Genomic DNA, 72,089 nt, shown 5'->3' with positions numbered 1-72,089 from the left:
TCTAGACTCTTCCATCTTAAACATGACCTTGCTTAAATGAGAACAGAACAGAAAATGATACAACAGATGTGGTCTTAAAAGGGCAAAGTATAATTTTTTTTGTCATCCTGTTTCTTCTCAATTCAAATACTACTGTATGTGAGAGGGGAGAGGGGTTCTGCAAAAAATTTTTAATTAAAAAAATTACATTTAATTAAATTTTAAAATTAAAACATTAAAAATTAATTTAAACATTTTAAAAAGGAGCTCCTGTATTTGACAAGACTGAGAACCTCTATTCTATCCAGGATTCTTGTCAGAAGCAAGTTGGACTAAGTCACCTCTAAGGTCACTTAAAGTGAACGAAAGATTTGAAAAACCAAGTGCTATTTCAGGTCTAAGGGGAAAGGTCATGGGAGAGGAGGGAAATCAGATGAATTTAGTTTGTATTTTAAAATTTTATATTTAATGCTAAATTCATAATGAAATGATTTTTTCATGTTTATTTTCATGTTTATTTCAATATGCTTTGTACGTAGTTCTCTCTGAGTCTCACAACAACCTATGGGGATGGGTAGGAGAAAATTTCATTTCCATTTTACTGGAAAATGCAATGGACCTGGAGTCAAAGAACCTGAGTTCAAGCACCAGCTGTACCCCTTACTAGCTGTGTGACAGGGGGCAAGACAATTAACCTCCCAGAGCTGTTTTCTCATCTATAAAAAAGGAGATTAGAATAGATAGCCTCCAAAGTCCCTTCTTACTCTAGCTTTATGATCATATAATGGAAAAAGCATAACCAGAAAACAGGTTCATGGGGAAAATATCTTGGAGTTTTAGTAAAATTCTTAATATGAAACAACACCAAAAAAAAAAGCTACTGAAATCTTACATTGCTCCAAGAAAAGCAGTGTCCTGATAGAGGGAGGTGATAGTACCACTATAATTTGATCACATCTGGAGAAATGTGTCGAGTTCTAGGCACCCCATTTTTAAAAGACTTTGACAAGGTGGCACACATCTAAAGGATGACCAGAGTGATGAAGGGACTAGAGAACAAGGCATGTAGAGGTTAGTTAAAGGAATCTTGAATATCTAGCTTGAAGATGAGAAGACTTGGTAAGGATGGAAATGAGGGAAATGTTTTCAAGAATTTAAAGGGCTGACATATGAAATAAAGATTAGATTTGTTACCTGGCCTAAGATGGAGAAACAAGGAACAATGAGTAGAAATTGCAGAAAAGCAGAATTCAGTCCTAAGTAAAGAAAAACTGGGACAAACTTTCTAATAATCAGAGCTATCCTAAAGAGCAATGGGATACTTCAGGAGGCAACAGACTTCTTTTTACTAGGGGTCTTCTGTCAAAAGCTGCATAGAAGAAGTTAGGAGTGATGTAGAGGGGACCTATAGGATGAACCCCAAGGCCTCTGTCATCTCTGACAACTTTTAGAGTTATTGGTTCTTTAAAACAAATGTTGCCTTCAGCCACATTGTGCCATGACTGACTTTGATAGACTTAGCTCTTCTCAGCAATGCAAGGATCTAAGACACCTCCAAAAGACACATGATGGAAAATGCTGTCTACATCCAGAGAAAGAACTATGGAGTTTGAATGCAGATGGAAGCATATTACTTGCTCTTCTTTTCTTTTGTTGTTTTGTTTTATTTCTTCTTTTTTGTGGTTCCTCCCATTAATTTTAATTCTTCTATACATCATGACTAGTGTGAAAATATGCTTAATATGAATGTATAAGTAGAGCCTATATCAGATTGCATGCCATCTTGGGGAGGGGGAAGGAGAAGGAGGGGGAGAAAATTTAAAACTCAAAATCTTATGGAAGTGGAGGTTGAAAACTAAAAATAAATAAATTATTTAATAAAAAAAATCAAAAATTAAAAAAATATTGCCTTGTCAAAAATCCATGCCTCCATACTAGAGGTACTCAACAAATGTCTTCTACTATGCATTTTAGTCTGAGGGATTTGGACACCAGAACTGTATTTTGTAGCTAATGTGCCTGGAAATGTACAATTCCCCAGACATCTCATTTAGCATAATGGTGTCATTTTTTTCTTTATAAACACAGAAAAAAATAATATCCCACATTTTGTTGCATTCTGCTGTCAGTCCCTGGAGAGTTAGTGAGATTGACTACCACAGTGAAACAGATATAACAGCCACCTACCTTAGTCAAATAGAAAAGAGAAGTTGGGGCCATCTGGTATGGGTGAATGTGGTGAGTGAAAGATATGAAGAGGTTTGTTCTTTAGGGAAAAGAGCAAAATATACTGCTTTTGGCTTCCTCCTATTTTTCTAGGCAACTGTTTCATTTTTTCTGCATGTATTACATTATAAGGGTAGCTAGGTGGCACGATGGATAGAGCACCTGGCCTAGAGTCAAGAAGACTCATCTTTCTGAGTTCAAGTATGGCCTCAGACTAGCTGTGTGGCCCTGGGCAAATCACTTAACCTTCTTTGCCTCAGTTTCCTGTAAAATAAGCTGGAAATGTAATAGCAAACCACTCCAGTATCTTTGCCAAGAAAACCCCAAATGGGCTCACAAAAAGTTGTACATAACTGAAAAAAACACTGAACAACAGTTAGATTAAATTCCAAATAGAACATAAGCTCCAAGAGGGCAGTTTTTCCTGCCCTCCTACCTCTCTTCCTCTCATAACCATTCCAAGCACAATATTTTATTTCTAGTACCCTTGTAACTCTTAGCTATTCTTTTATGTATATTTATGAACAGCAGAGGGGTACCATTTTTCTCCATAGAATAAAATGTTTTTAAAAGCAGGAAAACCAAACAGAAACCTGGGATTATCCACCATTTTCCAAAACTTCCAAAGAGAATCCTCAAAGTCACCTAGATTTCTATATATGACAGCTCATCTGACAGCAGGCTCATTCCCCAGCTTAAATCTTGTCTTGGTAATATTTCCTGATACTCACACTATGTTTACATGAGATGGTTTCTCTCTGTGTGTCTCTCTGCTTCTGTCTCTTTATCTCTGACTGTCTCTGTTCTTTATTGTATTGTATTGTATTGTATTGTATTGTATTTTTGGCCTACGCAATGGGGTTAAGTGACTTGCCCAGGGTCACACAGCTAGTAAGTGTTATGTGTCTGAGGCCGGATTTGAACTCAGGTCCTCCTGAATCCAAGGCCAGTGCTCTATCCACTGTGCAACCTAGCCGCCCCCCTGTTCTTTATTTTTTTATGTTTCTCTCTGTCCCTGTCTTTCTCTATCTCTGTCTCTCTGCCCATCTATCTTTCTGTCCCTGTCAAACACACACACATTCCCTACCACTTCTTGCCACTCCTCATGGCTCCATAGCAGGCCAGTACACAGTCTACTAGTTGCTTAGGAAATCACTTGAATTCTCTGGTCTTCTGGTACTAATGTCTTTCTTCAGGATGAAGTCAAAACCCTTCAGAACCCTCCTCTTTTCCTGTGATTGCCACTGCTCTTCCCCAGCAGGCCCTTCCTTTCATCTCTTTTTATCGTGGCACAGACTCATGAACACCTTACTTTCCCAAACTACTCAAATGGCAGGGACAGGGGACAGAAGACATACCCTTGCTACAAAACCAAGTGCCAGATCACCTGAGTCAGATTCTAAACTGCAGAAACTCAAGAAGGAAGGATACAGCTGGGAAAGATTCCCCAGAGGATTGGGACTGGAGCAAAGTACTGAAGGTTAAATCATCAGCTTTAGGGTGATCACATCTCTCAGACACACCACACTCACACACTCTTCTGTCTCTTCCTCTTCCACAATTCAGACGTTCCAGGAAATGCAACCTCGGTCAATCCCCATCCCCATCCAACCCACCATTGTCACTTTGTCATTCTTTTCATAAACAAAGCCTGAATTTTCCTCTGCTTTAATTCTCTTCCTTTTAAACTTGGGATCATCCAACCAAAAGCCTACTCACCTGGTTGTTCCACCACGTGGAAGAGGAGAAAGCATATCAGACTGTGAATTAGTTAGGAGATCTGGATTCTAATCCTGACCTTGCAATAGACCAACCAACACATCACCTCTAGCAAATTTCCCTTCCCTGGGCCTCCATTTTCTCATCTATATAATAGAGTATTGAACTGAATTATCTCTAAGTTCTCTTACAGTTCTAGCTGTCTGCTGTTAAGCTATTGGGTCACAAACTGTCTAGACTATTGAGAGTAGATTCATTTTCTGAAAATACTTTCTTAATTTCATTTTCTCTAAATACTAATTGTCATATTGATTGAGTATTTGAAGGTTTACCAAGTGGTTTACATAAGCTACCTAATAAAAATAGTATTATTCCTACTTCATAGGTTAAGAAATTGTGGCTCCCCAAGATGAAGTGATTTGCCAAAGGTCCCACAGAAGCAGGATTTTTTAAAATAATATTTTATTTTTCCCAATTACATGTTAAAACATTTAAAACATTTTTTAAAGCTTTGAGTTCCAAATTCTATCCCTCCCCTCCTCCTTGAGATGATAAGCATGGAATCATGTACAATATTTCCATGTTATTCATTTTGAACAGAAAGAAAGAAAAAGAAAGAGGAAAAATAGTATGTTTTAATCTGTATTCAGACAATGTCAGTTCTTTCTCTGGAGATAGATATAGAACCAAGATTAAAACCCAGACCTTTTTATGCCAAATCATTACACTTTCTTCCCTCCTCTTCGAGAATGAAGGACAAACAACAAAAATAATTTCTTCCTAAAATACCCAGGCTGCCCTTTAGAAGTAATTAAATCTTTTGGAAAATATGGTAGGAGGATATCAATCAACTTGTAGTGAAATATCTGGTTTCACTAAGGACTTATATAGTATTGTTTACACTTGAGCTGGAAGGAATATCAGATGACTCCTGTTTTCCTCTCTCATCTTGAAGACCTGCTGGGTCAGCTGCTTTTAGTAACAACCAATCCATGTGCTGCCTGCTACATGAAGCTCCACTAACTTTGTGGGGCCTGGAAGCGGAAAGAGGATGGGAGAAATAACCATGCTCAAACATGTTTGGTTATTAGAAGCCTAATTAAAGTGGACTTTCATAGTATTAGGAAACCCGGGTCATTTGGGCATGCAAACAAGGGTTCCTCTCAACAAATAAGAGTGCTAATAATAGTCCCTGTTGGCCACACATCTCATTAAAGCATTCACACACAGGTTTCTGACATCTTATATTGTTCAGCCTGCAGGAAAATATTTTTTGTTGTTTTGAAATCTATTAACTGTTTTTTGCTATGCAGTGGGATGTTAACAGAGACAGGCTCTTTCCTCTCAGTAATTTCAAGTTTCCAAAAATGGCTCTTGTGGAAAACTAAAGGATCCAAACAACAAAACAAGTCTCACAACAATATTGTTATCCAATGGCCCCAGCTGACCCAAGAAGTTTCAGCCTAGGTGACTTTAGTCATTGCCATGCAAAGAGTGATACCAGCTTGGATTACTTGGATTACTGTACTTGGATTACTAGCTGGTATCTATTACCTTGTACAATCACTCAAAGTCTCAATAAAATGAGGATAGAAATATTTGGGGTCATTCAGACTCCTCCTTGTACAACTTAACTTTAGTGCAGAGTACCTTCAATGAGACAGTACCTATAATAGTATTTTGTAACCACAAAAGTCAAAGTGCCTTGCATATAACAAGTACTTAATAACTCTTACCCAGCTCAGCTCCTGATGCTGAGCAACATTGACACCTGTGTCCTGGTGGCCTTCTCTCTCTGAGGACATCTCTTCCTCTGTGGTTTCCTCTTCCGATGCGTGAGTTTCTCCACAGAACTTCCATTTGAAGAAGTACCAGCATCAACTTTAATAAATGCTTTATCTGATCTAATCTTAATAAATCTTTGCTGAATTGAATTGGTTTGTATCATGTGTTTTTCTCAGGGTCTGCAGAGAACTCAGAACAGCACATGGCAAAAGTAGGTCATTCATTCATTCATTCATGTTTCAGGAAGACAACAATGAGGTATAGCAAAGAGAACGCTGGACTTGGAATTAGTAGGACCTGGGTTCAAATCCAATTGGGTCACTTGACCTGACTGCTGACCCTCAATTTACTCATCTGTAAAATGAATATTGGGCAGGTGGGTGGTACAGTGGATAGAGCCGTGGGCCTGGAGTCAGGAAGACTCATCTTCCTGAATTCAAATCTCCTCTCAGGTACTTACTAGCTTTGTGACCCTAAGCAAGTCACTTAACCCTCTTTGCCTCAGTTCTTCATATGTAAAATGAGCTGGAGAAGGAAATAGCAAACCACTCCAGTATCTTTGCCAAGAAACCAAAATGAGAGGGGCAGCTAGGTGGCAGAGTGGATAGAGCTCTGGCCTTGGAGTCAGGAGGACCCGAGTTCAAATCCGGCCTCAGATAACACTCACTAGCTGTATGACTCTGGGCAAGTCACTTAACTCCAATTGCCTTACCCCACCCCCCCAAAAAAAAAGAAAGAAAAAGAAATGGGATCAGAGAATCAGACATGACTGAAAACAACTAAAACAACAAAATGCAAAGGATAGTAGCACCTATCTCACAGAGCTGTTTTGAAGATCAAGAGAATTGTTTTATGTAAATCATAAAATAATTGTATCATGGTCCCTGCCTTTGTGTGGCTATAATCTTGTAGATAAATACTCTCAAATAACAATTTCAACACTATGAGACATAGAAGAGGAATCTGGTTGTGAAGCTAAAGTGAGATAATATTTGTAAAGCACTTTGCAAACCTTAAAGTGCTTTGTAAGCATGTTATTGTTGTTATTGTTGTTGTTATTAATAATAATATTTGAAAGTGGGCTCCCATTGTTGATTATCCTGACCATTTAAGAGACCATTAAATATCAGCAAGTTACTTGGCATCCGCCTCCTGATGACCTAGTAGGGTAGCCTAACTCTACCCGCATCATTTTTATCAGGGAGTCTTTGCTTGTATGATTTATCCTCTTTCTCTCAAATGTCCCACACGGGGCAAGCTTTAATAAATGTCTACTGATTGGCTTGCTTACAAATGTCCAAAGTGGGCATCCTGCAGAGCACAGACAATGCTGGTCCTCCTAGAGATATCTCTCTGAACTCCTGTTTTCCCTTGATTCTCACCATGTATTAGAGGCCAGGTTGCAGCTTGTTCCAAATGAACATTCTCTGCACAGCTGATGGGACAGAGCTTATGTTCTCACTAAACAGAACAGCTCCTGACAGCAGCTGAGCAGGGAGACTAAGCCTGAATACAAACACTCTGGATAAACTGCTCTTTTATATGCTAATAAATTTCACCCAGATTAAAACTGCAGCTCACCAAGAGTACCATTTCCTTTCATTTTTAAAGAGGAAAAATTATAAGCCGATCATCTGTAAATTGCTTTTAGCTATTCTCTTCAAATTCCTCTCCTCTTTGGAAAAGAAACCTGGATATCCGGATCATTAAAAATGCATAATCCAGCTGTTTACCATATTAAAGATCACAAATCCTTTGCTTTGGTAAGATTATACTTGGATAAATTTATCGTACTTGGCATGGAATATGACACTGGAGTTTGGGCAATCCCAAAGGCCTAGCTTTGACCATGGTCTCTTGTATATACAGCAAACAAATGATCATCCCTCCCTTCTTCTCTCACTCCCTTTTCCCCTTTCTGTGTTTATTCATCCGGCTGTTCAGGCTGTGTTTGCTTTTCATCTTCTACTATCCGGCTCAGACTTGCTCCTTTGTAATGGCTGACAGTGAGGGAGATCTTTGCTGCATGGGTAATCCCTCTGAAGGGATAGGAAGCAGTAAACTACCTGAACAGGGTCACTTCAGAATATATTAGACAGAGGAAGTTCTGCCCTCCTCAGCTCTATCAGTCAGTCCTATCCAGGTGTGGTTCACTGCACTGTATATTTTCCCAACAAAGTTACAGAAAAATGAAACTTTGAAAAATTCAATCTTTTCTCAAACACACAGAGGGAGCCTGCTAAAAATGAACCTTGTAGTGCTCTCTTTGTCAAGCGAAGATAGCTCTTCTCCACCCCCTTTTCTATTCCTTAAATGTGAATTTCTAAGGACAAGAGAGAGAGTTGGAATATCTGGCTCTATCACTAACTAGCTGGGACTCGGAATAGGCTATTTAACATAACTGACATCCGTTTCTTCATCTATAAAATGAGGGGATCAAATTAAACAGTCTTCAAGATCCCAATCTCTTCTAAAATTCCATGATTCTGTATTTTAGATTTGCTCTGAACAGGGCACATGCGAATCAGTGTTTTCTGAGGCCAGTGGGGAAGGAGGAAGGAGCTTTCTCCCTGCTGAGTGCATCTGATGCTCTGCTAAGCCAAAACAAAAAGAATGAAGAGAAGTTGCCCATGAATTCTGCAGGGGAAGGGAAGGAAAAAGCAGAAGATGGGACGGTGATGGGGTGAGGGGATGTCCTGCCTGAAGCAGGATCTCAGTGTGCTTCAATTCCAGGGCACTCCACCAACCCCTGGTTATATGGCATCATGGAGTAAGTATTTGCCCTAGAGTCAGGAAGACCTAGGTTCAAATATAGCCTGATACTTGCTAGCTGTGTGACCATACGTATGTCTCAGCCTCTACTTACTCATCTGTAAAAGGGGCCTAACTACCTGAAATACCTGCCCTAGGGTCGTTGGGAGGCTCAAATGAGATAATACATGTAAAGCACTTTGCAAGTGTTAAATCACTGAGTCAATTATTATTACCATCAGAACAAAGTATAAATCTTATATTAAGAAAAAAATCAGGTTATTACAAATATAATAATAGTAATAAATAGTAAACATTTACGTAGTGCTTTAAGGTTTGTAAAGCACTTTACAAATGTCTCACTTGATCCTCACAACAGCTCTGCAAGGTAGGTGCTGTTACTATGCTCACTTTACAGATGAGGAAACTGAGTCTCTATGCCCAAATGAATAGAGAAACAGTTTGGCCCAGTGGAAACAGTTTGCCTTGGAGTCAGAGGACCTGGATTCAAATTCTGGATCTACGAATTACTACTTAGATGACATAAGGCGAGTCATTTAATTTCTCTGGGTTTTTATTTCCTCACCTATAAAATGAAGACAAAGCTGATTGCACTTCTGTGCTAAAGTCCAGCTCTACTCTGCTGTCTTACCGAGGTGAAGAGGCAGTCATGGGATCCTAGACTTTGCTAACAAAAAACAAGCCTACACCATTCCCCATCCTGTACTGTGTGATCCAGCCAGACTGACTCATGTCTGCCTTGTACACAGGACACTCTATCTCTCATCTCCATGACTCTGCACTGGCTGTCTCCTAGTCGGGGGCTGAATTCTCTCTCTCCTTCCACTTCGCAGAATCTCATCTTTCATCGTGACACAGCTCAAGCATCATTTCTTTCATGAAGACTTTCCTGATCTCCCTAAATGCTAGAGTCCTCCCTCTTAAGCCAGTATTTAACATTTGCATTTCTTTGTAGTTATGCTGATAGATAGATAGATAGATAGATAGATAGATAGATAGATAGATAGACAGACAGATATTTATATAAGCACATGCTGTCTCCCTCATGAGAAGGTTGGCTCCTTGTGAGAAGGGATCATTACATTCTTTGTATTTGTTTCTCCAGTGCCTAACACAGTAGCTGGCAGATATTAGGGGGTTAATACATGCTTGTTGATTGATTTAATGGTCCTACCAAGCTGGAAAGCAGTCAATAAACATTTATTAAGCATCTGTTATGTCACTGTGCTAAGTTCTAGGGGTACAAAGAAAGGTCAAAGATGGTCCCTCCTCTCCAGAAGCTCACATTCTACTGAGGAAAAGTCTTCTGAAAAACTGGCCTAGCTAGGTCTGAAAAAACCTCACCTCCAGAAGACTGGCCAACAGATAGAGTTATTTTATCTATGGTAAAACACAAAACTGTCCTGCAAGTGCAGAGGGAGTCAGAATCTGCATCAGCAAAGGGTTGGTTATGTTGAGGTCTGAGAGGTTGAGAGCCCTCAAAGACTAGAATACAGAACAGGGTCATCTGGAATGAATTCACAGGTTCAAGCATTTTTTAAGTCAAGTTGGCAACAAGTTTATTGTTATGCTTTTCAATGGGCAAGGATTCTTCAGGAAGCTGTGACCTTAGAGGGGTACAGTTAAAGTTTATATAGGATAAAATATAATAAAACATGTGTCAAGTATGCTAACTAGGTTATTCAGGGCAGGTATTAGGGAGTGGTTAAGGAATGGTCAGTTCTTAAAGGAACATGCACTTTTTGTACCTACTGCACAGGCTTTTACCCAGAGTTCACTAGGAAAAACCCACAAAGGGGGGACACACGGAGGTGTGGTTTTAGGCCTGCTATGTCACTAAGTTAACTAGAATCCAGAAGTAACTGAGAGTTGTCCAGAGTGCCACCAATCAATGTCTTGTTTGACAAGATAGATGTAGGGAGCATACATATGTCTTAGGTCTAGAATACAGATAATGAGGAGTCCAGGATGTAGATAATGAGGTAGGGTGGTAGTTTAGATAGTCCAGTGGGTAAGAATATCTTTATGACCCAGTGCAAAGCCAGTTCAAATTAATAATTCCTTCAGGTGCTGTTTGTAACTGCACCAGGGAGAGAGATAAGGGTCTTGCTGGGGCCCACTCATGAGTAATTGCTAGGTACAATGTCCTCAGGCTGGGGAGAAACTGCCAGGGATAGTGTTTCTGAGACTAGGGAAAAACATGGTCATGGAATTGGGGTTCCAGTACAAGCTTCCAGTCATCCCATCAGTTACCCACACCAGTGAAATCTTGGATCCTTGAAACATAATACTTTCACTACAAACCTCCCAGCAGCCCTGTCAGGAGTCAGAAGGACCTGAGTTCAAATTCAGCCTGAGACACTTGACACTTACTAGTGTGTGACCCTAGGCAAGTAACTTACCCCAATTTCCTGGGGGAAATAATTAGTCCCAGCACAATGGGGATCAAATTTCAAAATGATAGAGTACCTTCTAGCTGGCACTGAAATCAGGAGGACCTGAATCCAAATCTGGCCTCAGACACTTACTAGCTGAGTAACCCTAGGCAAGTCACTTAATCTTGACTGCCTCCAAAAAATATATAAATTTTAAGAAATAATAAAATGTGTGTATGGCCATTGTAAGGCTGAAATTATTTATAAATATGTTATCATCTAAGCAAGATTGAGTGGAAGAAGTAGAATAATAATGCTATACATATTTTTATTGGCTTAAATGTATAAATCATTCTGTTGATTGTAAAGCACTTTCTTTACAAGTCCTAGGAGCTAGGTAGTATAAATATAATTGTCCCCATTTTACAGATTAGAAAAATGAGACTCAAAGACTTACCTAAGTTTACATAACCAGTAAGTGCCAGGCTAGGTTATGAAGCCAGGGCTCCTGATTGCAAGCTCAATAGTCTTTCTGCTTCACCACAGTGATGCACAATGGTTTAACATGTGGCCTCAATTAGGTGAACATCTGGCAGTGAACACTTGGAGCTTTTTTTTTTTCTCAATTTATCAGCTCTTCAAGAGTGACTATTTTATTGAGATGTTTGGTGTTGATTGTGTCTCACTATTTGTTACAGCTCCTTCCATGGAAAGGGCAATCACATTGGATGATCCTAAAAAATATTTGCCTTACTAACATTTCCCATATTGTTTCTCCAGACTGTAAAACTCGGGGCTTTTCTATGTGTTGCCATGCCATGTTAATGGTATTTCACAACAGCTGCTAAGTAATGAAAAATGAATTTCCTCTTTGGTATCTTGCATTGATTTTCCTGAGAGTCTTAATAGAATTACCATTGTGCATCATGGAGTCATTTACTTATTTTTATCTCCTTCCTCACTGATGAATGCCAGAACATTTTCCTGCCTTTTCTGATGTTGTTTTGTTATTAGTGCATATCTTGGCTTGGTACATTAGATCAATTTTTCATCTTGCCTAATTCTTCTGGTTATCCTTTCTGTAACAAGACTCCCTTAAATCTTAAGAATTCTTAAACTGAAATACCTTAGTATATTTTGTAGTTTCTGTGTAGGGTGTTTAGGGTAACTAACTGCAAATCAGGACACAAGCCTTCATTGGGGCACTATTCCCTAGGTCGAGGGTTGAGGGGGGTGCTATCTCCAGCCTATATCTTGCCACTGGACCCAGGTGACTCCAGAAGAGAAAGTGAGGCTGGTAACTTTGCACAGCCCTCTCTCACTTAAATCCAATTTTTACATAATTACACCTTCAAATTGTGCAAACTTGAATACATGCAATCACTTCCAGGGTTTATTTCACATTACTATCCTCCCCACCCTCTACATTCCAACCAAATTGGCTTGATTGCTGCTCCCTTTACAGGATATCCCATCTCTTCTGTCCATCAATCAAGGAGCTTTGACTAAGTGCCTACTATGTGCACAATCTTGTGCCAGGTGTAAGGGACACAAGCATACATTCACTCCTCACCTTTGCCTCATAGAAGCCCTAGCTTTCTACAAATCTCAGATCAAGTGTCACATTCTATTAATAGCCTGTACTGATCCCCTACTACTAATATTTTTCCCTGGAAATTACTTTGTGCATACAGGGTGTCCCAAAAGTCTTATTGCATTTTAAAACTATAATATAACTAGTATTAGGTCTAAATCCCAAAGAAATCAAAATAAAAGGGAGAAAGGACCTATTTGTACAGAAATATTTGTAGCAGCTCTTTTTGTAGCAACAAAGAATTGGAAATTGAGGGGGATGCCCATCAATAGGGGAACGGCTGAACAAGTTGCGGTATATGATTGTAATGGAATATTACTGTTATAAGAAACGATGAGTAGTCAGATTTCAGGAAAACCTGGAAAGACATATATGAGCTGATGCAAAGTAAAATGAGCAGAACGAGGAGAACTTTGTACAAAGTAATACAATACTGTACAATGATCAACTGTGAATGACTTAGCTCTTCTCAGCAATACAATGATCCAAGACAATTCCAAAGGACTCATGATAAAAAAATGTTATCCACTTCCAGAGAATGAACTGATGGAGTCTGAATGCAGATCAAAGTATACTATTTTTCACTTTCTTTATTTTTTTGTTTTTATTTACTTTGAGTCTGTGTCTTCTTTCACAACATGACTGATATGGTAATATGTTTTGCATGAATGAACACTTATAATCTAGATCAAATTGCTTACCATCTCAGAGAAGGAGAAAGTGAAGGAGAGAGAGAGAAAATTTGGAACTCAAAAATTTTTTTAAATGAATGTTAAAAATTTTCTTTACATGTAACTGGGGAAAAATAAAATGCTATATTTTTAAAAAACCAATAGCTTAAAACCGTTCTAAGTCTTTTGGAATACTCTGTACTTTGTTGTTATTTTACTATATACATATTGTTCCTCACCTCTTCATAGACTATAAGATAGTATTTCAAGTTTGCTATTTTTTATCCCTAGCACCTATCACAATTATACTTATACACCATAAGTGCATATTGAATGAATCAACGAGAGGTATAGGGAGAAAGGGGGGAAAAGTAAAAATTTCCAGGAAAAACTCATTCTTGGTTTGGAAAGCTCTTTCCTTCCCATGGGAACAAGACATGGAAATAATCCAGAGTTCCTATACTTTATTTCTGAATATCTTCATGACTGACTGGGAAATCCATCGAAGTGAGACCTTTAGTCAGAAACTGACTTATGCCTCGCCTTCACTCTTTCAGATTGCTCAACACAAAATCACACAGTTTCTGGAAAACTTGGCAGAGTAGAGATTCTCTGTAGGTAGCACTGGCATCTCCTGCTCAATACACTATATTGTACAATATGAGACTGTTCAAGTAGCTAAGGAACACCCTTAGACTCCATGGACATAGTGTCCAGTTACCTCTCCACGTGCCTTCCCTTCTACTTATATCACTCCTTTCTAAATTAATGCTTCCTAATATGATCCCTGCATCCAAGCACAAGTATGCAGTCATTCTAACATCCTGAATCTTATACTGATGAATATTAACTCTTTTTTTTTTACCATGTGGATCCTTTGAGCCATTGTGGAAAGATTATGGAGAAAATTAAGCCATGCCCATATTCCACCCTCCAACTACATGAGTTTGTTTTATAATCATAAACAAAAGGCAGATCCACAGGCAAATTACCGATTAGCATCTTTCTAAAACTCTAGACCCTACAGCAAAAAAAATCTAGATTTCAGGCTACTTGAGAATAAGGGCCATATTTTCAGCAAATTTTTTATCCTCTTTAGTAGTCATCCTCTTTATCCCCTTTTTATTCTATTTAGTACTCAAAAAAATGCATCCCTGTGGGCTACCTATTGACTTAAGAAACCACAAATTAGGTGGGATGGGAGACAGGAGACTGGAGACTAGAGATTGCTACAAGCAACACTTTCTTTGCTTTGCAAGAGACTAGAGGAGAAACTAGCTCTGGAGTCGTTCTGCATGTGGTCCCTATGTGAACCACCTCTTGACCCGCAGACCCAGGAGCCAGCAGTCAAAAGGACAAGATCCAGTTAGATGCCACAATGACTAAAATGACTGGAAGAAATGAAACAAGAGATTAAAAAAATAAAATAAAATTAGAATAACAGTTCTGGAGGAAAAAATTCAGAAAATAATTTGGAATAAAAGATGGAAAACTTTACCCAAGTAGTAGACTCCTTGAAAATAAACTCCTTGATTAACTGATCATTGAAAAAAAAATTAATTAAAAATTGGTCATTGGAAATATAAAAGGTGCAATGAGAATTTAGTGACATCATAAGAAAAGAAATATCTTACAAGTCAAAGGATTGAAAAAAATAAAAGAAAATGTAGGCATTTGCTATCAAAAACAACTGGCTCAGAAAACAGACTGTTTAAAGAAGCATTGGATTCCCTGTAAATCATGACCAAACAGAAAATCTGATTGCTATATTTCAAGAAATTACCCCAATCTATTAGAATCAAAAGGCAAAGTGAAAATAGAGTGAATATACCCGAAAGAAACTCCAAACTAAAGATAGTCTGAAATACCATAGCCAAAATCTAAAGCCTACAAGTCAAAGAATACTACAGGCAGCCAGAAAGAGTTCAAGTACCAAGGAATCAGTCATGATGGCAGAAGACTGTGCCACAACTACATTACTCTAGAGAATATCTTGGAATTTGATATCTGAAAAGGCAATTGCTAAAAGCTTAAAATTAAAAACAAGAATAACAATCTACAAACTGAGTAAAGTTCTATAAAAGTGGGAAGGAAAAAATGACTTTTAATAGAAGACTTTCAAGCCTTCTTGCATAGAAATTTTGAAATGCAAACATAAGAGCCAAGATAAACTTAGAAATGTAAATACATTTGAGAAATTTGGAAGGAGTTAAATAAGGATGAAGTGATCATATACTAATAGGAAAAGATGGGAATTCATTTTCAGAATTCTACTGTCTTTAATGGTCACAGAGGGAGTTAAGTAACATACAAACATAAGGACCGAGCATATTTTGGTTCTGTTCTGTTTTGTTGACTTTAAGAGAGAAAAGAAAAAGGAGTAAAGAGAAATATACTAGGAAACAAGGGAGCAACTATTCTTCTTAATTGACGTGCTGGAGAAAAAGAGGATTCAAACATGAAGGAAGGAGAACATGAGGGGAGCAAGAATCTAATGAACCTCAATTAGATCTGAATCAGACAAATGACGGTTGAACACATACATATACACACACAGAATTTGGGTGAGAAATATATTAAAATCAACAAGGAATGAGAGAAAGGTAGAATAGTGAAGGGGATTTGAAAGGGAGGGCAAAGCTGAGGAGGGAACAGTCAAAAGCCAAACAAACTTCAGCTCCTCTAACTTCTTTCTGTGATCTTTTATATCCAACTCACATATCCATTTGGAGCTTATTGTAGTACACTGAGATGATCCTTTAAATAAATCTAATTTCTACCAGAAAAAATAAACTAAAAATTAATACTATCTGTTTTGTGGTATTTTATTTATTTTACTAAATATTTCCTGATTACATTTTAGTCTGGTTCTCCCCAAACTTGGGGGTTTTGACAGGGAAGAATTAGACACCTCTATCCCATACCTCTTCACACAGGGCTAAGGCAAGACATATATATATATATATATATATATATATATATATATATATATATATATATATATATATATATATATATATATATATATATATATATATATATATATAATGATTAAATAGGAATTAAATAGGAATCAGAATTCCTCTTAATTCCAAATATTGAACACAGATTTTAAAAATCATTCAATCTTCCCCTTTTTTAAGTTAGAGGAAATCTGAGAATATGAATTATTTGGACATAATATACTGGAAAAAGTATCGAACTTAGAGCCTGGGTTAAAACTCAATTCTGATTTTTACTAGCTATGAGATCACAGGCAAGTCCCAATTCCATAGTCTCAGCCCCCTCATCAATAAATTCTTAGATCTAGATTTGGAAATAATCTTAGAGGCTAAGCCCCTCATTTTTACAGATGAGGAAACTGAGACTCATAAAGGTTAAATGAGCTGCTACGGTCACATAGGTAGACAACAGCAGAGCTGGGTTTAGAATGCTGGTTCTTTGGCTCCAAATCCATTATTCTTTCTGCATCACTATATATTACATATACATATATACATGTATGTATATATACATATGCATATATGTGTGTGTGTGTATATATATATGTATATATATATACATATATATTCTTGAAGTTTACAGAACATTCTACTCTCAACCTGGGATATAATACAAATATTAATATCTCCATCTTGTAAATAAGGACACTTTCAAAGAGGTTATGGTTTGCTTGTCCAGTGTCACACAAATACTAAGAGTTAAATCCAGTACTGAATCCAAACTTAATGAAAACCAGTGCTCCTCTGCCTCACTGTGAAATGCATCTACAACCTCACAAGGTTGTCATGGAGAAAGCACCTTGCAAACCTTAAAGAGTTTTTAAAAAATGTGGTGTCTTTCCTTAGATCTTCTCAGATTTTATTCATTACAGGTTTTCAGTTTGATGTTTTGAAAAATGAGAGAAAACTACCCTGGACACTCTCAAAAGAAAGCTCTCCATGTTTGCACCTGATCACTTCTTTAAACCACTAGCCAAGGGAAGGTTAGGAGCTCCTCCATTTCAGATGGAAACCTTGTGAATCAGCTTCCACATCTGGAAAATGACATGTTCAATTCCATGATCTCTGATGTCCTTTCCATCTTTAATAATCTATGATTTTGTGGACTTTTGTCTTCTGCCCTGCCCAAACTCCCCCTGCCCCCATGAGCCATTCAGTTATTATACTTTCAGCTAATTCACTGTCAAAGTACAAAAACTACTTTACTTGAATATGGGGAATTGGAGGCTGTTCACTGTCTATGGCTGAAAAGAGGTAACTTAAAGTGTTCCCTTTAGGCCAAGCTTGTTATGGCTTCAGATTCTGGGCTTTTAAAAGGTCCCCATCAGTTTCACTCCTGAGTCCCTTCAGCCATTTTTTGTAGTCCTGGTCACTGAAAGCTGAGACTTCCCAACCTTTTTCATATCATAGAAGAGGGATTTCTTCTTGATCCCTAGCATTCTCAGATTTGGATCTTTAAAGTTCTTTGTCAATCAGTCTCAAGCACATCATAAAACTGAAATCCACAAACCCACTTTTGAAGCAATGTAGATAAAAAGATAATATTAGCTTTTTAAAGAATTCCACACATATGCTGCCAGTTTCTAGACAGAATAAAAAGGCTTGCAAATTATACATCCCTAGCATTGGGCTTACCAGAAGGAGACTATGGAAAACTCCAATCACCTGGCAACTGAAGGAGTCCTGATGTATAAATTAATATACAGATCTTGTTTATTTTTCCCTTTGTCCTTTTGTTTTAATTCACACCAAAATGGCTAAAAATTGGAAAGCAAAGAGATTCCCATCAACTGGGGAGTAGCTAAACAAGCTGTGATATGTAATTGTAATGAAATATTATTGTCCAAAAGAAATCACAAGCAGGGTGGTACATCAACTGATGCAAAGTGAAGTGAGCAGAACCAGGGGGACATCATACACTGTAACAGCAGTATTGTTCAATGAAGAACTGTGAATGAAAGCTATTTTCAGCAATACAATGATCCAAGACAATCCCAAAGGACTAATGATGAAGCATACTGTCCACCTCCAGAGAATGAACTGTTGTTGTTTGAATATAAAATACAGGCTAAAGAATACCATTTTCACTTTCTTTCCTTCATTCTTTTTTTTTTATTTGAGTCTTCTTGAATAAAATGACTAATATTGTCTTAATAATCATGTTTTACATGATTGCTCTCCATCTCAGGGAAGGTAGAATGTAGAACTCAAAACTTCAAGAAAAAATGCTAAAAAGTTGTCTTAAAATATTATTTGGGGAACATATGTATATATGTACATACATATGTACATATATATATATATGTGTATGTGTGTGTGAAAAAATTCAGACCAAAATGACTTCAATTTTTTAGATTACAGAAAGTTATTTCCCTCCTATACCTGGCTTATAGTATAGTGAAAACAAACACCAAATCTCTATAAGAAATTAGCTCAACATTATTCCAAGATTTCTGTGGCCAGCTGCCTTCCCTGACATGACCTGAAATCAGATTATTCAAAGGCAAGACAGGTTAGTGAAAAGACCCCTGGATCTGGAATGAGAAGTTCTGGGTTGGAAGTCCTGGCTCTATCATTATTAACTACATAACCTTGGAAGGGATGGACTGGAAGTAGCTGAAATTTCCTAGAATGACCAATTGATAAATTTTTAGTGTGAGCATCTATGCTTCAGAAATCAACAAATACTAGAAATCGGTGGTTTGATTTATTGTTTTGTTGATTGTTTGGACTTAATAAAGTGCAAATAATGCAGCTTAAAATTAAAAGTGTGCCCTGCAAATGTGTTTTTCCCCCCAAAGAGATGGTTGTTAAATATTTATCAACACACCATAAACCTGAGACAAATCACTTAGCTTCTTAGACCCTTGGTTTCTTCATTTATAAAATGAGAATAATATTAATATTACCTATATCACAGGCTTGTTATGAGGATCAAATAAAATTATAGACATAAAGTGCTTTGGAACTAAAGCACTATATAAATGTGAATTACTATTCCTCTACTAAAGTACTGCTTCAGTGTCTCATCATTGTACAAAAATTACCCGAGGGTCTCGGAGACTGCCAGTGAAGCTCAAATTTTTAGTGGGCCCTTCCAAGTTATAAAGGTTTTTAGAACACACTCTGAAATTATGTTATGTACCTCTTTTCTGAGCACCAGGCTCTCTAAGTTCACAGCAGCTGGAGGATGATGATTTCTTTGTTTTTTCTTTTGGCCAAAGAAACTCTTGAAGACTATTTATTACTAAATATAGTTATCATAATTTTCACTCTTGGGTCATACCACACAGATGACACCAAGAAGCTTTTGTATAATTAGTATAATTTTATTCCTCCAATAGAATATCAGCTTCTTGAGGATAGGAACTATTTTCATTTTTGTCTGTTTATTTCCAGCACCTAGCCTAGTGCCTGACACATAGGAGTATAATAAATGTTTGTTGAATTGAATATTATTCAAGAGAATTGAAAAAATCCCCAAAATTTGAGGCTTCTGGGTAGGTTTTCCAGAAGTGATAGGCTATTGCAGATCCCTCTAACTACCCTTAAAAACGTAAAAATTCTGGGATGCCCCCAAGTTCAGTGTGAAATGCATGATTGCTCTCTGATATAGTTCCCTCTTGGACAGAGGTAAAAATGGGAGATTTTTTTAAAAAAGCCTTTATAATAAATTAAATACTGATTTTATCCCTCTAATCATTTACAATTCTATTTTGGATGAATTTACCTATCTTTTATGAATTAATGAATGATAAAGCACTTATTAAGCACATGCTATGTACAAATATTAATCAAGATGTTGGGGACACAAATATAAAATGAGACAGTCTCTGCCTTTAAGAAGCTTTCATAAAAAGTTACATAACTTTAGTATATATTTAAAAGGAATAGCAAATTATACGTAATAGGTTTGTAGTTTCATGTTATATAAATGTTTAGTTACATAAACACAAATTTCTTAAGCTCAGAATAAAATTTAAAAAATACAAAAAGGGACAGACAACATATACAGGGGAGTGGTGGCCAAGGAGGGAATTTTAGTCAAGGGACTCAGTCATAGGAATTGTAAATAAAGACATATGGCAGTTGATTTTCACTGTTTCCTATGGTAGTATTGATTTTACTACTCTTCCCACAGCAAGAGGTGGACAATGTGTGTAGAGGGAAAGGGAGTGTCAGAGGTAGGTGATATGAATGACAAGCTGTCTGGGGTGGATGAACATGAAGTATGTTCTGGGGCTGTCTAGATAATCATGATCTAGAGAAATTTGCATTCATTTATTCATTCATTCATTCATTCATTCATTCATCACTGAGGACAGCTTAGCCTTACAATAACCTTACAATAGGGTTACATACGTTCCTCATGGCTTCTGGGGGAGTCTGGTGACTACTGATCTAGGTTGGAAGAGGGAAATAGCAAGACAGATAAGAAGATGCTCTAGATGAGTGAATGTTTCTATTGAATGGCTTGCTTTCCTAATACATTATCCCACCAAGGGTTCTCTCCAGGATAGATTCTCAACCTACTAGGGATTCTTAAACCGTTTTTTGTGTCATGGATTCTTTTGGTGGCCTGTTGAAGTCTGTGAACTTCTCAGAATGGTTCTAAATGAATAAAATAATAGGACTACAAGAAAACAAATAATATGGAAATAGAGTTATCAGACTTTTTTTGTTGTTGTTGTTAAACCAAGTTCATAGACACCCAGTTAAGAACCTGGACATATGCCGCTGAGCTCCTGGGACTTTGGAGACCGTGGAGCGGGCGGCTTCGGGCACTAGGAGCCAAGCCAGACCTGACTCAGGCGAGCGCAAACAGTAGCCGGGAGAGGCCAGAGAAGAAAGAGGACATCGCGATGGAAACTGTCCAGGTAGAGCGGCCCGACAGCATGCCTCAGGATCTGTCACAGGCCCTGAAAGAAGCCACAAAGGAGGTTCACACCCAGGCTGAGAATGTGGAATTCCTGAAGAATTTCCAGAAGGGGCAGGTGCCCCGGGAAGGCTTCAAGATGGTGATGTCTTCTCTGTATCACATCTACTTGGCCTTGGAAGAGGAGCTGGAGCGGAACAAGACCCACCCTGCCCTCGCCCCCGCCTAATTCCCTGAAGAGCTGAACCGCACGCCTGCCCTGGAGCAGGACATGGAGTTCGGGTACGGCCGCCAGTGGAGAAAGGAGATCCCTTACACAACAGCCACAGAGAAGTATGTGAATCGTCTTCGTGACCTGGGCCACACTAAGCCCAAGTTGCTGGTGGCCCACGCCTACACGCGTTACCTGGGGGACCTCTCTGGGGGTCAGATCCTTAAGAAGATTGCCCAGAAGTCTCTGGGGCTTCCCAGCACAGGGGAAGTGGTGACCTTCTTCAGTTTCCCGGCCATCGCCAACGCCACCAAATTCAAGCAGCTTTACCGTTCCCGAATGAACGCCATTGAGATGAGCCCAGACACCAAGAAGAGGTGGTGGAGGAGGCACAGAAATCCTTCCTCCTGAACATCCAGATGTTTGAGGAGCTGCAGGAGTTGTTACCCAAGAACCAAGAGAATGGAAACGTTTCGGGGAAGCAGGAGCTTCGAAAGAGGGCCGGTTACAAAGGATAAGGCCGAACTTCCACAGAGACTGCTGCCCCAGAAGCCCCAGCAAAGTCTCCTCTCCCACTCGCCCCTCCTCCGTTGGAACTTCACCCTCTCCATCGTCGCCACTGTCTCTATGGGGTTCTAAGCCACGTGAAGGAAACAGAAAAGACACTTCGGGGTGACCTCCCGTGGCCTCCCGACTGAGCCTGCGGACTGCCTCCAGTCCACGACAATCCACTCAGGTCTTTGTGCGTCAGGTTCTCCTTCACTGGAAAAGATGGAGGAGAGCCCCACGCTGACCCAGAGCACCTCTGGCCTGAGGGAAGTGAATTCTTCAGGGGGTCTTCAGGCCCCCCCCCACAAATGTAGCACTCTCTCCCAGTTCCTACGAAGAACCTCCGAAAGAGACCGAACTTGCAACCCTGAAATGACCTCCTGAACCCAGCTCCTGGGTTGCCCGTGCTTCCCTGCTCCACCCAGGAGTGACCACTTTCCCTTTGGCCTGTAGACTGGTTCATGCTTTTGCGGTTCAGAATGTTGTGTCTTGTTAGAAGCCAGTTTTCTGTGGGATTTTGTTTGGTCCAGTCTTCACAATGTTTGGGTTTTGTTTTGTTTTGTTTCCCCCAAGGTCAGGGGAGGGGTTTTGCCTCATTTTGTTGGGTGTGCTTGTATGTGTGTCTAAGTGTGTGTTTGAATAACACAGTTCCAATGCCGATGTCCTTGAGCCTGTCTGCATAAACTTTCAATAAACAGTGTTATCTTAACTTCCAAAAAAAGGAAAAAGAACCTGGACATATGATCCTTTGCTGACCCTTTTCTTAATCCCACTATGTTCTCACCTGCTGCCTTATGGTCCTGCAAGATAATTGCAACAAATCAAATAAATTTAATTCCAACTAAGTTGTTAATGATTGATAGTGGCTCAATTATTATCCCTTCCAAACAACATTTGTAATTTTTCCCAGAATCTTCAACACTTTAAAGTAGTTTCTTATGGAAGGATTTTAGGCACTGCCAGAAATTTGATTGATGGGAGGATTTGTTATATTTTGACTTTGTTTTCTTTGTTTGATACCCACAAAATGATACCACACAGGTGATTCCCTCTAAATACAAGCAGATTTGGCTTTAAAGGATTATTCTGATCCCCCAGCAGAGCCATTCCTTATAAAGGACTAGTTAGTGATGTCTAAGCCTGGAACACAACCCTGCCCAGGCATCTAGATTGCCTTCCTGACTTTATCTGTCTCACTATATGACCCGAGAAGTTTCTTAACTCATCATGTCCATGACTCAAACTGTAAGAAGTGGATGGTGATTCTTCCTGTTTATATTCCTAAAGGAAGTATGATGAGCTTGCCTATAAATGTCCTTAAAGCACCTGACTATAAAAAAAAATCATAAAAAGAGTGAAAGGAGCAAAGCGGTTTTTGCCCTAGGAAACTTTTTTTTCTCCTCAAGAATATTTATTTCTATCATTTTCACGAAAAGTAATGGTGATGATGGCCCTGACATTGAACTGATGGTTTGAATTTGGAATTCATGTTGTCAGGATAAATGCAAAACACTTTACTACTTGACACTCCAACAAGAATTTAATAGAAATACATAAAACTCCTAATAGTATGAATTTATCCATTTTTATTAGGAAATGCAGAACAGTTTATTGTTTGCCATCACTAAGCTGGCACTGAGCCTTTCATAGCATAGAGTGACTAATTGACTTAATAAGGTCATAAAATGCAATGGCCTGAATATTATACTTTGATTGCTTCCTCCGATCTCCTCTCTCCCCACTTCCCAAAGCTAAGACTGACTCATGAAGATGCAAAATGCCAATCATAGTATAAAAATGGTTGTTATTGGAGAATAAAAATGATATTTTGTTACTCACTCTTTTCTCTTTCTTCTTTTCACATTGGGTCGCTTCATTTCATGCAGTAGAGACCCATTATAATTCTGATGGGGGAGATGTTTGGCTCTTTCTGCAGATGGGGCTCCATGCTCAATCACTTAGAAATATAGATTTAAAGTTAGGAGGGACCTTAAAGGTCTTCTTGCCCAACCCTGCCTCATTTTATGATAAGAAAACTCAGACCCAGAGAGGTCTGTGATTTATTTGCCCTGTTTGGAAGGAAGTGGGGTCAGAATAGAGTTAGAAGAGGGAGCAAGGAGAAATGGCTCCAGGGATGAAGGCAAAAATAATTTTTGTGAAGGTCTGAGCTTTACTATGACTTTACACAATTTGCTGCACTCTGTTTCCTGTGTTTTTATGTCAGCTACATTCACCTACACATGTCTTCTAGGCTGCTTGAAACTGGTCAGAACTGGACAGCTCCTGTCATTGCCACAGGTGGTTTTTAAAAGAATTAAAGAAAAAAAAATTTAAACAATGGTCATCTTCAATTAGCCTCTGAATTCAGTCACAGGAGAAAGTCACAAACTCAGGTACTGTGGGAATAATGAGGTATGTTAGGACCTAGAGGAGACCAGATTCTCTACACACATATCAGAAAGTTCAATGAGAAAATCAAGAGTAAAGGCTTTAAGCCAGTCTGGACTCCTGGAATCCTAGAGAGGCTCTGAGGAGAGAAAAGCTGGAGAAGGCAGGAGGCAAAGCAAATAAGCAGCCAAGATCCACTAAAGGAGACAGGACTAGACACCAGTGCTGAGAACATAAACCAGGCGAACTCAGTCCAGGTTACAGTAGGAGACAGGACCAGATCAGCACCTGGCAGTACAGTGCCCAGAAGTCTTGTCCCTAGGCCATATCAGGAGGCTGGGCCAGATCAGTAACCAAGCAGGTTAGTGCTCAGAAATCCCACATCTGAGCCTCGTCAAGAGGAAAGACAAACTTGGAGGCAGTGGTGCAGTGGAGGGGAATCACCTGGGATCTTACAGGAGGCCAGTTACTAGCACATTTGATAATATCTATTTAGGGTCTATTTGGTTCTCAGTAAGAATTACGCTTCAGGTGAACTCTAAAAAGTAGGGTTAGCAATAATGATTTCAGACAAAGTTAACAATCAAAATAGACATGATTAAAGAGCTAAGCAGTGAAATTACATTATACTTATAGGCACCATAGATAATCAATAAATAGTGATACTTAATATATATGTACCAAATGGCATAGTAAATTAATACTTTTAAAAAAGTAATTGAATTGTAGGGAGAAATAGACAGTAAACCTAATGGGAGACCTCACTGTATCCCTTGCAGAATTAGTTAAATTTGACAAAAAATATATAAATGAGACATGGTTTAAGGACTGGAGTAGAACTTTAGAAAAGTAATAGAAAAGTAAGATAGGATAGATCTTTGGCAATTACTGAATAAGGGAATATATATATATATGTGTGTGTGTGTGTGTGTGTGTGTGTGTGTGTATGTGTATATATATATATATGTGTGTGTGTGTGTATGTGTATATGTGTGTGTATGTGTGTATGTATGTATTTTAACCTGTGCATTGAATTTTTCAAAAATTGACAGTGTAATGGTGCATAAAAGTCTCATAAATTCAGAAAAGCAGAAATAGTAAAAATATCCTTTAGCTACAAAAATATAATAAAAATTTATATTCAATAAAGGCTTTTGAATAGAAGATTAAATTGTAATTGGAGACTAAATGTTGTTGTTCAGTTGTTTTTTAGTTGTGTCCATCTCTCATGACCCCATTTGGGGTTTACTTGGCAAATATACTGGAGTGGTTTGCCATTTCCTTCTCCACTAATTTTACAGATGAGGAAACTGAGGCAAACAAGATTAAGTGACTTGCCCAGGGTCACACAGCTAGTAAGTATCTGAGGCCAGATTTGAACTCACATAGATGAGTCTTCCTGACTCTAGCCACTGCACCAAAGAACAAGTAACAGAACATTTCATCAAACAAAATAACAATGATACAACATACCAAAATTTTGAGCTAAAGAAGTTCTTAGGGGAAAATTCATGTCTCTCAACACTTCCACTGACAAAAGAGAAAACCAAAAACTATGATGAGTCTCTCATTCATGTCATAGAAATTGTGTTATAAGAGGTGTTAGCAGATATATTACAGAATCTCAGAGGTAGAAGAAACAGATCTCAGACACCCTCTAAGCCAATTCATAAGAAGGCAATCTGGTGTAGTAGAAAGAGGCTGAACTTGGAGTCATGGGCCCTGAATTCAGTTCCTATTCTTCCACTTACTATCTGGATTACCTTAGGTAAGACCTCCCTGGTACTCAGTTTCTTTATCTGTGAAATGAGCCGATTGGATTAAATCATCTCTAAGGTTCCTTTCAATTCTAGCTCTGTGATCTTACCTGAACATGAGTCACTGCCATATTGACAAAAAACCATTATCTGACCCTAAGTAGCCTTCACAAAGTCTTATTTTGATGCATCTTCATGATATGGAGGTGACCATGGATTTATGAAGCCTTTATTTATGCCAGTAGAATTTGCCAGTGGAATCCAACAAAAGACTGAATCTGCTTTCTGAGGAATAGCCCAGTTAAATCTGGAGAAATTCATCAAACATAGATAGGTTGGCTACTCAGTGGTACCATCTCAAACTGCAATGTGATACATGCATCCATCCCATCCCAGGTATCCTGTCTCCCTTCTCTGTGCCCCATGTCTAGATTCCTTTCCCTCCTTAATGCCCATCTCCCATCTCTTTCATTTTTTCTTTATTTCCCCCAGTTGTTAGCCCCCCCTCCTAATCACTGTGTATTTACTTTGTATGTAACCTATATTTACTCATCTGAGAATGTATTACTTCCTCCCTAGGAAAATATAAGTTCCTTGAGAAGAGGAATTATCTTACTTTTTTTATTTGTACCATTAGTACCTAGCATAGTACCTGGCACATAGCAAGCTCTTAATACATGCTTATTGATTAGGCATTGACACTACAAAGATAAAGATACAATCCCTGAACTTATGGATCATGTACACACATAAAAAACCAAAACCAAAAACAAACCCTTGATGCTGGGTAGGTTAGACAAGTGCTAGGTTGAAATACAAAGGGCCCAAGAACAATTTAGGAGAAAACTTAAAGGCAGGAGGATCAAGGAAGAAGCTCACCCAGTCTGAATCTTAAGGGGAAAAGACTTTAGATGAAAAGGGAGTGGCAAATCCAAGGCTTGGAGTAGAGACCACACAAATCCTTAGAGGCAGGAGAGAGCAGAGAGAGTTTGGACAGCATCTGCTAGCCTTGTCTAGCTGGAATGTAATTGTCTAAAACTAGTTATGTAAATAAAATGCAACAGCAATAATACACAATTCCAAATAAAGTATGAAATGAAATAACTTTCAAGGAAACCACATAAAAAGCAGGAAAAATTGGGAGAGGCACTTTGACAATAGTAAATAGGGAGCTGGCCTTAGACCTGGGAAGTCTTGGGTTTCATGTCCTGCCTCTGTCACATACAGGCTCCAGTCAAGCCAATATCTCTCACTGTTCTAGGTATCTTCTAAGTCTATACATTGCAGAGAAGATGCAGTTCTGAACAGGGAGAAGGAATGTGCAAATCTGGGAGGTCCCTACATTCTATCATTAAACTCAGGGATTCAGTTCCTATCAGTTCTAATTAATATAAAAACATTCACTGATTTATTGCCCATTATTAATTGTTGTCTTGTGTATCTTTCAATGAAATAGCAAATTCACATGCTTGGCTAACTACATAAATCAAACTGATGGAATAATGAATTAGTCAAATAATTATTATTTAAAACTCTGCCTAATCTTCCAGAACATACAAATGTTTGAGGTTTTTTTAAAAATAACAAAGCATATTTAATCATACTGTTTGTATTTAAAATGAATAGTTTAGTGACAGCTAAATGGTTTTGGTACCATCAATAAATAACATATTTTAAAATTGTTTATTTCTTCATTTCTTTTTTAATATCTATTTTTGTGTTTCATAATGTATCTTTAGTACACATATGATTTATAAATGAACAAAAAGTTTTACTAATAGCAGTGCATTGTTGATATAGCTTAGAGAACACTGGTGCCGGGCAGTGAAAATTTCAGTGACTTACCCATGGTCACACAGCTAGCATGTGTCAAGGGCCAGCCTGCCATAAAGCAATCTGCCTCTTATCATGTCTTTATATTAAGCTGAAATCTTCTTCCTTGCCAATTATACCCACTACTTCCAGTCTCCCTCCCACCTCCAAGTAATAGTGAATGAAAAGATGCATTGCCAAATCCAAAGCAATTATTTCTGAGGTTTTAAACATAGTTTGGAGATCTCTAGATTAGGTGGCTCAGTAGGGAGAGCTCTGGACTTAGAATCAGTAAGACCTAAGTTTGAATCCTATATGTTCATTATTTTTTAAAAAGAATCTTTTTTTTTCCATTCCTGTGATTTCACTGGTGAATGGAATTCCTAGTGAGAAAATTGCCTCTATCAATGAAGATCAGCAACTATTTAATCATCAATCAACAAGTGTTTATTTAGCACCTACTGTGATTCAGGAACTATGGTGGACACTAGAATACAAAGACAAAAACAAAACATTCCCTGCCTTCAAGGAACTTATGTTCTATCACTATATAAAAGATACATCCAAAATAAATACAAGGTAATTGGGTCAGGGAAGCAGGAGCAGCTAGTCATCAGAAGATGCTTCATGGAGAAAATGGTATCTGAGCTGAGTATTGAAAGAAATGGGGTCACAAAGGGTTGGACATGACTGAAACAACTGTACAACAAGGTCAACCTCTCGAACTCGTGTTCCATACACAGGACTTAACTCAGCTAAATAATAGCATCAACAACAATAATAATATTAATAATAATAACAACAATGATAGCATTTACATAGAACTTTACAAATGTCATCTCATTTTAGGTCTTCCTGATTCTGAGTGTTGGCTCCCTCTTTCTTCTTTATGACAAGCTGCCTGTCATTCCTTGGGTTTGAAATCTGATTTCAGTGGTTCAGCACTCTAAAGAAAATATTCACTCTGAGCTCACCAATGTTCTTCTAATCAATAAATTCAATGACTTATTCTCAATTATCATTTCATGTGACCACTATTTAGTATATGACCATTCTGTCTTTATTAGTTTCTGTGACACCACCCTGAATTCTCTTCTTAACTCTCTGAGGTCCTGCCTTTCATCTTCCTTCAACATTCAGTCTTTAGTCCTCAAAAAGCATTTTCTTAGGTTCTGTTGATTCTTCACTTTGAGCTAATTCCTTCTTATGGGATATTTAGAAGGTAAGTCCATGGAATATTGTCTAATTTGCCTTTCCTTATTATTATAATTATTTTACAGATGAGGAGACTGAGGCAGCATTCTAGACAGAATTGTTGTCCTTGGGAAGTATTTCTCAAACTGAGTTCCAAAAAACTAAGATGAAGAAAAAAATTGGCATTAGGGGTAAAGACAAACAATAAAATCATAAACTTTGCTGCCTGTGACATTCATGCAGTATACATGCTTTCGGGAGACAACAGCTAAAGCCTAACTTTTATATAGTGCTTACTATGTGCCAGAGACTATGCTAAACACTTTACAATTATTATGCCATCTGATCCTCAAAACAACCCTGGGAGGTGAGACTAATATTATCCCTATTTTACAGATGAGGAAACTGAGGCAAATAAAAGTTAAGTGATTTGCCCAAGGTCACATAGGTAGGAAGTATCTGAGGCTGGACTTGAAGTCAGGTTTCCTGACTACAGGCCCAGTACTCTATCTACTACATCACCTAGGTGTCTCTATAAGGAACTGCCTATATATAGGAGATATGTAAGACATCAGATGTTGGTGAAAAAAAATATGATGGAAAAATTGGCTTTTTGTTACCCTAAAATCAATCATCAAAAGCACCCCCCAATATGTGTTGTATAATCAGTGGATCTTCAGTCTGTCTCAGCAGAGTGCATATATAATAATCACTGTTTATTCATATTCTTAGATTGAGGGTGTTTTTTTCTTTTATAAATTTTTTCTACCAAAACTCATTGTAAATAATTAGGCAAAATGGTAAGTTTGAAGCAACAATAAACTAAAACTTCTAATCCTGGAGACTGACTGAAACAAATATTCACAAATCTAATTGCAGTACTGAATCCCAAATGAAGAAGTACAAATATGGCAATAACCCTCTCCAATCTGAGTCGGATTCTAGTGTGTCTGATGCATATTTGGGAGGTATATGACCAAATTTGAATTGATTATCCCATGGCTTTGGAAAAATTAGAGAAGCATTTTCAGATGAAGCATCACAAAATTTAACAAAAAAAAATTGTCTAGTTTGTCAAGTAAAAAGCAAAATTTATTCTTAAGTAAAGTTCACAGAAATTGTTCTGAGTATCTGAATGAGAAACTCCTACATAACCCCAACCTGGCAATCTCAGGTAGAGAAAGAAATGACAGAAGATATTAGAAATCTCTACTTTTGGTTTAATATATTTGTTGTTATTATGATTTGGCTGTACCATAAGCAGCATGTCCCAGTGTCCAAGTTACATCATATTTGTATGGAGCAACTCTCTTTTTGCTTTTCTTTCACTTTAAGATTTTCACAAGGCTCTTATAAGTGATGCTGAAAGTGGTTTTTTCAGTATGATTGGCCCTTGAATGTTATGAAGTTGTTAGAATGCTAAGTTTAGAGCTATTCCATGAAGTAGTAGCATTTGACCAGATTGCTGCCCCCCCCCACCCTGCCTCCGTACTTGTCAAATAGAGAGGCTAGATTCAAAGAAGTGAGCTCTCTGGTTTCTGTCATAAGCTACAGAACTCAGATTTGTAATTGAGGCCCAGGCTGCTGAAGCTGGGAAATGATGGTACTTTTGTTACTGATCACTGACAACCAGTTTCTATGAAACATGGATAAATTAATGAAAAAAAACATTTATTGAGCACTTAGGATGTGCCAAGCGATGGTCTAAGCACTGGAGATATAAATACAAAAGCCAAGACGGCATATTCTAAAAGGGGGAAGCCACAAAATCACATGTGTGTGTGTCTATACACACACACACACACACACACACACACACATATACACACACATATAATATGCACATATATGTATTTGTGTGTAAATATATGTGCATTACATATATACGTGGGAAAGATACATAGAGCGAGAGAGAGAAGAGACAGAAGGGGAAGAAACAGAGAGACAGAGAGAGTTTAGAATTAAGGACAAAAGTTAGGAGTAATAGGACAGGTTTGGGAGCTTATGTTCATTGCTTCCATGACGCTTTCTATCCATCTCATCCTCTGCAGTCCTATACTCCTTTTGCCTTTGATCTTTCCCAACATCACAGTCTTTTCCAGTGAGTCCTGTCTTTTCACTGTGTGGCCAAAGTATTTAGGCTTCAGCTTCAGTATTTGTCCTTCCCGTGAGTAGTCTGAATTAATTTCTTTAAGTATTGACTTATTTGATCTCTTTGCTGTCCAAGAGACTCTCAAAAGTCTTCTCCAGTACTGCACTTTGAAAGCATTGATTCAGTGGCATTCAACTTTCCTTGTAGTCTCACTCGCAAAGCCAAACATTATTACTGGAAAAAACAGTTCTGACTATATGGACCTTTGTCAGCAAGGTGATGTTTCTGCTTTTTAGTATGTTGTCCAGATTAGCCATAGTTTTTCTTCCAAGGAGTAAGAGTCTTCTAATGTCATGGCTGCAATCACTGCCTATGGTGATCTTTGCACCCAAGAACATAAAATCTGACACTACTTCCATTTCTGCTTCCTCTATTTGCAGGGAAGGGATGGGGCCTGTTGCCACGATCTTAATTTTTTTTTTAATGTTAAGTAAGTTTCAAGCCAGATTTTATATGCTCCTCTTTCACCCTCATTGAGAGGTTTCTTAATTTTTCTTCACTTCCTGCCATCAAAGTGGTATCATCTGCATATCTGAGATTGTTGATATTTCTCCCAGCAACTTTAATTCCTGCTTTTGATTCATTCAGTTTGGCATTTCGCATAACGTACTCTGCATATAAGTTAAATTAGGTAACAATATATTGACTTGTCTCACTTCTTTTCCAATCTTGAAATAGTCATTTGTTCAATGTTCACTTCTAAGGGTTGCTTCTCAAATTGCATACAGGTTCCTCAGGAGACAAGAAAGACGATCTGGTACTCCCATCTCTTCGAGAACTTGCCAGATTTTGTCATGATCCACATAGTCAAAGGCTTTCATGTAGTCAATGAAGTAGAAATAGATGTATTGTTTTGTTTTGTTTTCTAGAACCCCATTGCTTTCTCTGTAATCCAGTGAATGTTGGCAATGTGGTCTTTAGTTCCTCTGCATCTTTGAAAACCAGCCTATTTTTCTAGTATTTCTTGGTTCACATATTGCGGAAGCCGAGCTTGCAGAGTCATAAGTATAACCTTGCTGGCATGTGAAATGAGTGCAATTGTTCAGTAATTTGAACATTCTCTGCCATTGCACTTCTTTAGGATTGGGACATAAACTGATCTTTTCCAATCTGGTGACCACTATTGGGTTTTCCAAATTTGCAAGTATATTGAGTACAGCACTTTAACAGCATTATCTTTTAGGATTTTAAATAACTCCACTGGAATTCCTTCACCTCTACCTCACTTTCATTAGCCTTATTGTTAGCAATGCTTCCTAAGGCCCACCTGACTTCATTGTCCAGGATGTATGGCTCTAGATCAGTAACTACACCAATGTGGTTATCATAGAGGTTAAGATCTTTCTCATATAGTTCTTTTCAGTATTCTTGCTACCTCTTCTTAATCTCTTCTGCTTCTGCTACATCCTTGTTATTATTGTCTTTTATCATGGCCATTTTTGCATGAAACTTTCCCTTGATATTTCTAATTTTCTAGAAGAGATCTTTTGTTTTTTCCCATTCTATTGTTTTCTTCTATTTCTTTTCATTGCTCGTTTAAAAAAAACTTGTTATCTCTCCTTTCAATTCTCTGGAATTCTGCATTCAGTTGGATATATCTTTTTCCTTCTCCTTTACCTTTCATTTTCCTTCTTTCCTCAGCTATTTGTAAAACTTTACCAGATAGCTATTTTGTTTTCTTGCTCTTCTTTTTCTTTGACACTTTTTTCTTATTGCCTCCTGTACAATATTGGTAGTCATAGTTGTTGTTGTTCTGGATTCAGGCTTATCTCTTGTATTCCACCTATCCCTTCAACTTTCCTAAATGAAGGAAACAACCGTATAAAAGGTGGTAGCACTGACCACCTGTACTGGGCCTTTAAAATTATGCAAAGATGGAGGTTCAAGGGTAGACTTCTTGCCTGCTATTCCAGATCTTCAATCTCTGGGTCTCTGCTAATAAAAAAGTTCAGCTCTTTTGAAAGGCTGCTGGGCATACTAGAGAGAACACCTGATAGAGAGTTAGACAACTTGGGTTCTTGTTCCAGTTCTGTTACCATCTGATTGACCCTGAGAGATTCAGCCACTAAGGCCCTCAATATGCACTTCTAGAAAATAAAAGAGCCAACCCAAATTATCTCAAAGGCACAAACCCTCTCTGACATTTAAGGTATAGAAGGAAGAAGAACAGATGGTGGTGAAGTCAGAAAAAGAGAAGATAGAGGTAAGAGAAGGACCAGGAGGGGAGACCTACCATGTGAGGAAACCAAGAGAGAGATTCCGTGCATCAAAGATGGGGCTCCTTTCCTTATCGAATCCAGATAAAGGGGCTCCCCAGAATATACCCAGGGACAAGAAAGATGTGGACACAGAATAAAGAATCTGATCTGAGCTTACTTTGTTCCCTTGTCTTACTTACTCAGAGCTGTTGCCAGCTGTGTCCTGGCCTGAAGGCAGTGATGAGGATGCTCTTCAGTTGAACTAAGGAGAAGGCTAAGAACAACAGGACTCAAGAGTCCTGAGCTTCTGTATGTACATTTCTGCCATATCATGGGAACATTCTTTTAGTTGGCATGGAGACATGGGCAGTGAAGAACAGGGATTTCACATGAAATCCATTCCCATTTTTACTGTGAAAGCCATGAGTAAGAGTTCTGTGGGAAATGTGCAGAAGCCATTGGACTTCCCTGGTGAGGCATTATGGTCCCCATCTGCTCTGGGAGCAACTCAGTCCTGCCAATCCTCAAGCTTTTGGTTTGCTTAATAGAAACCATGTATCCTCTTACTCATGGGGCTACTGCCTTTATGATGCTGGCCTTTGCAGGCTCTTATCTTTAATATATGCCAAGAATGGTTTCCAAGTGAAATAAATTTAATTCACATCTTGCTGGTTTGGCCACGAGGCAATCGAGTTTTTGCTCAGCGGGGCCAGCTGCTGCCTACAGGACAAGAAAAGTTCATGTTGAAGGCTCAGCTGAGATATTATACAGACGCCACTGGTAAGTCTTTACTAATTAATTAAATGTGCTGGCATTTCTGACTAGTCATTGGTGAGACTGCTTGGAATGAATGCTCAGGTCCTGAGCAAAAACTAAATAGTAAGAATAATCAGAAGAGACATGGAATTCAAAGAAAGAGAAATATTCCAGACATCTTTCAGTCCTGGCCAAAGAGAAAGAGGAACTATTCAACAACTCAAATGAATGGAGATGGAAGTGAATTTTACTCAGAGGACATAAGAGGTTGGTCTTAAATTCATTGGTGTGTGCTGATGTATAAAAATTTATAATTCAATCTGACACTTATTTAACATCTACTGTATACACAGCACTATGAATGTTGCAAGGGAAAATACAATCTTTAAATAAGACACAGTTCCTGCCCTCACAGAGATTAGTCTGGTAGGGAGATGTCATGTATACAAATAACCATAATGCAAGATTGTTGTGTATGAAAGAGGTACAAACCAGAGCAAGGAGAGAAAGACTATTCCAAGCATAGGGAAAAACAATAGCAAAGGAACAGAAGCATTATGAGATGCACATAGGGAAGAGAGCGTAGATGAATTATGGTAGAATGGAAAAGATCTGGAAGAGAATAATATGAGATAAAGTTGGAAATTTAAAGTGGTTCCAGATTGGAAAGGGTTTTGATACTAAGTTAAGGAGTTTACAACTTCCACTATAGGTAATTGGGAGCCACTGAAGAGTTTTGAGCAAAGGAGTAGCATAACCAAAAAAATCCACACATAAGGAAAGTTAGTTTTACAATGGAGTGAAGATGATACTGGAAGGGAAAAGGAGTAGAAGCAGGAAGACTGTTAGGAAGCTTTTGAAGTAATTTCAAGTCAGGGGTAATAGTGAGCTGTCCTAAATTATTATCTGATAAAAGGGAGGAGTGATTTAGAAAAGTATTAAGAATAAATAGGGCTTGGAAACTGTATATGGGACAAAAGAAAGGCTTTTAATCATGGTTAAAACCATCCAATAAACAGTTGCATGTGAAGGTTTTGAGCTTAAGAGAGAAGTCAGGGTTGGATTCAGAGATTTAAGAGTCATTTTATGTTATTATAAGTATTACATATCTATAGCATCTAGTACTATACACAGATATAAGTATACATATGTAGATTATACAAATAAGCACAATACACTATCAGATGAATTGATGTATAATAACATGTAACTTAAATTACTCTATATATTAACACATTATATACATACACAATGTATATTACATGTTGTATTTATTTGTCATATAGTCTACAATTTCATATAATGATATAACAATCCATATATGTATTACAGGGAGGCAACAATTGAGGCCTTAAAAATGAGATTGTTAAGGAAGAAAGTTAAAAAAATGAAAAAGGTCAGAGCTTTAGGAACATCCAAAATGAATGGTTCAGAAAAGGGCTGCATTCAGAAAGGTCAAGTGTACATGACTAGGTGGGGTGATAGTTGTCTAACAACCATTACACAGCTGTAGTACTGTGATCAGTTCCCAGCCAAAGGAAGGTAACAAGGATAGTGAGGGGCCTCAATATCATGCAGCCTAAACTGGAATGGGTTGCTAGGAGGCATGGGCCCCCCTAATAGGAGGTTTGGGACACAGATTGGATGACTACTTAAGAGGAGTGTCATAGATGGAATTCTTTTTTGGGTTATGATTTGGACTATATGGCTTCTAAGGTCCTTTCCAATTCTGAGATTAGATGATACTGTGAAATGTTGAAAATCAGATTTCAACTCAATATAAAGAATTCCTCAACAATCAGAGTTGTCTGAAAATTGGATCAACTTCCTCATTAAATAGTTCCCTATTACAAAACTTAACCAAATGGAGGCTCAAGCCTCTTGTTAGATAATCTCTAGGGTCCCTTCTAGAATAAGCTTTTTTGATTTAGGAAATATGGATAATTGCCTAAGTTTGTGACCCTGAAGGCCTCCAGGACCTTATGACATTCTCATTTTGAGAATGTATTAGCCATTTGCAGGCGTAGTTTAGGTGTTAGCCCCCACCATAGTCAGTGTGAGAACAAAAAACTAAAAAAACATGGACTATAACATTATTTTGCAATGGGAAATTCCAGGCATTCCCCAAAATACAAGACAAATCATCTGAAAAAAAATTTTTGGAGAGAATAAGAATGTTACATCCAAAACACATGTTAATTTTCAGAAAAAAACTTAATGGCAGATACATGAATAGCCTCTTTCTCATCGAAACTTTTAACAAAATTTTAGAAACTAGAAACTTAAAAATGGTTGATGTCTATTCTGAAAACAGACTGCCACAACCTCATCTGGTATAAAGGCTGCAGTCTTCTCAATCCTTTAGAAAATTGTAAAGGAAAAAAAAATTCTATGTCTAAAATTTCTGAAGAGTCTAAATTGAGACCTGGTTAAAAAAAAAATCAGTACAATTGAATTGACTTTCCTTTAGCTCCAACAGGTAGAAATAGAGCCCACCACCCTCAAAATAGTTCATGTTTTCACTCTACTCCTTCTTCAAATGTTCTTTCCTTACTCTCTCTTTTTTTCTTGTCAGCTCTACCACTCTCTTTCATTTCCTTTTCCTTGTCCTTTGCTTCTTTTCTTTATGACATTCATTCTTAATGATTTCGCTATCATCAGTTGCACCCTGGAAATTTCTTCTTTTTTAATAATTTTTCAAGTACATATAAAAACAAGTTATAGCATTTGTTTTTATTAAAATTTTGAGTCCAAATTCTATCCCTCCCACCCTACCCTTCCCTGTCTCTGAGATGGTAAGCAATCTGATATAGGTTATAAATGTACAATCATGCAAAACACTTCCATATTAGTCATTTTGTGCAAGAGGACAAAGAAGAAAGAAAGGAAGGAAGCAAGCAAGGAAGGAAGGAAGAATATAATCATCCAAAAATTAAAAAAAATAAATTAGCAAGAGGCCAGAGTAGCTTTTTTCTAGGAGCCTGCTCTCATGGGAGCCTCAGTTTACAAAATCCAAGTTAGACTCTTGAACATTCTAAAATAAAATGGTTCTAGAACTCTCCTCAGCCTTTAAGAACCATGTTGTTCTTGGCTAGGCCAGCTAAGAAATGTTCCTACCTCCCAGCCACTTTAAAGGTAACTAAAAAAAAAAAGCCTGACCATTTATCAATGTGAAGCTTCTCATCTTCTTTACCACTATTTATTAGTGAAAAATGCCATCTAATATTGATAAATCCTCGCACAGAATTGAATACTTGCTTTAGAAGAAATGAGAACAACTATGGTTTCACTTCTTTTAATTAACTGCCTCAGGTCTTCCTTCTTTGAATCTTTGATAAAAAATGGGACAAAATCAGAAACCCCTTCATCCATATTATACTCCTGGAGAATAACAGTTTACCAAGAAAAATGTATTGATCTTTACAATGAGATGGTTAAAATGTCTTTTTTTTCTCTTAAAAAAAGAAAAACACCTCAGGCCCTCCCCTCTCTTTGCTGCTGATAGAGTTGAAGGACAGGTTACCATAACAGCAGCACTAGCACCTGCAGCTAGGTCTCTAATGCAAGAACTTTGTACCAATTAGACTTCCTATTGACTAGCTTCCTCTCCAGTGCCAGCATTGGTAGAACTATTTAATACTAATGTGGCCCATAGAATGCAAGCAAGTACAAGGGAAGCCCTACCTAACCCCTTCTCCCAAGTTAGACGGGGGCTACTACTTGCTACCGCACTCCTAGGCCTAGGTCTGGTAAAAAAAGACTAGGAAGGGGTGGGACTCATGAATGTTCTGTGCTCCCACCCACCCACCCAAAATGTTGCACATGACATTTCTGATTAGTAAGTAACATTCAAAATATGTGACCAGTGAAAGACTTGTTTTCTTTAACATTGCAAATTAAATAAAGATGTACAAAAAGATTTATTTTTGAAATCAATAAAATTTTACAATTTTTAGCAAAAAATAAATTAATAAATAAATTAGCAGACCACTCTGAAATTTATACACAGTTATAGGAGTCTGTGGATTCCAGGTTAAGACTTCTAGTTTAGACTCTTATACCACAGAATGATTATCCCATAGAACTCATCCATTAGTCCTTATGTCTTGACATTCATTGCAAATAGACATTGAGCTGGGCTAAAAATTGAATAGGAAGAAGAGAGCAGACTGGGTAGCCTTTGGGAAATGAAAAGTTCTTCTTGTGATCTCAAGCTGTCTTCTAAAACAAAAGTCCAACTTTTTGACACCAATATTCCTCAAGTAATGTTACATGATGGTAAGCAGGGAAAATAGTCACCAAAAATAAAAAATAAAATAAATAAAGTTGAGGGTGCCCCAAAAGCAAATGAGAGGCAGGTGGTCAAAATGAGCAGGCAACAACACATTACAAACAAGGGACGTGAAGATGAAGGCAATGCAAAGGATATCATCAAATAAAGTTTTACCTGGGGTGAGGAAGGGGTTGGGAAAGACTGTTCACCTAGCTAGAGCAAGCAATGTCTGATGGGAAGACAGCTTGCATGTACCAATATTATGCATCTAAATCTCAAGACAATGCAAAGAAGGTCTGCAGTATGTTAAGGGGACCACTTATGATGAATTTTTGGAAGGTGTGGTTGAATCACACAGGTTAGATTGGTGTAAATGACTTATTATATTCATTGATGGAATAAAATAAGGACAAAAGATGTGATTCAATAGAGGATAAATATAAAATTGTGACAGAATTCCAGTAAGAACCAGGTCAAGAGTGCAAAACCCCAGAATGAGCTGAGCTTATTAAAGAAAGCTAAAGAAAGTGAAAAAAGGTTTTGATAGTTTAGCTTTATTTTGTTTTTGTTTTTTCACTATATAGGGAAAGAAGAGGCCCAAATAATTGGAAAATTGCTCAGGGTAGAAAGGGCAGAGATAATTGATGACAGAGAAAAGAATCTGTTTAATTTTTATTGTACTTCATTTTTTATGGCAAGGTGGGTGATCATCAGACAAGAAAGTATACAATAAATATGTTTAATAAGAAGTTGTAAAATAAAGAGATAGTGAGAGAACACCTAGCAGACCTAGAAGAGTTTACAGATGATCCAGATGAAGTATATCCTCAGGTGCTGAAAGAACTCATAGATACGATTGAGGGCTGAGTCAATGCCCATGATTTAATCACGGAGGAAAGAAGAGCTACTCCAGGACTGAAGAAGGACAAATGTCATTCCAATTTTCTTTTGTTTTTTGCAATTTTGCTTTTATTTGTGTGAATTAGCTCTTTTCCACTGCTCCTCCCCAACTAAACAAGCATAGCCTAGCAAAAAAAACAAATCCCCATATTGGCCATGCCCAAATACACATGTCCCATTCTGGATTTTAAATCTATCACCTCTCTGGCAGGAGGTGGATGACATGATTCATCTTCAGTCCTGTGTACTCATGGTTTGTCATTGCATTAATCAGAGTTCTAACATCTTTCAAAGTTGGTTTTCTCAGTAATGCTGCTATCATTGTGTAAATTGTTCTCCTAGTTCCACTCACTTCACTCTGTATCAAACAATAGAGATCTTCCTAATTTCGTCTGAAACTAACTATTTTGTAATTTTGTATGCTGTAATAATACTCCATTACATTAACATACCATAATTTGGCTATTTCCTAATACATGGGCACCCTCTTCATTTCCAATTCAGAGCTACTATGAAAGCAGCTGTTACAAAAAATTTTGTACACATGGGGCCTTCTTCTCTTTCTTTGATCTCATGGGAGGATAGATTTAATAGTGACATAATTAGGTTAAAGGATATTCGTCCCAAATTTTTTTTTAAAAGAGGGGGAAATGGGTTCCACAAATGATAAATCTCTAACCGTGATTTTAATTTCTGACAAAATTTTAGAATATAATATTAAAGGGATGGTTATTGAACATTTAGAAAAATCCAGCAGTTATCATAAAGATCCAGCCTCATCAAAAACAGGTCATGCCAAACTTGCCTTGCTTTATTTGGTGGAGGGATGAGGAAGGGAGAGGCAGGATTACTAAACTAGTATACCAAGAAAATGCTGGATATAAAGTTTATCTCAATCAGAAGTACAAACACCCAGTCCATGGGCTACATACAGTCCACAAAGTACTTGAGCAGGTCCAAACTAGATTAAAATGAAATTGGGAAATATTTAACAGAATAAATAAAAATTCAATAAAATGTAGATAATTAAACATCTTAACTATCAATATGCAGTTTGCAGAGATCCTTATGTATGGATCAGTGGCCCTTGTTTCTGTTCAAGTTTGATACCACCACTGGACTAGATGATAACATGATTAAATGGATTAGGTAATAGTCAAATAGTCCAACTTAAAGTGTAGCCTTTAGTAGTTGTATGTCATTTTGGAAGAAAGTCTCCAATAGTGTGCCCCAAGGATCTGTGCTTGGCTCCCTACTGCATAACATTTTTATAAATGACTTGATAAAGGCATAATTAGTGTGTTTCTCTAATTTTCAAATGATGAAAAGCTGAAAGGAAGAGCTAAATCACAGGATGGTAGCTGGGGTTCAAACAAGTCTTCATAAGCCAGATCATTAGGTAAGATTGAATAAGATGACGTGTAATATAGATAAATGTAAAGCCTTATACTTGGGTTGAGAAAATCACATTCATAAGTGCAAAATAATAGAGGTCTACTGACCACAGTTCTCCAGAAAAGAAAAGAAAAAAAGCAACTAGGAGTTTTAGTAAACTGTATGCTCGGTATCAGTCAGTAATATGATATAGCAGTCAAAGAAGCAAATACAGACTTTGAGTAAATAAGTCATTTTGACTATTATAAATATCCAAGCTCATCATAGAGGACATATGAAGAAAGATGCTCTCTGGATCCGGAGAAGGAATTGATAAACAGAAGTATGTATAGAATAATTTTGCAAATATAGAAAGCATTCAGGAATAAGGTCGTGATAGTCCTGCTGTCCCTTATCCTTCCTTACTGGACCACATCTAGAGTGTCTAACTCAGTTCCAGGTGCCATACTTTAGGAAGGACATTAATGATAGTGTCCCCAGCAGGAAAACCTCATTGAATTCATGCCTTATGAAAACTGATTGAAAGAGCTGTCATGCTTAGTCTAGAGAAGACTGGGGTGGGGGGAACAACATGATAACTATCTTCAAGAAACTGAAGAGCTATCACGTGGAAGAGAGTAAATAGACTTGTTCTACTTGGCCTCAAAGAGGAGAACTAGGAGGAAAAGGTGAAAAGAAAAAAAGAAGCAAACTTGGGCTTCACGTAAAGAAAATCTTCTTAACCATTAGATAGACCTCAAACTGAATGGATTGCTTTGAGGATTTGTCAGTTCTCCCTAACTGCAGTCCTTCAAGCAAAGACTTAGATAACCATTTTGGGAGTTGAAAGACTTCTTTTGGGGAGTGTGAATGGTGCTAGATGCCTCCTGAGGTCCCCTCCAACTCTCAGATTCTGTGGTTCTGTGATCCTCTAATACTGAGGCAGAAAGAGAGAATGACAATCCTTGAGCATTCAATAGCCCTAAGACTTAATGAAGTCATTCTCTGGTTTAAAATGAAGGAGACTCTTGCCCAATACTTCTAGACTTTGAAAATAGGAACTCAGGCCTTTGGATAACTTTCCCTATTTTTTATCAGTTTAAGCTGTACTTGCTGGCACCATGACTAAGAGAAGAGGCATGTCTTCACTTGCACTGACACTATTGGTGTGACAAGGTAAGGGTAGTGTGTACCTTGGGATTTAAGTAGAAGTGTGAGTAGTGATTGCAACCAAAGGTAAACCTTGTTGGCTTTAGTCAGACTTGCTTGTTTGCACAATGAGTATCATACCCACTCAAGCCTCCTTAAAAGAGTGTGACTACATTGTCTTCCTGAGAGTTTCTATGATATGTACCTCCCTGTGCATCTCTCCTCTCTTTTGCTGATTCAATTAAAAAAAAAATTGCCAGAAGATAGCCAAGTTGTATCTATATTCTCTCCCTTGAGTATTGCATGTACTGTGGTTGTCTTTGGTCCCTCCCCTGATGAAAGGTGGGTAATTTTCTAGACAGGGGATTCTTTGATGATAAGACCACTCAAAGAGGAGAGCCCCACTGCATTTCTAGTATGGTGTTCTAAACTTCTTCTGTGTTCTGTAGAAATAACCTCTGGGAAGACCCATCACCCATTCTTTCCCCAGGGGTATTACTATAATATTTCTGTTAACATTAGTCATGGAAAATAATCATTCATAATTTCCTGTCACCTTTAAGAATCCATATTTTAAAAGATCTTATCCTTCAATGCCAAGAAGTTTTAAAATAACTACAAGTACTTTATGGTACTCTCAATCATCCATCACCACCCTAGAGTCCTTACCCTGGTCTACTGTTGCTCCAGACCATCTCTTTTGCAACAGGGACCTTAGCTCATCTTGTGTTGTTTAAATTTGAAACTAGCTATGTAAAAGGAAACAGTCAGAGAAAGCCAGCTCATTTCCAACTATGACGGCTTTGCCAAGATCTATAGAGTCAATGTGCAGTGCCCTCTTCTTGCAGATCACAGACCAGAGACATACTCATGCAAGAAGAAGCCACAAGCAGGCAAATTGTTCCATTACATGGAAAGCCCTACAACGGCAAGGCGATGCCTTTCTTTCGAAAAATACAACAAATGCCAGCCCTTTTTGCAACTGTTGTTCCTCAGGAAATGCATCAGCAGTGAAGCTGTGACATAAATCAATGGTGGAAAAACTCATCAGTATTTAAGTGTGTTAATAGCTATAATGATTATAGACACTAAAAAACAAACAAAAAAAACCCTCACAAGCCCAGGTCACTGACTGACTCATCAAATAGGAGTTTTCTTTGGCAAAAAGAGCAAAGTCTAACCCAGAAAGAGTGAAACTTATCATCAAGGAATCTTTTAGAATAGTAAAGGCCTACACCCATATGTATAATGATTTGGTCTCCAGAAGATCTAAGTTCAAATCTCCATACCGGTGTTTACTAACTGTGCGACATTAACTTCTTTAAACCTTAGTTTCCTCATTCAAAAGATAATAATAATTAGATTATCTACCTCAGTTTCAAATGATATGTATATGAAACTTTTCAAACTTTAAAACACTGTTCCACAAAAACACCACTTTGGGTGGAAGAACATTTCCAAAGCACTTAGTTCTACATGAACAATGGAGACATAATATATACGTTCCTGTGCAGTCAAAATCCAGACTACAAAAATTTTAAAGTCAGTCTTTACAAAGGCCTGAATCTATGATAGGAAACCATGGGAAATGGACCCCCAAGTTCTCAGAGAAGCTCTTGAGCTTAGGAGCTCAGAGAGGCAAAAGATGAGAGCTGGAGATTTCCTCTGGATGCCACAGTACTTTCTATTCTACATGAAGCCTTGCTTACCCTTTCTCCCAGAGCACTGGGTCTGTTTTTAGGAAGACCTGAGTTTAAATCTAGCCTCAGACACTGTATGACCCTGGACAAATCATTTAACCTGCCTCATTTTCCTCATTGGTGTAATGGGAACCATAATAGCATCTACCTCACACATTTAGTGTGAGTACCAAATGAGATACTCTTTGCAAAAAAAAAAAATCACTTTGCACAGCACCGAGTACATAGGTTCTACATAAATGCTTATTCCACTCACCTTCTCACTCCAATGCATCTTGCAAAAGTATTTTTTAACATATTGGTGTAACCATGACTCTCTCTCTCTCTCTCTCTCTCTCTCTCTCTCTCTCTCTCTCTCTCTCTCTCTCTCTCCACTCCATCTCCCATTCCTCTGTCTTTGCACTAGCTATAACCATCCATGTTCTTCCTCCTCACCTACATCTCTTAGGTTTCCTGACTTCCTTCAAGACACTTCAAATTCCATCTTCTACAGGACCCCTTTCCTGACCTTGCTAGCTGCTAATACCTTCCTCTTTGAAATCACTTTCCATCTAATTTGTATATATCTTTTAAGTGCCTACTTATTTACATGTTGTCTCCCCCATTATAATGTAAGCTTACTGAGGGCAGGGACTGTTTTTGCTTTTCTTTGTATCCTAGGAACTTAGCACAGTGTTTGAAATGCAATAAGTGCCTAACAAATATATGTTGACTGACTGGATGACATGAATACAATGAAATATTATTATTACTACATTGTTAGAAATGAGGAATATGAAGAACAAAGAAAAGAATGGTAAGATTTATATGAACTGACACAAAGTAAGATAAGTAGAACCAGGAAAATAATGTACAACAATGACTACAATAATGCTAAGGGAATTAAAAAGGGAGAAAAAAATCTGAGGGTACTTATTTATAACGACAAATCTCAGCCCTACAGAAGAGATGAGACAATAATACATCCCTCCCCTCTTTGCATTGGTAGGGGTTTGTGGGTATATTGTTGTGGTTTAGTCATTTCAATCATGTCTAACTTTTAAAAAATGAACTTCAATTTTCAATAACTAGCTGTAATACAAGCCCATCCTATATATCAGATGCCTCTTTCTTTCTAGTGTTTAGGGACACCAAGATATCTTTTGTAATCAAGAGACAGAAGAAAATTTGTGGATTACATACCGTTACTTTATTTTCAGTGTACTATAATATATCTACATGCTTATTCCTCTGAATGTAGAATCATACATTGTTGATTCACACCAATGCTCAAGAGATATAAACAGTAGATTCCTTAGAGTTTAGAAAGAAGAAAGGTAAGCAGTGATGTGCTAATGAATGTTTTTACAACCAGCTCTGGAAAAAAAAAACACATTTGGGGTTTTCTTGGCAAAGATACTGGAGTGGTTTGCATATTTCCTTTTCTAGCTCATTTTACAGATGAGGAAACTGAGGTGAATGGGGTCCAGGGTCACACAGCTAGTGTGTGAGGCCAGATTTGAATTTAGGGCAATGAGTCTTCCTAACTCCATGCCTGGCACTCTATCCACCTCACTGCCCAAACATTGTGAGTATGGACCATTGCATATATTGTCTGAAGTGTTCAATGTTTTGGTTATATTTCTTCAACTGCTTCTTTCCCCTTTCATTTTTATCCATTACCATGAGGATGGCTCTCTTGGGAAAAAAAGGGAGGGGACTATATTTAGAAATGAATTTGAGGTAAAAAACAAAATTATCAACTGAGAATTATTTTAATGTTGGTCTAAAACCCTTACCAAAAGAATAGCTTCTCAAAGGCAGTCCACAAAACCATTTGCATTGACCCCCACCCAAATTTGCCAATGTCATCCTGAGCTCTTTCCATAGCTACCTGTGTCTATCACTAGAAAAATTGGTTACTGGAAAATATACTCAGAATTCCCTCACCATCTTGAGTTCCCATGGCAACCAAATAGCTGGGAAACAGAAGAGGGAGAGTATGTTAAATTCCTCCTTGTGGCCTCTGGCTGCTTGCCATAGGCTGTCCTAACCTCTCATTGTGTCTGAGCATGTAGGTCAGGGCTTATCTGCAGGACTGTTCTAGAAGCACCTCACTTTATACTTGGAAGTGGCATATATAAATGGTTGAGAGCTGGGTCATGGATCATTCTTAGAAGCAGGACAATAAATGGAGTGGGGCACACCTCCCCACAGCTCTGAAATTTGGAGGGCACTGATTGCAGACACTCCACTCCACTCCCAGTAAGGAAGAAACGCCTAATCATGGTACCTAGGGTTTCTTTGTGGTTTTTTTCACCCACCCACTCTGTCATATCATCGATGTGGGCATTCTTTCATCTGCTATGAACGGTCAAGTGCTCTACACCTTTGTCTTGGAGACCTACCTGTGGCACCCAGAGGTTAAGTGACTTAAGGCCAGAGTCTTAAAAGCCACTATATATCAAAGAAAGAACCTGAATTCAAGCTTGAATCCACCTATAGGGTACCAAACTAGCAAGCATAATTAACAAAAATATGAAGCTACCTGGTAGCACAGTTCAAATCACTTTCCTACTCTGACCTAACACATTCACACATAGAAGCCATCCCAGCTGTAGCCTCACAGTGGCCCCGTTCTTTGCCCATGGAAGCCAATATCCTGAGTTTGCCATCTCCTCCACCTAAAGCAGTGCCCTAAGATCTCCCACCCCCAAATCAATTGTCTTTAAAAGTTGCTTTGAGGGCCTGCTTTGAACTGCTTTCCCAGGAACTTCCTATTCTGAAGTTTTGCCTGGCTCTGTAACTCTCCTCAGAAGTCAGGTTACTGCCTTGCTCAAAAGTCAACAGAAGCCCCAATGGAAGGTTTACTCATCAGGTGAAAGGGTTTTCAGACATAGGGATCTGGCCTTAAACCAAATCAAAAACACCAAACCAATAAATGTCAAACTAAACCCAGATATTAGCTTTTTAAAAACAGATGCAAATGGGTTAATGTTACATATACAAATGTACATATATACATATATGCACACACATATGTTATGTGTGTGTATATATATATGTATATAATCAATATATTAGTCAGATAGTTCAAACTTGAACTGTGTTCTAAAACTATTGATCCATTGATCAGCAGGGGTGGAAATGAGGCACATTGGGAAGGGTGAATACTAAAGATTTGGCAGCTGTTTGAAGTTAGGGCAGAGGGGAAGTTGAAGTCAAAGATGATGCTGAGGCTGTGAACCTGGAGAGTTGTGAAATATGTCATTTGCTCAATACTGTCTGGATGGGGAAAATAAATCATCTGGATTTGTTTGAAACAAAGGTGATGAATCAGCAGCTAGAAAGAATGTTGTGATGTCCATCAGATGTAAGATTTCCTTTCAATCCTAAGGCAATGGTAGGGGACTGTGGTAGCTACGGTCTCAGCCATAGTGGAAGGGTATTAACTGTCTCCTGAGGTGAGTAGAGGAGGAGGGAAAGAGGTGCTCTTATGTGGAAAGGGGGCTATAATTGTTTTGTTTGGTCCCAGAAGGCAGAATAAGGACTAATGAGTAGAGGCTTCCAGCCACCATGGTAAATGGGAAGAGCATTTCTTTATATAGTCAAAGGAGCTGGATTACAAATCCTGCCTTGGTTCTTTACTGCCTGTGTGACCTTGGGCAAACTGTTTGATCCTCTTTTTCTTCTTTGATCCTCAATTTCCTCATCTATAAAATGAGGAGGTTGAATTAGATGGCCTCTAAGGTCCTTTCTAGGTATGATCCTATGACATTCTAAGTTCAAAGAAATATGTTTAGGCTTGGTGTGAGGGAAAGCTTCCCAACAAAGCTGTCCATAAGCTGAATGGGCTACTTAAAGAATTAGTGGGTTCTCTCTGCTTAGGAGTCTTCAAGCAAAGACTGGATGACCATTTTCCAAATGTGTTCTATATGAGACCCCAGACACATTTTCAATATACTAAGCATGAAGAAGCAGGATAAGAATGCACATTCAAGGGTTAGTAGAATTCCTTTGGTCTCAGATGCTGCATTCATGGATTCATCAATTCAGCTGTTTCTCTCAACTTGTACCTTTCTAAAATTATTCCCTCTTTACCGTATGGTATGTAGCAAATGTTGAAAGTGCATGAGAGATGTTACAAAAGACAGTTTCTATAGCAAGAAGAGCAAATTAATAATAGCAGCTGGTGTTTCTACAGCATTTTAAAGCCTGTAAAGCACTTTACACATAATTATCTCACTTGATCTTCACAACAGTTCTGTAAGGTGGGCTATTATCCCATTTTAGAGTCAAGGAAATTGAGGTTGAACGACTTTCCCAGGGTCATATAGCTTTTAAGTGTCTAAAGCTGAACTTCTTAAACTATGGGTTGCAACTCCATATAGGGTCACAAAAAATTGGCAATAGTAAAATATTTCTGAATGCACAATGACCAAAATTAATTAAAAATCAAACGCTTAATGAATCCAAGGTATTTCCAGCAGCACTTGCCCAAGTTGCATCTGCAACTTCACTAAAGCCTGGGTTCTGAAAATAAAGCATGAGCATGTTGCACTGTGCATGCCCTCAGGCCACACAATGCTAACCAAAAGGCCAAAAGAGTCGCAAGTGGAAAAAGTTTAAGAAGTCCTGATCTAAAGCAGGATTTGAACTCAGAGTGTTCAATTCATTAAAAAAAAAAGCAAGGTGCATAGGGGCATAGGTCTGGGAATCACTAAATCTGAATTAAACCCTAGCTCCACCATGAAACAGCTTTGTGAATTTGGGCAAATCACTTAAGCTCTCTGATTCTCAATTTTCTCATTTGAGAAATGGTTTTAGCTCTTGCAGTCTGTGAATCTATGACCACTAGGGGGCAGGACAGAGGCAAACAGAAATTCTTTAGAGGGCAGACTATGAAGAATGTAATTCTCACAAAGTGAGCCCCTATGAATACTAGTAGCAATGGGGAAAAAAGTTCTAGTTATAACTGACCACTAAAAATTGAGATATAAAAAACAGAACCAGCTTTTTCAGTTATTTGAAGTTCAGCAATTCAATCCAATGAATATTTCTTGATCACATACTAAGGTGAAAGTGCCCCATTCTAAGCACTTGGGATACAGCTATTGAAAAAATACCAAATTCTTTATCTCAAGGAACTTAGAATCTAATAGGGAGAATGGGACATGCACTCAAATAAATGCTGCAAGGTAGAATGTAATAAGAGCAAAGGAGAGATTAAGGCTTAGTTTTAACATTTCCTGTTGGGGACGAGGAGGGGGGAGAGAGATAAAGGAAACTTCATAGAGACTGTGATGATGGGTCTCGAAGGAAAAGGAAAATTTTAACAGGTAGAGAAATGTCTCAGTTTTTTTGTCTGTAAAAAGGAAATAACAACAGCACCTGTCTCCCAAATGAAATATCCAGCCCTTTGGAAACTTTAAAATATGAGATGTTAGCTATTATGCTGCCAAGGTCCCTTCCATCTCCAAGATTCAATGACTCTGTTTATTGGGTCCCTGGGTCAGCTCCAAGAAGAAACCATAACAAAAAGGGTTCACACAAATCCCTAGAAGGATTTAATAAAATCTCTCTACAATTACATTAAAGGTGGTGACTACAATGAAACATAAGCAGCCAATCATAGGAACTGGATTCTTTGACTAGCCATCATGTGCAAGTTGAGTAATAGGGGGTTCTGCTGCTTCCATCAGTGTTCTTTGTCTCTTTCTCCTCTGGTTTTCACCTTTGTTGTAATGTAGTTTGCCTCTGCTCTGCCCTGCCCAGCCCTGCCCTGTCCTGCCTTCCCTATGAAGCTGGGAAGAATGAAACAGAGGGCATATTTGGACAGCAGTGCATTCATGGAAACCCCACCCAAATCCAGAGCTATACAAATATGCCAAACCAAACAGGCCAGGATACTGTGAGTGGCTAGGAAAAGGGAATTCCCATGATCAAAATTGGAAACGTCAGTATTACGCATACCTGCCAGAGGAACGTTCCTCCTTCCTGTCACACTCCTTTCTCATTAGCCTTCTAACCCCCTCCTTGCACCCACCTCCCAAGCCATATTCAATATCAGAACTACACAATTTCAAGGGTGAGAAAGGGGTCTTCTGATGGTATAGTCAAACCAACCTTCTTGCTGTTCCTCACACACAACACTGCATCTCCCTTCTCCACACATCCACACCTTTATAATGTCTCCCATGCTTAAAATATACTCCCTCATCTTCACCTCTAGAATCTCACATTTCCTTCAAAATTCTATGCAAGTAATACCTGCTGTATAACACCTTTCCTGATTCCCCTAGCTGCTAGTACCCTCCCCCATCCCAATGTATATACAGGGAATCTCAACAGTTTTAGTGCCTTAATAATTTAAGAATGCACTGAAACTTTTAGGACACACTGCATTTTATATATTCCTATTTATGTAGATGTTGTTCCACCTAATAGAATGTTAAGTTCTTTGAGATCAGGGACTGTTTTTTTTTTCTTCACATCCCTAGCATCTTGCACAGTGCTTAGCACATGATAGGTACTTTAATAAATGTTTACTGATTGACTTGTTGATTGAAACAGTACTGGACTTGGAATTGAGGAAAACCTGTGTTCATATCCTGGCTCCAACACTTACTACTTGTGTGACAGTGGGAAAATCACTTTACCTCTCTGAGACTAAGCTTTGTTACCAGTAAAATGGGGATAGTAATAACTATGGTACCTACTTCATAGGCGTGTAAGACATGAGATCACAGATTCTTAATCAGAAGATATCTCAGCAGCCACTTAGTCCAAAACATATGGAAAAAGGAATCCTTACTGCATTATGCCCTGCAAAATAGTCATGCAACTCTTTTCCTTTCACTTAGGGAAGTTTTCCAATGAAGGGGGAATCCACTATGTCCCCAGGGAGCCTATTCCACTTATGGATAACTCTAATTGTTAGGTGTTTTTCCTGACATCAAATCTCAGTTCATCCTTTTGCATCTTCTACCCAATTCCACCTTCTGGGGGCATGCAAAATGAAATCAAATAAGATATAAGTGCTTCGAAAATTTTAGAGTTCTATGTAAGTATAAGCATAAAATCTTAGTAAATATAAAAACTATGCTTGTAAATATAAAAGTAATATGGAAGCTCCCCAGAGCAAAAATTTTCTTTTTTTTTTGTATTTGTATCACCAGAGTCTATCACAGTACAATGCACATGGTAGATACTTATAAAACATTGAAATGAATTTAATTAATTTATAGGTATTTGAATCCAAACCTCTTCTGTTAAAGATGAGAGAACTGATGGCTATGGGAGTTGAGACTTGCCCAATGTCTCTTGGTTAACTGGTACCAATTACTATTTTCTTTGAAAGTGGAATAAAAGAACTTTGTGTTTTCTGTTTTCTGTTTTTTGTCTTTTGGTGAGGCAATTGGGGTTAAGTGACTTACCCAGGCTCACACAGCTAGTAAGTATTAAATGTTTGGTCTGCGCCACCTAGCTGCCCCTTTGGCTTTTTTTTTTAATGATAAACTCAGGAAATTTACAAGAACATAATTAACTAGCTAATTTACTGAGTAAGCACAAATTTGCCTAAAAAGACTACTTCTAGCTGGCCCCAAACCAGGCTTCACATTCACCCTCCCCAGACATCCACCTTCTTGGGACATCTTGTCATCCATCCCTAGACCCCCCACCTCCACCCACCAGATTTCCCCCCTTGCTCTAGAAGTAGTACATAAATCAAAACAACCACTGCTTTTGGAGAGGGCATAACAATAAACTTCTTAACACCATTCCTGTGATGCCCAAACAAAAACTCCCTTCTCTGGGCATGAATTCTCTACATTAAAATATAAACTTCCTGAGGGCAAAGGCTTTTTTTTTTTGTATCTCCAGTAGTTGGCACAGCACCTGGTTCATAGTAGGCACTTGAATGTTTTTTTTTTTCTTCTTTAATTTACTCACAAATTTTTGAATGCCTGTGGTGTGGGGAATGTTGTTTTGGCAATTAGATCAGAGTGGGGAGTCTCCAAAAGAAATTAAAGATGCATTATCTGCCCTTGAGGAATTTACAACCCAGGTGGGGAGGTAACACACATATTAGGTGGCTGGTAAAGAGTAAGAGGAGATGATGGAGGAATTCACAGCAGATGTTAGAATTCTGCTAAAAGCAGAAGTAATTCCATGCTAGAACTGTTGGAACTACTTTGAAGGAAAGATTGTGTCTCCTCTGGCTAAACTTTCAGATGCACATGAATCCTGTGCAAAATTTTGTAATTACGAGAGCCAAAACCCTGACCTCTTTGTGACTGCTTTGAGGTCCGAGATGAATAGGAGAAAGCTGCTTTCATTCATTTCCATGTAGGCTGGTGCAAAGAGAGAAAACAAATTGACTGAAGCCTATGATACTCTATCTGTGTTCTGACTGGTCTTTCTCACTCTCCCCCATATCTAAGAATATGTTACATTTAGTTCCAGGGTCACTGAATCACATTTTCCAAAAGAAGGCAAGCCAAAGCTACAGATGCAATGACTCCTATGAGCCAGAAGGCAAGGAGCCCCATGGAATTCACATCCACCTGTGCAAACTGCTTCCAAGCCAACTGCCTCCAGAACACACTCATGAAGAATGGAAGTATTTGTTTAATTTCAGACAGGAAATGTTCGTCTCTTATCTAAGAGACAGAACTTCCAAGCAGCCCAGCCCAACTAAGCTCTAGCTGATGGATAAGCTGTAGGTGTATGTCTTGAACTCAAAACATTTTGGTCCCAAGACAAGTGTATTGCTGGATTCCAGGGCTAATCTGGTTTCAAATAGTCAAGAACTTTCAGTAACTTCCCTCAAAATGCTTTGCTGTTATTGATTTCCCTATCAAGTCTGAAGTGTGTGTGTTTGTGTGTGTGTGTGTGTGTATGTTTGTGTGTGTGTGTGAGTGTGTGTGTGGGTGTGTGTGTGTGTGTGTGTGTGTGTGTGTTGGGAGGGAGGAGTGAAAAATAAAGAGTAATTTCTAAGAATCAACAGATTACTGGTTCAAAAGCAGTCACCATGTATGGAGCTGGGGCTACTAAGACCTCTCATAGGTCTTTGTCAATTTTTTTAATATTATCAATTCTATCAATGACAGAGGTTCAGTGTCTGGTCCATGGTCATAGTTCTGAACTCAGGTCTTCCCAAATCCAAATTTACTACTCAATTTACTCTATTTGTATGACATTGAGTAAATCACTTAACCTTTTTGGGTGTCATTTGTGGAAGGAAGGGGAGGGACGCAATGGTCTCTGAGAGCCATTCCAATTCTGAATCTGTAGAGTTCTACAGTGGTGCTCTGTTCACATTCATTCATTCATTCATTCATTCATTCATTCATTCATTCCACAATCACCAAATGGCTGCTCTCTGTAGTACACAGTCCTCAACAATAAGATATGTAGTATTCTCTTGACTGATGGCCATGCTTTCTATGCTGTCTACATAAAGCACTTTGCACACTTTAAAAGCACTATACAACTGTTGTTGTTGTTGTTGTTGTTGTCGTTGTTCATCCTTTGTTCTCTAAGAGGACCAATGACATCAGGAGAGTGATGCACTGACTTGTGCATGAATTGGATTTAAGTGAGGCGGAGCTGTGCAAAGTCATCAGCCTCACTCTCTCCTCCAGAGTCATAGGAGTCCAGCGGCAAGACATAGATGAAGGTGACTGGAGATATAAATACCAATTTTTTTTTTATTAACATTATTATTATGAGCCTAGGCCTCCAATCTGGTGATAACTTCATTCCCTAAGCCTTGCACTGCACTCCTGATTAGCTGTTTAAAGTACATTTAAAAAATATTTAAAGAACAATGAGAGAAGGTGGGTCAATGCTAGTAGATGTTTAAAGACTGAGTTCTGCAGGAAAACGTATGTATCATATGTGTCATTATATATATATATACATATATATATATATATATATATATATATTTTACACATATATACATATACACACATATATAAGTATGCACACTTTTAAATTGCATCTGTATTACCAAAGACTTTCCGTCTAGACAATCAATGAAACAATAAATCAAGACATGATTTGTCCAGCGATTTAGCAATTGTTGATGTCTAAGGTATACAACTTGGGTTACAGTTGTCTTTAACACACCCTTGGATCTCCATAACACCAAAATATCTAGTTAATTTAATCCATTTCATCAAGAAAATACTTCTGTTCACCTGTTATGTGACTGATCAGTTTTTGTTGGGATGACCAGTCTAGCTATACGCTATCAATATGGCCTTGGTCTAATATTATAGAATCAGAAGAACATTCCCAGATGTGGCAGAGAAGGGGCTGATGGTCAATATGTGTAAGTCCATATGACACACTGTGGTATATGATTTTGTGGGTGAGACTCTTTTTTCTCTATGACTGATACCACAATTTCCTGAATACCTCCTAGGCAAAAGGGAATGTTTTAGGGTAAACATCTAAGGGGAATTTATCAAGAGAAATGGTGAATATCCAGAGAGCCTCCAGAGCACTGTTCAGCAATGATGGGGTTAAACTTCATCAAGAGTGCTGCTCTCACTTTTTGTGACTAATGTTTTCTTTCATGTAAAAATAAGTTTCAACAATTGTCTGCTATTGTCGGGAGAAAGCCAACAGATTTGGGCTAGAGGAAGTGGCTGGGTTATGTTTCCAGGCCAGCTCAGGGGTGGTACAGTGTTTCTCACTTGATCCAGGAAACAACATGTTTTCTCTAGATTTGCTGTGTGCAGCAAATGGTATTTATTTGCCTTATGAATGTGAAGTCATTGTTCAAAGAACAAAAATGGGATGAGCGGGAGGGGCCCATTTGTCCAGTAATAGAGCTGATCTCAAGTTACATAAACACCCCATGACATTCCATCAGTGACAGAAAGAAAATCCATGTACAAGATTCATCCATCAAGAGTCATGAATAAAGATGACACTGATTAGAAAGTACAGTAGGAAAACACAAGGGAATGGCTGTTTGCTCAAGACAATGTCTTATTTATGTCTTCCTTCTTGCCAAGGTATCCTAATTAAAGTCGCCGCATGATAAGGGGCTGTGAGCTCCCAGCTCCAGGCCTAGGATATCCAGGAGTCTGACAAAGGAGATTTTGCATCAAGGCTTTCTGTTGAACTCAGGTAGACCTAGACTTCAATTCTTGACCAAGTCACTCACCTCCATGTCTTTTCTCAGGCAATCTCTCACATCTGTAAAGTCTGCCTTTTCACCTCTACCTTTGAAACCTAAGCTGCCTTGAAGGCTCGATTCAAGCAACATCACTTTCAACACACCTTTCCTGATTCTCTGAATTGTTTTCACTTCCTCTCTCTTGAAATTGCTCTGTATTTACTTATATGTATGCCTGTTAAATCTCCCCAATAGAAACTAAGCATTTTGAGGGTGGAGATTGTTTTATTTTGTGCCTTTGTATTCCCCTGCTGAAGCCCAATACAGGCCTTTCCATAAAGAATGTCTCTATGCTTATTGAATTGAATTGAATTGGTAACCAATATTAGAATGACATTGTTTCTTAAAGTCAGTCAATAAACATTTAGTGAGCACCAACCGTGTGCCAGGTACCATGCTAAGCACCGAGGATACAAAGAAAGGCAAAAAAAAAAATCTCTGTTCTCAAGGAGCACAGAGTCTAATGGGGAAGATGGCATACAAACCATGTACAAATAAGGTACATACAGGATAAATTGGAGAAAATCAACAGAAGGAAAACATTATCATTAAGGGAGATAAGAAAAGACTTCTTGCAGAAAGTGGAGTTTTTATCTGGGACTTGAAAGAAGCCAGGGAAGCCAGGAGGTAGAGATGAAGAGGGAGAGAATTTCAGGCATGAGAGATAGCCAGTGACAGAGACAGAAACATGAATGTAAGCCAGTATTTACAGTTTTTGTCCCCACGATCAGAAAAAAAAAAAGGTGGGGAGTGGAAGAATTACCTCTCCCTAAAATACTTTTGGAGACGTTTGTCCAAAATGAGCAAGCACCACCCACTAATTCTGGTATATAGAATAATCACAGGAGTTAATTATGATGGTGGTGGTCAAAATGGCAATAATCTAATGCCTGGTATTGTTCTATTAAAGGTTCCTGCTTTTACTGTTGCTTCCTAGGCTCAATAGATTTTAGCCCGACACAGAGTGTGCCAGACCCTTTTTTAAAGCTGATTTGGGCCAAAGCCAATGTTCCATTTCAATTAATATTCTTCTAACAACAGAAGGTTTTTATCACCAAAATCAGAGGATGTTTATTTCATGGAAAGGAGTCATGTGGGTGAAAACAGGAGTAATTGTCTAAGCATACCAATCCTTAATTTTTCTTATTTATACCTTAGGCCTTGACTACATTACTACCCTGCCAGGTCTAGCTCTCCTGAAGCCAGCAGCATCTCTGTGCCTGACAGCATGTTGCACTGAAGAGGAAAATCAAGAAAATTTAAAATGTTATAGGGACAGGGAAAAATCATTATGGGATAATCTCTACTTTTATTCAACATGTTTGCCAGTTAGTTAGGCATATCTTATCTTGTTTTGGTGAATTAGAGGAGGCTAGGAAAAGTAACATTGAAACTACAATATCCAAAGGTGGGATGTCTTGAAAGATAGAGAGTTCCCCATCACTGGAGGTATTCAAATAAAGGTTGAATTTTACAGATGATTCTTATGCAGGTACAGGTTGGATTACATGGCTGTCTATTCTAATTTTGAGTTTCTTTGATTCCTTGAGATTTTTTTCTTCTTAAATCAATCCTGTTATCCCAGTATGAATACAAGCATGACATAATGGATCAGATCTCTAGTTGTTCTTCAAGACAGGAAGTTGTTCTTGTTCAATCATTTCAGACTCTTTGTGACCCCTTTTTGGGTTTTCTTGACAAAGATATTGGAGTGGTTTGCCATTTCCTTCTCTAGCTCATTTTACAGATGAGAAACTGAGGCAAATAGGGTTAAGTGACTTGCCCAGGGTCACACAGCTAGTGAGTGTCTGAGGCTGGATTTGAACTCAGGTCTTCCTGATTCCAGGCCCAGCACTCTATTCACTGCACCACTTAGCTGTCCAAGTCAGGGCTTAAATTCCACTCTGACACACATTTGCTTTGTGATTCTAGGCAAGTCATTTATGCCACAAGCACTCCTTTTAGGCCATAAGTTGCTGAGATGGTATTGATCAGCAAAAACAGAGGAAGGTATCCATCAGAAGCATTGATGAAATTACAGAAATGCTTTTTTTTAGTTAATTTATGTCCTAAACCTTCAACTTAAATTAGACCTAAAGGGGTAAAGTACAAAGACCGATAGACTTTGAACCAAAAGTCTCAAAAGGTTCAAAACTTGACTATGTCAACCTATGCTAGCTAGAATATTATGTTGGACTTGGAGTCAAGAAGACCTGAGTTCAAATTCTGCCACACTTATTAGCTATGTGTATTTGGGCAAGTCACTTAATTATTCTCAGCCTCAGTTTTCTCATCTGTAAAATGAAGATAATAGCACCTGCCTCTGAGTAGCTATGAGGACTAAATCAGATAATGTATGTAAAGCGCTTTGCAATCCAATCCAATCAACATTTATGAAGCACCTGCCATGTACCAGGCACTGTGCTACACACTAGGGATATGATAAATAAAAAGAAAGACAGTCCTTGACCTCACTAAGCTTACAATCTAATGGGAGGGGGGTGATAACACACAAAGGATCTTAGGGTGCTATGTAACTGGTAGTTATTATTAGATTCAGACTTTGTGCAGATCACTTAAGTACTTTTTCCCTCAGTTTCTTCAGATGTAAAAAAGGGATGATAACAATTGCACTGTTTAATTCAGAAGATGGATGTGAGGAACCACCTTGTCAACCATAAAGCACTGTAGATTTAAATGTAGTTTAGTATTCAGTCTGTAAGAACATAGATATGACCTTGGAGACCATCTATACCAGGGGTGGGGAATCTGCAGCCTAGAGGCCACATGTGGCCTTCTAGGTCCTTGGGTTCAGCTTTTTGAATGAATCTAAGTTTTACAGAACAAATCTTTTTTATTAAGGGGATTTGTTCTGTGAAGTTTGGAATTCAGTCAAAGGGCTGCACTTGAGGACCTAGAAGGCCACACATGGCCTTGAGGCTGTAGGTTCCCCATCCGTGATCTATACTAATCCGTTCCTTATACCACTGAGGAAACTGCATCTCTGAGAGAATAAGTAACTTGCCCACAGTTAAGAAGCTAGTTAGTGGCATAACAAGGATTTAAATCCAGTACAACCCTCTGACTTCCAAGCGAAGATGCTTCACTCTACTTCTCTGCAATGCCTGAGCTTCAATTAACAGAAAATCTGAACATGTGGACATCGTAGCTTTTGGAGGTCTGTATTTCCTGCTGCCTGAGGACTGGGAGCTTTGATGGGATTCAATAAAAACAAATTTGAATTTGATATCCATTAAAACACCTCCTATGTGCTAGCAAATGAAGAAGATGCCAAGGCAATTAAGGCAATCTCTGCCTTCAAGTGCTATTAGGGGAGACCAGTAGTAAATCAGTCAACAATCATTTATTTAATGCCTACTACGTGCTAGGCACTGTGCTAAGCAATAGGGATAAGGCAAAAGCCTTCTTCCTTCCCCCGACTAAAAATTTTTAAAAAATCTTCCTGTTCTCCAGAAACTCAGAGTCTAACAGGGAAAACAAAATATAAATAATTATGTACAATTAAGATATATGTAGAATAAAACTGGAGATAATCAACAAAAGGAAGGCATTACAGAAATAACCCTAATGCAAAGTACGTGTCTATGAGAGCTACTAACAAAAAGGAATGATAGTTCAAAGAGGCAGAGATCATTTTCTAATAAGAAAGTTTAGGAAAGATATTAAAGGTGGCATTTGAGCTAGGCCTTGAAGTACTTTAAACAGGACCTTGAGAGACACTGTGGCATATTGGAAAGAACACCAGGTATGGGCTCAGAAGACGTGGTTCAAGGTCTGGCTCTGATACTTACTAGTTGCATGGATATGGTCAAATCATTTCATATCTTCAGTTTCTGCTGAAGACGATGATTTTTTCCCCTTTTTTAATTAATTTATTTATTTAGTTTTAATTTTCAACATTAACTTCCATAAAATTTTGAGTTCTAAATTTTCTTCCCCTCCCTTTCGTCCCCCCTCCCCAACATGGTATGCAATCTGATATAGGCTATACATATACATTCATATTAAACATATTTTCACAGTAGTTATGTTGTAAAGAAGAGTTAGAACCAATGGGAGAAACCACAAGAAATAAGAAACAACAAAAAAAGAGCAAATAGTATGCTTCAATCTGCATTCAAATTCTATAGTTCTTTCTTTTACACGTGAATAGCATTTTCCATCAATGAGTCTTTTGGAGTTGTCTTGGATCTTTGCATTCCTGAGAAGAAATGAGTCTAAATGATGATGTTTTCACTATCAACTTACTATCTACTTGCAGGGTGACTGTGAGGATACTACTTGTAAACTTAAATTGTTATATGAACTATTATTAAGGACAAGTGGGATTTCTATAGATAGAGATGGAGAGAGGAACTCACTTCATTTGAAGGTGTCAGTAAAGTAACAGAGGTGAAAAACAAAAGGAATTATTTCAAGGGTGGCAAGTGAGGTCCAATGTGGCTGAGCTTCATAGAATATGTGAAGGAGAAAAATGGGAAATTTTCTGGGAAGCCAATATTTTCCCAGCCATAGAGAGACTTAAATGTTAAGGGGCAAAAGGAAGAACAAGAGTAATAAGCAAAGGAGGACAAGAAGGATCATTCAGAGGAAGTAGGAGGGGAACCAGCATAGAACAATGTCACTGAAGCTAAAGGGAAGAGAAGGGATAGTTAGTGTCACATGTAGTTCAGTCAAGCAGTGTGAGGACTTACAAAATGTCTAATCTGGCAATTAGTAGGCCACACACCAGGGGCTTTGGAGAAGGCATATTCAATGGAGTAAATTCTGGGGATGGAAGGAAGATCATAAAGATTGAAGATGAGGAAGCAGGAACAATGAAGAGAGAGGACCTTTTCAAGATGTCCAACCATGAAATAAAGGAAAAAGTTAGAAGCTAAATTAATCCAGAAAAGAAAGGAATTTTTGAAACTGGGAAGTTCCAGTCATGCTTGTAGCAAGAGTGATGGTCAGTGAAGATGTAAAAATTGAAGATTCCAGAGTTGCAGTGCAGTGGTGGGGGAGGAGGGGAAAGGGGGAACAGTAGGAGAGAGGGGGGAGATGGAAGGAGGGAAGGATTGTTAATAATACAGCAACGCCCAGGAAGTATGTGGAATGGAATCAAAGTCACGATTTTACAATTAGGAGTGGTTAATCTTGTCTTGTCAAAAAGAAGGGTCCTTCTTCCTCCAAGATAGGAGAAAATGCAAAGAAAAAATTAGAGGTGTGGAGAAAAGTTGAGCAAACCAGTATATATAACTGTACACAACACAACTTCATAATGAACTTTAATAAAACACAAACTCAAATTTGACAACCATTTGTCATTGTTTCATGGTTTGTTGTGGGGGTTGTCTTGAATTCACAGAGTCAGACCACCTCTAATCCAAGTATAGGCATTTATTGGAATGACGCCTCCAATGGGCTGAGTTCCAAGAGGAACCAGCAATTTAGTAAGTCAACACTGTCAAATTTATAGTGTAACGATTCTGATTACACAACAGAAATTATGAATATTAAAAAGGCAGGAGGGGTTTGTTAAGGGATTAGGTAATAGGGGAGAGGTTGCAGCCTTGGTGAAACTGCTCATGCAATTCCCCATAATGCATACAGAAAAACCAGTTGGGGTGGGGGCAGAGCTTATATGTATGATAATGATAATAAGCCTCTCTACATCATAAGTTCACCTAAAATACAACTTTTGCTATTACTGCGCAGGTGCCTACTTAGGAAAAGTTCCTTCTATTGTTTTGGGGTCTACATCCTGCTTGGGCATCCTGGTGGTGTTGCTTTCTGATTGGCTGGCTGTTGTGAACCTATCTGAGATTAGATGGATGTGGTTGTGTTTGAGTGCATGGATACACCTGTTGTTTCTGTGGAAAATGAGAGGAATGGGTCTGGGGGCAGTGGCTAGCTAGAGGCAGTGGCTAGGATCTTATCACATGGACACTCCTGCTGTTTCTGTGAGAAATATGAGTTTCTGGACACACCTGTTGTTCTAGTGAGCAGTGAGGCATACATGAGGAAGTTGGATATTGGATTGGGGTGGGGAGAGGAGAAAGCTGTGGATGGTGCCTAGGTACGGGCAGTGGGCCTACTGTTCAATCGGGCTTATGATTGAGTCTGGGGGCCTGGGTGTGGTTAAAGCTAGATTTTGTGGTCATACCAGGGCATGCCTGTTGTTCAGTGAAGCCCATAAGGAAATTAGAATATTGGGGCTAGGGGCAGCTTTATTAGGATTCCATCACATTTTTTAAGTACCTGTTACGTGCTAGCAGATAAGAAAGATCATAACAAAGATCCTTCAGCTATACCTTTGCCCTCAAGGGCTTTGCAACCCTGTGGCAAAAGTAATATCCTTACAAAAAAAGAACTAAGGTACAAAATGGCATTCAAGGTATAAGAAAAAAAGTCACAAAGTACTATGTGAGTTTCAGAGGAGATTTAGGGGAGACATTTATCTCTCAAAACTTGTATCATATGTAAGAAGGAAAAGTAAAAACAAAAAATCAAAACTGACTTGGAATGGTCTCAATCTTCTCAAGCAAAATTAAAGTTCATATCATCTGCTGAAGAATGGAGTAGGGGAGAGTACTTGAGGAACCTGGAAAGTGTTTGTGATATAAATATATATAAATATATATATATGTATATATATATATGTATATATATACACACACACACACACACATACACATACACATATATACATATATATACATATATATATATATATATATATATACATACATACATATATATTTGGTTAGGCAATGGGGTTAAGTGACTTGCCCAAGGTCACATGGCTAGTAAGATGGAAAACATTTGTAAGGGCTTCTGTGGGGCAAATGAAAGGGAAGTAATAGGAAGTGAATAAAAGGAACTGCAAAGCAGTGAGGGCTCAGCTAAGGTAAAATGGCATAGATTTATATTGGACCCAATCAACCTGGCTTCATGCCTTTATCCTGGCTCATCAGTCTGAAGTGGGAATGGAAGTGGAAAGAGTCTTAATAGTGACTACCTAAAGTTAAGGATTAGCAAAGCAGAAACCTGTGAATGGGGTAAGAGGGTTTCTTTTGAGGAAGGAGCACTGCTCAGGGAAGATGAACCTCGATGGGGCACCATGGTGAGAAGCCCTGGTCAGACATGAATGAAATAACCCCAGCCTCCTGGGAGCCAGAGGAGAGTGGAGAAAAGGGGAGAGGCTGGCACAGAAAAAGAGGTAGGCAGAAGACTGAGAAAAAACTTTGCTTGCTTAAGTACTTTGTCTAAGGCCCTGCCTAGAAAACACAGAATAAATTAGTTTGACTTAAGTGAGAAGGGGTATGTTCAGTCCTTTGCTGTCCAGGCATATGTGCACTCAGTATATAACTTCCAGACTAACTGAAAATGAGTTTCAGAAAAATCTTCTTGATTTGCTAAACACCCAAAGGAAATGACTAGGTCTTTTCTTGTCTCTAAGATTTCCTTGAAAAGAGAGAAAAATATAGCTAATTATGAAATCCTGATGACTATGAGATTTATTAAACCAATTGGGTGGTCAGAAAGCCATGTTGTACTCTAGGTATGGGCAGAGTAATTGCTTGGGCACTGTTATTTAAAAGTTAAGGCTATAATTTAGAAAGTCACAAAGAAGGTTTTCCAATTACCTCTTATATTGCAGGTTATAACTCCCAAACTCCAGCACATGCCTCCAAAAAACAAAATAAATACCCTGAATTCACTTCCCTGTGCTTAATCTCATTTCTTCCACGATCTTTCTATGCAACTCCTTCCACATTTGGCTTCAGGAGGATCTTATTCTTTTAACACCTGGCCATTTCCTTCTCATATATCCATCTGAAACAAGATGCAAAAGTTTTATATATAATTAGAATCACTTCACTACGGCAGAACGGCCCCATCAAATGAAGATGATAACACTGTTGCATTGACCTTAGATGGGTGTTATGAAGATCAGGAAAGTGTGGAGGCACTGTAGTGCAGTGGATTTCAAGTCAGAGAAATTGGATTCTAATTCCATCCCTACCACTTAATACCTTAAGCAAATCATCTAACCAGGAAGGGGATTTGTTCTGTGAAGTTTGGATTCAGTCAAAGGGCCGCACTTGAGGACCTAGAGGGCCACCTGTGGCTTCAAGGCCACAGGTTCCCCACCCCTGATCAGGGTCTCAGTTTCCTCACTGATACAAAAAGAGGGTTGACTCTCTAAGGTCTCTCTTCAGCTCTAAATTTATGATCAAATGAAATAATGTAGGAGAGGGCAGAGTATATATGTGTGTGTGTATATATATACATACACATATATATATGTGTGTGTATCTATGTATGTATATGTGTATATGCGTGCATATAACAGGTATTCCTGTTCTTTAAAGCAAGGACCTTGAGTAGGGGCAATGTTTCTTTTATTCTGCTGGAATTGTACTGGGCATTCTTATGACCTTGGTCTTTTTCCTGCTGTTCGTGCAAAGATATATTCCCAGGTAAAGCACCTTTGAGGCTACACTTCATTCACCTTGTATGCCACTTAATGGAAGAAGTAAAATGACCCTGGCATGAAAACAAAATGTATATATTAGGTTACATTCTAACCATGGGAACCTTCTTCTTCCTATTTGCTGCCTGTTACCGACACAAGCCACTTGTCAAAGAAAGGAGCATAAATCTCTTGATGCGGGCATTACAGCTTTTATCTTTGCTCATAATTGTCACTACAGACCAGGTTGTCGATGCAGCGACAGTTCTAATTTTTTCTCAGGGTCTCTATTATCCATGCAGAGCTTTCTGCTGTGTAAGCAGAAAAATCAAGGCATTTTATAAATCAAAACGGCTGATGATTAAGCACGTTACTGAAGAAGAATATGGGGAACAAACTGAAATTGAAACAGTCAAGGTACATGGCCTTCCTTCCCATCATGGTTAACTGTATCCAGACTCCAGTCCACTAAAAAGTTTGTGGAGTTTGTTTTGGGAGCAAATCACGTATTACCTGAAGAAATCAGAGCCCATGAAGAACAGTATGGCATTGGAGGCTGGTTCTTGGAAAAGCAGCTCTTTAGCTCTGGAGGTTCCCAAGAGTACAATCAACAAGACTGCTTTCAGGAAGAGGAAATAGTTGAAATGCAGAGGGTGTTTCAAAAAGAGGATAAGCTATTGTAGGGAAACTGAGCCCATAGCAATTTCCCTGGAGCACAGATGGGTCCCAAGGGAAAAGGAAATTAAACAATAAATATATCTTGTGCCTGGAATCATCCTTGCTGGCAAGTTCTGCTGCTCACTGTACTGTAAGTGGCAACCAAGATTCTTTGAAGGATTCCTTCTGAGTTTCCTAGAAAGGAAACTCTCCCTGGAAACAATAGGAGGCTTTCTTTCTGCTCCTCACGGGGTTAGCCAGCATGAAGAGGTGCCTTATCAATGCTTCAGGAAGTCTTCCTCTTGATCCTCACAGTGAGAGAGGGTGTCTTCTGCTTCCAGGGCATCTCAGCTCTCAACTTGAGGAAAAGATCATTGATACTGTGACAGATAAAGTAACACACCATTCCTTATTTGATTTTTTGGTTTGTTTTATGTGCGTGAGATAAAGATTGATAACTTTGGAAAAGAGAAACTTATTTTCCTATTTTTTTAGGTGTTGATGATATTTTCATGGAATGTAATATCACGACATCAGGGTTACTTTTCATATTTTAGTCAAATGGTAATGTTCAAATAATGTTTGAGCACCTTTACCTCCTCATATAGGGGCAGCTAGGGGGCACAGTGAATAGAGTGCTAGGCCTGCAGTAAGGAAGACTCGTTTTCCTGAGTTCAATTCTAGCCTCAGAAACTTATTAACTATGTGAGCCTGGGCAGGTCACTTAGCCCTGTTTGCCTCAGTATCTTCATCTGTAAAATGAGCTGGAGAATGAAAGGCAAACCACTCCAGTATCTTTGCCAAGAAAACCATGGTGCCATGAAGGGTCAGACACAACTGAAAAATGACTGAACCGGGAAGAATATAAGCATTCATGTAGTGTCAACCATGTGCCAGGCATTGTGCTAAGTGCTTTTTACAAATATTATCTCATTGGATCTTCACAACAACCCTGCAAGGTAGGTACTATTATTATCCTCATTTCTTTTTTTTTTAGCCAAAAACAAGGTTTATTGAAGATTTGCCATATTAGCTAGACTCTTAAGGAATCTGAGCATCTATGGGCTATTGGCTAGATTATAAAAATCTGCGCCTATCCCCATTTCACAAATGAGAAAACTGAGACAAAGAGAAGTTACACAGCTAGTGAGGACTTGAGGATGGATTTGAATTCAGGTCTTTCTCACTCTAGGCCCAACACTTTATGCACTGCACCACCCAGTTGCTTTGTGAAACTCAAATTTCTGCATTAATGTCAACTATTATAATAGTAACATGCAGTCTGAACTGCCAGATTAAGAAGAAAAAACAAAATTGTATCTTCAGTTTTGTGCCCAAAGTAGGATTAACCAAAAGTGTTTATTAACATTGTCATTGTGCCTCTTTTAAGTGCAGGTAGGTACAACTGGCACTGACATTCTATAACAACAACAACAACTAGAATTTACATAGAAGTTTAAGATTTGCAAAACATTTTACAAATATAACTTCATATTATCCTCACAACAACCGTGGAAGATAGGTAGCTATCATTATTTCCATTTTATAAATGAAGAAACTGAGGCAGAGGATGTGACTTGCCCATGAATACAAGTGGAATATGTGGAATATATTCATGGTGCCTCACCAATTATTGTCTTTGTGAGTCTCTTCTCTAAAGTCTCTGTTTCCCTTTCAACTCTGTCTAGTCTTTAGTGTTTTCTAAACTCTGCCTGTCCTTCATTTCCACCTCTCATTCCCCAATCCCATCTTTCATTGTGCAATCAGTCCCTTGTGTTTTCCTCAACCTGCCTAGTCAAGCTTTCTTCTTCCTCTGACCTAAGCAGGTAAGAAATACCTGTCCTGTCCCATTTTTGCTCCTTATCCTAATTTCTTGCCCCATGATGTCTTCTTTAGCCTGCCTTTCACTTTATAGCTGATTTCACCCTTGTATTCCACACTAATTACATCTGAATTGATGGGTAAGTAAAGTTTTTGTTTTTGTCTCTCTAATGCTTGAATTCTATCAGAAGAAAATACAGGTGAATTTCCAATAAATAAAAATAATTTGTTAATCATCTACCAAGTGTCAATAAGTATTTTGTATATTAAGGCAATAAGTCAATAAGCATTTATTAAGCTCTTTCTATGTTTCAGACACTTGCTGTGTTTATCACTGAAGATACAAATAAAGGCAAAATACAGATCATCTCTCAAGGAACTCAAAGACTAATGAGGGAGACAATTTGTAAACAACTATCTACAGCTAGGTGGCACAGTGGATAAAGAGCTGGGCCTAGAGTCAGGAAGACTCATCCTCCTAAGTTTAAATCTCCCCTCAGTCACTTACTGGCTATGGAACCCTGGGAAAATCACCTAATCCTGTTTGCCTCAGTTTCCTCATCTGTAAAATGAGCTGGAGAAGGAAATGGCAAACCACTCCCATATCTTTGCCAAGAAAACCCCAAATGGGGTCACGAAGAGTCAGACACAACTGAAAAGACTCAACAACAACATGTACAATAAGACATAAATAAGGTAAACTAGAAATAACATGAGAAGGAAGATAACTAAGTTTATCAAAGACTAAGAATGGCTTCTTGTAGAAGGTAGAGCTTTAGCTGAGGTTTGAGGGAATCAAAGGAAGCCAGGAGGCAGAGATGAAAAGGGAGTGAGTTCCAGGCATGGAGGACATCCAGTGAAAATGAACTGAGTTGTGAGATAGAGTATTGTGTTAGAGGGACAGCAAAGGGGCTAGTGTCAGTGGATCATAGAATACATACAGGTTGGGGCTAGGGCAATAAAGAGGAAGAGTAAGGCATAAAAAGACTGAAACTATAGGAAGGGTTCAAGTTATGAAGGGTCTTAAAAGTCAAACAGAGGATTTTATATTTGATCTTGGAGGTAATAGGAAGCCACTGGAGTTGACTGAATAAGAGTTGACATGATGTTCAGACCTGAACTTTAGGAAAATCATTTTGTAGCTGAATGGAGGATCTATGGTGTGGAGAGACACTTGAGACAGGGAGACCAACTTGCAGGAGATTGCAACAGTCCAGGAGTAAGGTGACATGGGCCTATACCAGGGTGGTGGCCATATCAGAGAAGAAAAAGGACCATATTGGAGAGATGTCATGAAGACAGAAACAATAGAATTTGGCAACATATGGGATGTGAGGATTGAGAGAGAGATGTCAATATGGCACCTAGATTATGAGTCTGGGTGATTGGGAAGATTGGTGATACCCTAAATAGTTAGGAGGTTAAGAAGAGGGCAGGGCTTGGGATGAAAGAAAAATAATTTGGCTTTGGACATGCTGAGTTTAAGATATCTGCAGAACATTCAGTTTGAAATATCCAGTAGATAGTTGGAGAAGAGAGTGGAGGACAGGAGAGAGACTAGTGCTGGACAAAAAAATATGAGAAACATCTCAGTAGTGATGACAGTTGAATCCATAGGAGCTAATGCAATCACCAAGTGAAGTAATATAGAGGGAGAAAAGAAGAGGGCCAAATACAGAACCTTAGAGGACGACCATGATTAGTCGGCATAATCTGGAAGAAGATCTAACAAGGGAGACCAAGAAAGAATAAACAAGTAAGAGGAGAATTAGGAGAGAACAGTGCCATGAAAACCTAGAGAGAACAGATTGCCAAGAAGAGGCTGATCAACAGTGCCAAAGTTTGCAGAGAGGCAAAGAATGATGAGAATTGAGAAAAGGCCATTAGAGTTGGCAATTAAGAGATTTTTCAACAGACTACTGGATTTCTTGATCTGAGTGTCACAAATTCAACTGAAAATGACTAAAACTAAGTCCATTGCAATCACCTTTAAATTTAGGTCATTAGGTAGCACAGTAGAAGTGTCTGGGTTATAAATGAACCTACCTCAAAGAGCTACTGTGAGGTTCAAAAGAGATAATATAAATAAAATGCTTTTCAAATTAAATTATAGGTAGATACCCATTTATGTGGATATACATATATGTGGATATTGTTTGCAATGCATTTTACTTCTATTATGCATATTATATATATTTCATTATGCATAATATTTAGACAATTAGATACATAAATACATACACATATTCGCACATACATACATAATAGATAGGCCTAGACCTATGATTTCATTAGGATAGGGAACTCCTGGTGAGGAAAGCCCCTCCACCAATGCAGACCAGCACCTGTTCTACAAGGTTAAGTGACTTGACTTGGGTCACAGAACCAGTACCTCTTGGAGGCAAGACTTTAAGCCAGGTTTTCCCAAGTCCATGGTTACACTCTTTAGCTACTTTGTTATGCTGCCTAGCTCTATTTTAGGTGAAGTAATATAAATACAAGTCCATCATACTTGACTGAAGCTAAGGAGTTGTCAAAGTGGTTCAGAAAAGACTACAACTGGATGTTGCCTGGGTAGGTGGCTGGAATGGGGGGCATGACAGGATCTATTTAGAGGCTGGTGCCTACGGTTCAATGGGTAGATGCCAGAGGCTATGCCTGGGGTAAGTTGAGGCCCATGGGATGAGAGGTGCCTTGTCAGGAGCTGGTCACAACCAGGCACTGAGATGGACACTGGGAATACCAGCACTCACCTTCTGCTTGGGGCTGAGCCAATCATATTGGCTGAGGCTAAAGAGCTGTCTGGGCAACTAGATGTCATAGTGGATAGAGTCCTGGGCCTGGAGTCAGGAAAACTCAACTTCCTAAATCCAAATCTGGCCTCAGACCATGCATTTGTAAGCTTTTAATAACACAAAAAGTAAAAGTATCGCAATTAATTGGTACTGTATAATAAAAAACTTGTGCTAATTTGCAAGAGAGAAATTCAGTGGAGTGAAGAACAGTTCTGTAGATAGTCTGGGACATGACTGGGAAATAAAACCTCGAGTAACTAAGAAAGTATAAAAGTTAGTAAAGTGTTGAATCAAAGAATGAAAGAAAAAAGAGGGGGGAAAATTTTGAGGAAATAACAAAAGGGTAAGAGAAAGTTTAAGCCATAAAGATAAGAGAAGAATGGGTGGAAAGCTATGGAATTCATTTATACTGACAAATGTAAATATAAAACTCAATTAGTAGCATATTACTTTATAAACATAAAGCAAGTTACTGGATTCATGGAAAGGATATGAGAAACTTTCTATGCCTATAAATTTGTGAACATTTTGAACAGTATTTAGAGAAATGTCTATTAGAATCGGTTCTGAGATTTCTCATGCTCTTTATTTCATGGGTTGTCTTTCATGCTATGCAAAAATAGCTGGAACCATGGAGTATAATTTAAAAATCAACAGTATTCCATCCAGGTGCAACATTTACCAGATGGAAAATATAAAAATAAATTTGCAGCATGCAATTATTTCAGGATAGCATACCAAAATTCTATCCTTGAAACACCATTAAAAAGGTACATTTTAGTCTTCATGTGAGAATTAAACATTAATAATTTCATTACTATGACAGAGGTTATGTCTGCAATTTCCATGTTTCGGATGATCTTCATGGACCCTAAAAGAGGGAACTGAGAATGCAGGACTGGCACGTTAAATTTTTGGCAGCAGACTGACTGAAAGTAGCAGCCCTCATAATTTGAATTATTGGCAGGAAATAACCCATGGGAAAATTGATATTATCTATAATACCACTAGCAAATATAGATCCAGATGTGACTGGGTTTATTCTAGTCACCTTTTAAGTAAGATTTGTTCTCCTATTAGGATAATTGTGATCTTTGACTATTTAGAAAATAGCTGTAATGGAAAATCTACTTAATATTTGGCATTAAGGCAATATGTTTAGAAACTACAAAACCAGGTTGTGTTAAAAATATAATTGGACCAAAATTACTCTATACTGGCCTTGAACGCAATTATTGTAGAATAACAAAACTGAGAAGATGAATTAAGTGATTTCCTTTATAAGATATTCATTCAACTGAATTTCTGTCATTTGATTGGCAATTAGTTTTGTTTCATATTTTAAATCAATGATATTCTACATATTATCATATTTCTAAATTTTCTTGAATTGTGAATTTTGTGAAAACATTGTATAAAGAACTACTATTAAGAGAATGATGCAATTGTATCATTAGAAAATTAACTCCTCTTTTGAGATGGATGCTGTGGAATTATTAAGTTATTAGAAGTTGTCATAATGTAAAAAATGTCTCAAGTATTTAATTAGGTATATTTTACTTTAAAAGGAAATAATAATTACTGTGTGGGAAAAGTACAAAAAAAGAGACCTTATACAACCAGATAATTCAGACATAATTGTCTGAGTTATAATTGCTAGTAATCCACAATTTGAGGGAAATGTCACAAGCTGCTCAAAGGGAATAAGGTTATACCTATGTTAAGTCAATCTGTGCCCTTAGGCTTAGACTTGGAGAAACAGTTTTGATGTTGTTAGAACTATGTCCCACCTTCTTCTTTTCATAGTAAATCTCTATGACCATAACAGCGTAAAAAGATAAAAATTGATATTACCTCTAATTTCTACTGTATTGATTCTGTACCCTAAAAGAAAATCACCATGTCTTTAAAAGCAATCCAGTCCATGAATTTTCCTACACATTTTAGCAGCCCAGATCCTTAGCACCTCTGTCCAAGGAATCTGGTCCATCCCAGCCCACTTTGATTACTTAATTAGATTACTTGATACTCAATACCATCCAGATCTTCTCACTGTCTTTTCTTGTATGCAAGTACCAATCTTACCCCCATTAAATTGCCCAGATTCACTTGAAACCTAGCCCACTTCTACTGGCAATACAATAGTAGATTTACTAGGAATCTTGCCCACCTAACTGGTGTTATAATAAAATCTCTCCCAACTCTGAAAGAAGGCTTGAGTGGTCGAATTCTTTTGAGGTACACCCCCTGTACCCTTGCATTTCTAGATTACCAGCACCACAAACCACAATTATATTCTGTAATTAACCTTATTCTCCAGTTTGTCAAGACACATTTTTCTGTTCTAGAGTTAAGTTCAAGAATGCAGTTGTCCCTCTGAACTAGTTCAAAGGTTTGGTTGAAAGGGAACATTATCACTCCTGCAAGGAGATAAAACCTAGTGGTGCTGGTCTCCTAAGATAACAAGGGGTGGATGAGTCCCATAATAAGGAATAAGGAATTAACATTCCTTAATTTGTCAGAGAGGGGTGTGATTAGCCACACATTGCTGCCAAACCATTTTCCCCAGTGTAGCTAATTGTAATGTTCCCCCATAACCCGGATCTCCCCTCCTTTCCTGTATGTCAATAAAGAAGACCTGCCCTTCTTACTGGGGTCACTGGCCTTACTGAGGTGGTCAGTCTGACCCATTTTTTTTTTTTGGTAAGGCAATCAGGGTTAAGTGACTTCCCAGGGTCACACAGCTAGTAAGTGTCAAGTGTCTGATGCCAGATTTGAACTCAAGTCCTCCTGACTCCAGGGTCAGTGCCCTATCCACTGTGCCACCTAACTCCCCCTCTGACCCACTTTGTTAAAAGTTACATGGGTTAATAAACTTATTATGCTCAGAGAACATACCTTAGTTTACCTTTACTGCATTTACTCAGCACAGTTTTGGAAGTCCCACCAAGATCAGAGGAGAGAGCTTAGATTCCCAAACTCTTTTGGTAGAACCCCTCTCTGTTATTCCAGTACCCCTGGTAGAATTTCCCATCTGCAGGGAGCATTTCTTCTAGAGAGCTAGATTGAAACCAAGCACTCCCCTCCAAAAAAAAAAAATCTCCAAATTATGAGACAAGTACCACATTGAAGAAAAGCTACAATTTTGTCTATTTGTTTTGGGGTACTATTTTGTGTTCAGTGTGATAATTGGAAAATAATTAGCAATACATAGCTGGGGTAAATCCCCTGAGGACAATCCCTGGAAAGAATTTTTTCTCCTCGAGGATGACCCCAAAATGTTGAGAGAGTAATAATCAAAAGCATGGGATGTTCTTCAGAACCTGAAGAATTGAAGAAGTTCTTTATTCCCTGTCACAGAAGTGAGCAAAGTGTGTGTACCATTAATGTTTTTCAGCCTGGAGAACAGAGGGGCCTAGTAAAATCCACTATTTGGTTTCCTAGTCAGATGAGGGGATGGCTAAAATACAGAGCAAATTCATTAAAATCCGGCTATTGGCCTAAAAGGGGAATTTTCGGGGGGAGAGCTCTATGTCTTTCTGTCTGTATTTCTCTGTGCTTGTGTTTTTCTGTTCTTCCTTTCCGCAACTAAATAGCTAATTTACTACTAGCCTTGTCAGCCTTTAATCTCTGTGTGTGTTTCAAAGTAATCTCCCTCTGTCTTTTAATGTTGGCCAAGTTAGTAAGGACAAATGCTAGAATATCTAAATGAGTTTTGAAGTAACATTCTGTAGAAATTTATTTTTAAG

The 72,089-nt window shown here is 38.3% G+C and overlaps 2 pseudogenes; both read left to right on the top strand.

The window, feature by feature from the left end:
• The first annotated feature begins 20,862 nt into the window (after positions 1 to 20,862).
• LOC110208839 (heme oxygenase 1 pseudogene) lies at positions 20,863 to 21,864 on the top strand (annotated as a pseudogene).
• An 11,758-nt stretch (positions 21,865 to 33,622) lies between these two features.
• LOC110210420 (nuclear envelope integral membrane protein 2-like) lies at positions 33,623 to 63,783 on the top strand (annotated as a pseudogene).
• Positions 63,784 to 72,089: the final 8,306 nt, after the last annotated feature.

This window comes from Phascolarctos cinereus, unplaced genomic scaffold (genome assembly GCF_003287225.1).
Source record: "Phascolarctos cinereus isolate Bilbo 61053 unplaced genomic scaffold, phaCin_HiC Scaffold_2;HRSCAF=192, whole genome shotgun sequence".
NCBI classification, from domain to species: Eukaryota; Metazoa; Chordata; class Mammalia; order Diprotodontia; family Phascolarctidae; genus Phascolarctos; species Phascolarctos cinereus.
This window is presented reverse-complemented; position numbering and strand designations above follow the sequence as displayed.